This window comes from Syngnathus floridae, chromosome 17 (assembly GCF_059516105.1).
Source record: "Syngnathus floridae isolate MCC-2025c chromosome 17, RoL_Sflo_1.0, whole genome shotgun sequence".
NCBI lineage: Eukaryota > Metazoa > Chordata > Actinopteri > Syngnathiformes > Syngnathidae > Syngnathus > Syngnathus floridae.
The window spans coordinates 10,877,713-10,938,060 of NC_142429.1; the positions used below are offsets into that span (position 1 = coordinate 10,877,713).

General features: G+C 43.9%; 4 protein-coding genes and 1 long non-coding RNA gene across 7 annotated transcripts in view; 2 read left to right on the forward strand and 3 right to left on the reverse strand.

Moving 5' to 3' along the window:
* fbxl16 (F-box and leucine-rich repeat protein 16) overlaps window positions 1-453 on the reverse strand; it is a 9,741-nt gene extending 9,288 nt beyond the window's left edge. Inside the window, exon 1 of the mRNA XM_088358643.1 lies at window positions 30-453. The gene's annotated coding sequence lies outside the window, so the exon portion shown is untranslated. The remainder of the gene's footprint in view (window positions 1-29) is intronic.
* Window positions 454-4,908: 4,455 nt separating this feature from the next.
* smg1 (SMG1 nonsense mediated mRNA decay associated PI3K related kinase) lies at window positions 4,909-24,800 on the forward strand. Its single transcript, XM_088357939.1, has 62 exons — window positions 4,909-5,149; window positions 6,252-6,400; window positions 6,526-6,678; window positions 6,779-6,915; window positions 6,993-7,051; window positions 7,142-7,355; window positions 7,466-7,591; window positions 7,735-7,807; window positions 7,900-7,997; window positions 8,064-8,237; window positions 8,391-8,612; window positions 8,830-8,931; window positions 9,117-9,407; window positions 9,496-9,626; window positions 9,769-9,930; window positions 10,048-10,166; window positions 10,263-10,350; window positions 10,461-10,562; window positions 10,658-10,798; window positions 10,882-11,108; window positions 11,240-11,439; window positions 11,541-11,702; window positions 11,849-12,003; window positions 12,122-12,255; window positions 12,345-12,656; window positions 12,785-12,926; window positions 13,034-13,184; window positions 13,281-13,401; window positions 13,489-13,734; window positions 13,905-14,056; window positions 14,177-14,312; window positions 14,382-14,526; window positions 14,620-14,758; window positions 14,833-15,051; window positions 15,165-15,345; window positions 15,410-15,571; window positions 15,657-16,017; window positions 16,121-16,343; window positions 16,455-16,701; window positions 16,761-16,990; window positions 17,067-17,312; window positions 17,380-17,518; window positions 17,595-17,704; window positions 17,764-17,982; window positions 18,087-18,280; window positions 18,358-18,530; window positions 18,618-18,897; window positions 18,977-19,249; window positions 19,330-19,564; window positions 19,651-19,862; window positions 19,934-20,090; window positions 20,242-20,431; window positions 20,548-20,822; window positions 20,885-21,094; window positions 21,236-21,526; window positions 21,604-21,783; window positions 21,923-22,150; window positions 22,236-22,447; window positions 22,523-22,623; window positions 22,788-22,961; window positions 23,173-23,279; window positions 23,582-24,800. The coding sequence occupies exons 1-62, from the start codon at window positions 5,073-5,075 to the stop codon at window positions 23,657-23,659; spliced, it is 10,947 nt and encodes a 3,648-aa protein (XP_088214065.1). The 5' UTR covers window positions 4,909-5,072; the 3' UTR covers window positions 23,660-24,800.
* Window positions 24,801-28,798: 3,998 nt separating this feature from the next.
* On the reverse strand, window positions 28,799-51,153 carry col1a1a (collagen, type I, alpha 1a). 3 transcript variants are annotated; one of them, XM_088356978.1, is made up of 49 exons: window positions 50,703-51,153; window positions 40,541-40,732; window positions 40,320-40,345; window positions 39,943-39,978; window positions 39,175-39,267; window positions 38,476-38,544; window positions 38,341-38,385; window positions 38,096-38,149; window positions 37,965-38,018; window positions 37,833-37,886; window positions 37,713-37,766; window positions 37,580-37,633; window positions 37,003-37,047; window positions 36,864-36,917; window positions 36,742-36,786; window positions 36,605-36,658; window positions 36,253-36,351; window positions 36,117-36,161; window positions 35,932-36,030; window positions 35,677-35,730; window positions 35,487-35,594; window positions 34,897-34,950; window positions 34,722-34,820; window positions 34,583-34,636; window positions 34,416-34,514; window positions 34,265-34,318; window positions 34,126-34,179; window positions 33,937-34,044; window positions 33,788-33,832; window positions 33,537-33,635; window positions 33,341-33,448; window positions 33,102-33,263; window positions 32,878-32,931; window positions 32,684-32,791; window positions 32,543-32,596; window positions 32,406-32,459; window positions 32,159-32,320; window positions 31,962-32,069; window positions 31,745-31,852; window positions 31,605-31,658; window positions 31,261-31,368; window positions 31,139-31,192; window positions 30,952-31,059; window positions 30,814-30,867; window positions 30,623-30,730; window positions 30,254-30,530; window positions 29,960-30,150; window positions 29,635-29,877; window positions 28,799-29,526 (listed from the first exon to the last, which is right to left on the reverse strand). In XM_088356978.1, exons 2-49 carry the CDS (start codon window positions 40,629-40,631, stop codon window positions 29,380-29,382), a joined length of 4,161 nt encoding a protein of 1,386 aa, XP_088213104.1. In that variant the 5' UTR covers window positions 40,632-40,732; window positions 50,703-51,153; the 3' UTR covers window positions 28,799-29,379. The 3 variants fall into 3 exon arrangements, with proteins under 3 accessions (XP_088213104.1, XP_088213102.1, XP_088213103.1); XM_088356976.1 differs by lacking the exon at window positions 50,703-51,153 and adding an exon at window positions 42,270-42,522; XM_088356977.1 differs by lacking the exon at window positions 50,703-51,153 and adding an exon at window positions 41,105-41,137.
* Window positions 40,542-44,080, forward strand: LOC148384489 (uncharacterized). The gene is made up of 2 exons (XR_015853254.1): window positions 40,542-40,782; window positions 42,165-44,080. It is a non-coding gene; the product is annotated as an uncharacterized LOC148384489 (long non-coding RNA).
* Window positions 51,154-56,571: 5,418 nt separating the features above from the next.
* coa3b (cytochrome C oxidase assembly factor 3b) lies at window positions 56,572-57,177 on the reverse strand. The gene is made up of 2 exons (XM_088356979.1): window positions 56,923-57,177; window positions 56,572-56,766 (listed from the first exon to the last, which is right to left on the reverse strand). Exons 1-2 carry the CDS (start codon window positions 57,140-57,142, stop codon window positions 56,660-56,662), a joined length of 327 nt encoding a protein of 108 aa, XP_088213105.1. The 5' UTR covers window positions 57,143-57,177; the 3' UTR covers window positions 56,572-56,659.
* Window positions 57,178-60,348: the final 3,171 nt, after the last annotated feature.

Sequence of the window (60,348 nt, forward strand, 5' to 3'; positions counted from 1 at the left end):
GCCACTGTGCATCCACTATCCCCGCTTACCTCTCAAATGTCTATTCATTCAGTCGTCTTTTAATCCATTTTCCGCACGGTTCCTCTCGATGACGTTTCTCCTGGTAAATCGGCGAAACAAATGATGATCAGGAGGCCGCCCTGCCCGCTATTTCCTATCGTGAGGCCAGCAATGCACCCACGGATCCCATCGACACGACGGAGGAGCAGCCGGCTGGTCCAAATACGAAGCGCGTTCACACGCAGGTGGAGAAGCGATGAGAATCCTTTTTCCCCTCTACGACGCGATTGAAGGTGAACGACGGGGCGCCTGTGTTGTGTTTTCGATCGTCCTCCGGCACAACACTAGCAGCGCTCGCGTAATTTCTCCCCCAAACACACGCACGCATGCACATGCACGCACACGCGCAGAGCGGCACGGCTCCGTGTCATTTAAAGAGATAGGATGGGGCAGTTGTGGCCAGAGCCTCTCCCTCTCCTGCTTCTTATGTAACCCGAGAAGCAGCTTCTGGTGAGTGCAGACACTTGAAAAGTGCCAATGAAATACAGGTAAGGTCTCACGAGACCTGTGGGGAAACCTGTGGGTGCAGACTTCTGAATTGGCTTAAGCCACTTCAAGATAAGAAGATGGCACCTCGCTGCCATTTTTATTGTATTGAACTAAAAGTCAAAAACAGGAAGTAAATGACATGATGATGACTCATAACCTCTTTCAGGATTGAAAGTTTACATTGAAAATCAATTGTAATATATTTGCCAGCAGAAGTGCCTTTTTAATAGGCCTGCCTGCTGACCAATGGATTCAAAGCAAGGCAATAAAAATCGTTATTATTTTTGCTAGGCGGTGTTGGAGAATACACAGATGCATTGACAAATAAAAAGAAAGGAAAACAGACACAAAAATGCTAGTTCAACCAACCAACAAAAACATCACCTCCTTGATCTTGGAGGTAAGCAAACAAACCCACGCAGAAAATGACAATCCCTAACCTCATAATTATCCTAAATAATTGCAATTGATCATGAAAATATTCAAGTATGATGTCATTTTCGGCAATACAGTTGAGTAAACATGCAAATCCTTATAAAATCCTATAAAGACGACCTTTTCCAATGTCATCAAAAAGAATAATCGTTAAAGCGAAGCTTTACAAGTGTGTTTATACAGGGCCGCATCCAAGCCTTCTTATAAATCTGTGCATGTCCTGTGTCCTTTTATGGGCATCACCTTGTTGAGGAAGTGATGCCACAGTTCACCCTCCTCTGCTTGTTTTGTATCTGCATTTTCTCTTTCTCTCCTTCATCCTCCTTCTTCCCTCCCCTTTGGTTTTCTCTCCGAGTCCAAGACGAGGGCTAAGAGGGAGCTGTGAGTTTCTATTTATAGAGCGCTACCCGCCCCGCTCAGCCTCCCACCCTCTTCGACACAAAGAGATACACCCACACAGACTCGCACAAAGCACCCATGGAATGGACAAAACACACACACACACACACACACTGAAACAGCAAGTGAATTCATGCATTCACAGTGTAAATACAGAAGCACAGTGTGCACTCTTGATGTAACGCAGGCAGAAAATGTCAAGTGCAACGCAAAGCCAAATAAAAAGCCGGCGTACGCTCGACGTCGCTCACATACTATGGCATCAATAATGCAGGGATTTTGGGAGGAGGAAAGGGAACACTCCCTGTAATGGATATGGGGGTGGAGGCTTGTGTGCACTAGATATTACTCATGCTGTGGGCATAAATCTGTTTACAAAGTCACATTGGGAGAGATTGTGTCCCTTTTGGTGACAGGAAGCACAAATCATTCCGTTTAATTAACACTTTTAGTTTGACCACAAGGGTAAGCAAGGATGGGACAAAATGGTGTGAAATGCTAAAAATGCACACAATGCTGCTGTGATTTACAAAATAATCACAAAATACCATTTTTTCAGGCAAGGAATAAATTGCAATTAGAGAAAAATGCATGGAAGAATACTTGACAAGGAATCATTAGTATAGTCTGAGTGTGCAACATGAATCACATGATACGCTAAATACTTGTTTTGGCAACATGAGAGTATTATATGAAATGCCACAGGTAAGATTCCTCAGGTCCCGCCAGCAATAACAACAGCTTCACTTTGCTCATTGATACCCAGCTGGAGGGAGGAAAGATCCATATGTCAAGGAGACTAGATAAACCCAAATACATGTGTGTTGAAACATTTCTACAGCTGCTCTAATTGTGTCAAATAAGTGATTTAGTCATTTGCATGTAACTTTTATTTGCTCTTCACAAACATGCTTGTTTACCTTCCTTTGGGCAATTGTATTTGCAAAGTCGCATATTCAATCAACAGTGATTATTACTCCTTCTTGATTTACGTGTGCAAAAACGGATGCAAATATCTTTGCCGAAGCAACCAGATCTGAAATGTGTCCTGCTGCACATCAAATTACAGTTCATTTTAGGCGTTCTGAGAGGTCATTTATTTATGTGGAGTACCTTCTTGTACATGGTCTCCCTCTAGTGGTGCGTGAAAGAATCACTGAATTAAATGTTCATAATGTGCAAGTTATAGCTTTCTTGCCATGCATTATGTATGCACAGAATGAATGTTATGTTGCATTAGAATGCGCAACGTGACCTTCGTTGAATGCGTGTTGACCCTCCGACTTAACCTTTGATTTGCATGTCAGACACTAAATGCTCTGGGTCCGACCTCTCAGCTCAAGCCATAAAAAGGCTCGTTCTGTTGTCAGCATGGATCTCATGGCAGAAGCGGTGACATCATACTGGAAAGTGATAGACTACATCACGATGCTAAAAGCATTGGGTTGAATAAGGATGTCATGCCACGGAGATGAAGACCGCATTCTGCATCACAATGCTCTGTGGCATGCAAAATTTCTCATTTGAATCATGATTCAAAGTGCACAAAGATGAATGAATGAATGAAAAGCGATACACTGGCACATGTGCACTCATAGGAAGAGCACGCACTGCGGTGAAGATGACTCAGCCACTAGGGTTGCCATGGAAACACACCCTCTTTGCAATCAGTCTCTAAGTAACTGTGCCGTTGCTGAGGACTGGAATTGTATGTGTGCATGTGACACATTCAGTTATGAATACCGTTAGGCCTACTGATACAGACCAAAGAGATAGTCCATTCATATATCTATGGGTGTGTGTATATATATATATACAAATATATTGCCATCTCATATATTAGTATAGTAGTATAGTACATTGGTGTGGGGAGGTCAGTCTTGCAGAATTAATATCAAGGTTTTAAAAAACTGCATGTTGAAGAAAAATAAATTTGGTTAGATACACTGAAAAAAAAATTTAATAAATTGAAGTATTCCATACACCTAATGTTGTGTCATTTTAAAAAAAATACATTTGTAAAGGACATTTTTAGAATATGGCAGAGTATGCACACAAGCATGAGGAGAACATGCAAAATCCACACAGGATGACCGAAGCTTGGATTTGAACTTTTTTTTTTTATTATTGAGTAAAACTTATTGAGAGGCATACCTGAAATGTTTTCACTTTACGACACAAATATGAGACATAGCTCTCGATGTAGTTTCCATGTCGCGGCATCTTTTTCAAACAACTAAATCCTAACTTTTCTCTCCCACATTCCTATGCCTTTATCCCCCTTGCTCCCCACTCCTCTTTCCATTCATGTTTTCATTGTGCTACGCTACCAAGCTAAGCTAACAGACACACCTAAACAGCAAGCCTGTCCTGTCCTCCACACAGTGATCAGTGTGTTTGGATGGATTGACGTCAGGGCTGACGCACGGCCGCTTTGAATGTCCGGCGCCATCAAAGGCCTGGATGCTAGGCCTTGAACAGAGTTATTATTGGCCAGCAGATGGATTGACACACAAAAAGAATAGGATGAATGAACTTCAGAATACATAATGAAGATATTGTTTGTTCTATGAGAATTGCATAGCACAGTGAAGTCTGACTATTCATGGGGGTTAGTGACCTACGCAAATTGCAAAAATTCCCAAACTTGTGCGCCTTGTACATTCCCCCCATTCCCAAATATGTTTATGATTTCTAATATTAACAATTTAAACCATAAAAGTCATTTTCTTTTAATTATAATAAGAGTAAAGACATAGCCCACTGAATTTCATTTGGAAAATCAGTTAGGTTTACTGATATCGAAGTTAAAATCTGCTTTATTGTCAATAACTATATAAACTAGTGGCGTTTATTATGATTCAGGAGGTGATAATTGTTTGTAAAATTTTCAGTAGTTTCCATGCAAAAAAGAAAATATATATGTATGTCATCATCATTATCCTCCTCCTCCTCCTTCTTCTTCTTATGATGATTATTTTTATTACTTTTGTCATTATTATTATTATTATTTCCAAATTGTCAGTGATGCACCAGAGCCTAAACAACTAAGCCATTGTTTCCAATATTTTACCTGCAGTATGAACAATTTTGAAGATACCTGCATATTTGATGCAGTTGGGTTCCCTCTGGCGGTCATTGTGTAAATTACAGTATTGCCTCCAGATGTCGCCGTCACATTAATGGAGCCACGTATTCTGCTCTTTACAATAAAATCCGGTGGGAGAATGTTTGGGCATCAATTTATGGCTTCAAATTGAAACGCACTGGATTCTGCAACAGAAAAACAATCGAAAACACACCAGAAAGTCAACTTCTGAATGGCTTTGGAGTGTTTACTTTGGTTGTCTTTGTCTGATAATTACATTTATCTGATGATCTTAAACATAAAAATGACAAAACTATATATAAAAGAAGAATTTGAGAAGGTGCTGTAAAATTGCCCCTAAATTAAATTTCGACACTGAAGTTGCGGTAACCAGCCGATAGAAGGCGCTACCAAAATATATGTGTGGTTGGGCTGCTTCTTTCAGCACGAAGAAGGCTAACCAAACACAACCTCAAGCTAACTGTATCAACGAGTTACCACCGATTTGCGATACTTGACATAATCAGAAAGTCTAACATAAGCCTGAGGTAATCGTTTAACGTTACCGCTGCAAGCGGGCCATGCAGCTCCCCAGAAGGTAATGAGCCGGAAAGCCTCGAGGTCTCGGCTCAGCGGTGCCCACAAACTGCAACCACACCGGAATGACTGGCAGCCCAGGTTGGTGCTCTGTTTCGGGGAAGACTGATGAAAATAAAACGCTGTGTTTTTTAGGGCCTGTGCTCGGCTTCCTCGTCAAGTAGTCACCGCATGGAAATCGACTCTTTTTTAGTCTCCTAGCCTCAAAATTAAACACCTCAACGTGGCCTAGTGTTGGCCTTGTTAAACATTACGTGGTTACTAGCCCGTCACTTGTGTAGTTTTAGGCGCTGTGCGAGCCCTTACATCCAGGAAAGGTTTGACTTATGACGCTAACGTTAGCATGGGAGCCCCTTCAAACAATCATTTGAAATGGGATCAAAACTTGCGAATTGATGACAGTTGTGCATGCTCATCGGATCGCAAAGCGCGCGCTAACGTGCTCCGAATTCTGACAGAAATGCCTTTGTTTGCTGCTGGCGCTCCAGATTCTGCGACTGCGGTGTGTATTGATTGACATTCTACGCGTTTGTGGATTTTTTAAAAGCATATTCACAATAGATTGTCTCGTCTGATTTTTTTTCCACGAATAATCCTGCCTGGTGGGCCTGAAATCACCCATGGATTCAACGAGGTTTAATTTGGAAGGCCGTAGCATGCTGCAGGTTGACATGGTCGCGAAAATGTGCAGTCTACTTTCGTTTCCTCGCTCCAGTTTTCAGTTTAATATTTAATTTAAATCCACGATAATGTCAATGTCCGGTTTGTGAGCACGAGATCTCCCCACTGCATGTTGAACTATGACCATGTGGGAACAGAAATTCTAAGTGAGGGCACCACTAGATAGCATTCTCACGGTGCTATTTCCGAACATTTATGTTGGAACTTCTGCAAACTTGTCCATCTATAACAGCATTAATTTCCTCTTACACTTGCACCCAATGTATGTACACCCCAAATGCATTGCATTAAAAATATATTCATTATTATTTATAATTTTTAGGATTCTAAACTCTTAGCTGATCATCAATAATATATATTTTTTTATGTATTATGCAAGTCATGGTCCATTGTATTCCACTTGTTGCAATGTTATATTATTAAAAAGGAAGAGCATCCAATTTGATCTGTTTGCTTGTGTGTCACTTTTTTTTTTTGGGTGTGCATTTGTCCTATTCTCCAGAGTTGAGAGTGTGTCATTCATCGAGGACGGCGTGAGGTCCAGAGAGTTCGGTTCAGCAGCGTTTTCCGACACATTGCCCTCCAGCTTGGCTGAGCAGCCAGTGGTGCCCAGCGATGCCTATGCCGCTGCAGATGCACTCCATGAAGAGGGTGGGCCAATCAACTCATTCTTTCACTTTTGTTTCTAAGGAATAGAAACTCTGAGTTAGAGATTTGCCATTGAGCAAAGTCAAACCGCATTTACATTTTAATGGAGCATATTTGATGACTCACAGGTGGATATGAAGCTGGTCAAGGTGTCTGTGATACTACTTTTGGTTGGAAGTCGCTGGGGCAAGAGTTGAGGCCAAATGACTTGACGGCGGATTTAAACTCTTTTCAGCATGGAAACCGTGCTTTAGCTTCAAAGGACATGAGGAAATCGCAGGGTGAGGTGTCCACGATTAGATGATATCTTGATTTAAGCTCATGAAGGCTGCTCTACTTTGGTCAAAAGAGTAGAACACTTTTCTTCCACCCGCCTTGCAGACAGAGGGATGGCTCACTCAGACGAGTCTCGGTTGGCCAACCTCCTGCGCCGAGTCTCAAGGGAGGACGATCGTGATCGAAGGTTGACCACCCTTAAGCAGTTGAAGGAATTCATCGGTCACAGCGAGAATAAAGTGGTCAGTGATGGTCCTAGTTAGCCTAAAACGAGAAGAAATTTGGACATGTTAACCGGGTAAATGTGTGTTTGTTGCAGAACTTGGTCAAACAGTTGGACACCATCCTCAGCACCTTGAATGATATTTTGAATGAAAGGTAAGAGCTTATTATTATTTTTTTTTTTAACAAATAATTGTGAAGCCCGCTCCTAACATACATGCTTCCATGTGATGTTGACGGTTGTAGTAGTAAGCTGCTCTGGGAGTTGCGTCAGGATGCAGCAGCCTGTTTGGGTCTGCTCTGCACTGTGCTCAGCTACGAGGCGGAGCGAATCTTCAAGTGGCTCTTCCTCAAGTTTACTTCAAGCACTCGTGACGAGGTGAAGCTCTTGTACCTGTTAGCGACACAGCGGGCTTTGGAGGCCGCGGGCGAAAGAAAGACCTTCACTCAAGTCATGCAGGTAACCAGATGCACATATCTCAAATTGCGCTTTACCGGAACTTTTAATCATCGTTTCCCAATTAGCATTATAGATTTTCAAAAGCGACTGTCCTATTTTGTGTTTTCTAGCTGGTGATGAGCAATCTTCAGTCCATCTTGGAGAATGTGGACACTCCAGAGCTGCTTTGCCAAAGTGTGAGGTGTATTCTTCAGGTGGCTCGCTGTTACCCACACGTCTTCAGCACCAATTTCAGGGTGAGAGATGTTTTTGTTTTTTTTTGGCATACGCCTGAGATTGATGATCATCATTTTTAACGTGAAAATCATGACCATTCCGCTAACATTGTGACTCTTGTCTCCAACTTTGCATCCTCGGTGGTGGTTGTTATTTTCAATAGGACACAGTGGATATCTTGGTGGGCTGGCACATTGACCACACTCAGAAGCACTCACTCACTCAGCAGGTGTCAGGTCAGTGACAAATCTTTTCATGCAACTTTTTTTACTCCAACACAATAAAAAAAAAAAAATGTTGTTGTTTTTTTCCCCTTTTACACTTAAAGCCTGGCTTCAGAGTCTCGAACAATTCTGGGTGGCAGATTTGACTTTTTCCACCACTCTGCTGGGACAGTTCTTGGAGGACATGGAAGCATATGCCGAGGTGAAGTGTGTGGATTTTTCCAAATGTTTTCATCAAGCAAACAGACTGACTTGGTTTTCTTTTTAGGATCTGAGCCACGTGGCGTCAGGGGAGGTGGTGGATGAAGACATCCCGCCTCCTGCTGTGTCTCTACCAAAGCTGGCAGCTCTTTTGAGGGTGTTCAGTACAGTCGTTCGCAGCATCGGAGAACTTTTCAACCCCATCAGAGGACCACCTATTACTGAAGTCTATGTCACTGATGTGAGAGCAGCACACATGATGTGTTGAATTATTCATTTAGCCTCCCAAGACAACTGGGAGGTTGAAAATATGATTGTGTCACATGGTGGGGAATCCTTGCCATGCATTATGTCAATATACATAACTCGACATTCCGTTGTTGAAATTTTTCAGATCCTCAACCGGGTTCTGGCGTGCGTGACCACAGCCAAGCAGGTCCAGTTCTCTGAGGCAGTTCTAACTGCAGGGAACGAGTGTGTGGGTGTGCTGTTGGCCAGTATGGAGCCCTGCGGACAACTAATGGAGACCGTCTTAGCCTACGGATTGGACCAGTTGGACTGCTGCCGTGCTTGTGGTGCCGACTACAACCTGGCAGTACTCAGCCTTCTCACTCTGGTACGGCCATCTTTCACGAGTGCATTTTCTCGAGTTACTGAGCTGAATAATTCAATACAAATGCATATTTGATTCTTTTGATCCAAAGTATGCAAATGACATCACATTTTTTAACAGCCAGCATTATATCAGTTCAAACAAAAGGAAAAAAAAAAGCTGCACAACAGGATTGTACACACATGAAAATATGAGCACTAACTCTTCACGTATGAATTAGATTGTGGAGCAGATCAACACAAAGCTGCCTGCCTCCTTCGTGGAAAAATTGTTGGCACCGGACTCACAGCTGCTAGAATTGCGCTTCCATCGAGAGAAAGAGGTTTGTGACCAGGGAATCAAGTTTTAAAGTGTATGCAGAAAAAGCAATGATTACGTCTTGCTTTCCTTTGATTAAGCATTATTGTAGTATTTTTTTTTTTTTTTTTAAATTTAGCTATTTTTTCTATATTTTTTAAATTAAGAAAGATCTCTAACTCTTTGGATCGATGTACATGCACTCCACAGGTGGTGTCAGCTGTACATGGCGTGTACCAGGCGCTCCTGAGTCTGAAAAATATCCCAACACTGGAGGCAGCTTACAAATTGGTATTGGGAGAGATGGCATGTTCCCTGTCCAGTATTTTGGCTACCCTGGAGCTCCCCAGTGGGCTCCAGCCACCCGATAGCCCCTGCCTTGGCATCCACCACCCAGCTTTCGCTTCAGTCACCCTCAACCCGGAGAAGGCGCAGTTTATCATCATTTTCAATTTAAGTACTCTCACCACCATTGGGAACACCAAGAACTCACTCATCGGGGTACGAAACACAATAATGCTCGTCTCAAATAATTTCTGGTACCAGTATATGTAAATTTTTTTTTTTTTTTTTTGGGTGACCCATTTAGATGTGGGCTTTGTCTCCTACTGTCTTTGCCCTGCTGAGTCACACGCTGATGCTGGTGCACTCTGAGTTAGCAGTCTACTATCCTGCTGTCCAGTATGCTGTGCTTTACACCCTCTATTCCCATTGCACCAGGTAATCTATCAAATTTTGCCACATCAACCCATTTGACCAACTTGAGAATGACAAAGCATTGAAATGAGTGACATCACGAGCCTGCGTCTACTTCTGGACTTTCTAACTGCTGTCGTTTCTTCTCTGCACCTCCCTCCATCAGACATGATCATTTCATTTCCTCCAGCTTGTCTTCTTCTTCTCCGTCCCTATTTGACGGGGCTGTCATCAGTACTGTCACCACAGCCACCAAGAAACATTTCAGCACTTTGCTCAACCTTCTGGGAGGGCTGCTGATGAAGGAACATCTCTACCCTGAAGCCAGGTTTCGTCTTTTTTTTTTTTTTTTTTCTTATGCCAGCGTTCTTAACACTACCGTAGGAAACGAGCGGGTTTTATATCAACATAAACTTTGTAATAACTTGGCGGTTTGATTTATCAGGAGGCTGCTGCTGACATGGGCTCAAGAGATCTCACTGTTGATGAAGAAGTCGGACACTTACAGCCCACTATTCTCCTTGCCTTCCTTCAACAAGTTTTGTCGTGGCCTGATGTCCAACGGTAAACTCAGCATGTTCACAATTCTTCTTTTATCTTCACAGATTGTTGCCAAGTAATAAAAGCGCTCCTATTTCCCTGTGCTGTTTTACTCAACAGCCCTGAACGAAGATCACAATATTTGCCTTCAGACCTGCAACAGCCTACTCATCCTCTCCTCATCTTTATCTGTGGAGCTTCTGCAAAGGTCAAATGCGCCTCCTTGTCCGACTGCTTAACCGTAGAAAATCCGAGGATCTGTTGCACGATGTCCGAGCCGCTTATCGTGCTGACTCAAGACCATGTTGTGTGTTTTAGGTGTGTGGATGTGTGCCGAGTACAGCTTGTCCACTCCGCGGTGAGGGTGAGGCAGGCCTTTGGCAAATTGCTGCGGACGATACCCCTGGATGTTTCTTTAAGGTAAAACGGACTCCTTTCCAACTCTGTTTCAAGCTGTAATTCTGCTGTAATCAATATCCTGTACTCATTGGCTTGATGTTTATTTTGTTGATTAGCACCCACAGTCATCCAGAGATGACTGGCATCTCTTTGGCCATCCGCCACCACATGAGCCGAGCACCGAGCAGCACCTTGCACCCCCAGGACTTCAGCGACCTCATCAGCTTTATCTTATATGGAGTCCTGCACCGTGGAGGGTATGTCATTTTTTGAAACCAACGCGCCCAAAATATTTGAATGAAAGATATACTAAGGCTTTGTTTGTCGTTCTTGTCCACAGCAAGGATCCGTGGCTGGAACGGCTTTATTATAGCTGCCAGCGCCTGGAGAAACGTGACGGCAGAGGTGGCGGCGATGGCACGCGACCCGGCGTCGTGCCCAGGGCTCTGTTAAAAACCGAAGTGGTGCTGTGGCAGTGGGCGGTGTGGGAAGCCGCACAGTTCACCGTCCTGTCCAAACTCCGGACGCCACTCGGGCGAGCTCAAGACACCTTCCAGACCATTGAAGGTAATACCGAAGCTCTTATTTGTGTTTGATCATAAATTGAGTCAAATGACATCCAGCATTTGAAATGTACACGTCTTTTATTGTGACTCCAATTCAAATTTGTATTTCCCTCTGTATGGTGCATATTTCAGGTATGATCCGCAGCCTGGCTGCCCACAGCTTGAACCCCGAGCAGGATGTTGGGGCATGGGCCGGCGCTGGAAGCGACGGCGAGGGTCACCATTCCAATCAGCTTCGGATCACTTTGCTGCTTCAGTATCTTGAGAACCTGGAGAAGCTCATGTACAACGCATATGAAGGCTGTGCTAATGCTCTCACCGCCCCACCAAAGGTAGACTAAGTCTCTCTCTACACTGCTTGTTTAAAATGTCCAGTTGAAATGTTGAACACAACATTACATTTGTTTGACTCATGTGAAACATCTTACACCAGGGTATCCGGACATTTTTTTACACCAACCGTCAGACATGCCAAGACTGGCTGACAAGGATCCGCCTTTCACTCATGAGAGTCGGTCTCCTGTCTGGTCAACCAGCAGTCACCATACGGCACGGCTTTGACCTTCTAGCGGAGATTAAGAACAGCAGCACCCAGGTTTGGATGAGGATATTGTCAGTCAGTAGGGTCAGGTGATTGATTGTGTGATCGGGATAAGTTTCAGCTTGATGACTCGATTGGCTGTGAGTGTATTGACTTGATCAGAGGCGGAGTCAACCTTGTTTCTGTTTTGTTTGCTTCAGGGTCCAGAATTGGAAATTCCTCTCACATTATTGGCAGAAGCGCTTTGTGAGCTGCGCTGTCCCGATGCTATCCAAGGACTCGCTGCCTGGAGTTTTTCCAACACCGGCAAGAGTCTCAGCTGGTTGTCCTCGGTTGCTTTACAAGCGGAGGGACGGTAAGCACGCTAAAGTTGTTCAGGATTTTATTTTTTATTTGGGAAATGACTATTTTGCCGAATTGAAAAGCAAGATGATGTCTGGGCATTGTGTTTTCTCACGTGCGTCTGTGTTTAGGTTTGAGAAAGCAGCGCTAGACTATCAAGATCAGCTGTCTGCAGTTTCAGGGATGGACTGCAGCATCAAAAGCTCTGACTGTTATCTGCTCAAACTCTCCAGTAATACCAACAGCCCCAAACATACCAGCAATGGTAATTACCAAATATGAATTTTGATCAAGTCAGTTTGAGTCCATTTAATTGTGACTGGGTTTTTTTTACCCTGTGTTTTCTTTGAAAAGGCGACAGCCGAAAAACGGTGCTGCTGAAGTCCAACGATTGCTCCCCCGAGGTGGTCAACCTCATGGCTAACAAAGCATGTCAGTGCTACGTGGCACTTTGCGATTGGCCCTCGGTCAAGGAATGGCAGGCCACCGTTCATTCCCTCAAACAGAACTCCACCAATCTAGTCAACATCAACCTGAGGGCTGATTTCAACTACATTCAGGCCCTAAGCCGCTTTGAGGACGGAGATTTGACTGAATGTGGTGCTCAACTGGAACTTCTTCCTGGAGAAGACTTCAGCTCCATCTCCAGTAGCAAGGACAAGATGGGCAAGTTTGCGCCTAAAAATTTTTTTTTAACTTAGGGAACGACAAAGCAGCATTTGTTAACTAACTGCACATCAGATTTGATTCTTAAGCGTTCTGTTCAAGCTTGTGTGTTTCTGTGTCTGGTGTAGACCTGAAGAGGCTTCTACCCTCAATGAGTCCTGACCCAACAGAACTTCAGAGAGCCATTGAAGTACAGCTCCTCCGCACTGCTGTTAGTGCCCTATCAAAAGCCAGTCAGCCACCAGAGCAAAGAGTGCCATCCAATCAAGAGTGAGCATTTAGCAAAAAGACACTGGGCAAAATGAGCACAACTGTTTTTTGTTGTTTTTTTACTAATTTTTTGACTTGATCCATAAATGATTCTTGTATTTTTCTAGTACATTGGTGCGCTGCTTGAAACAAACTGGAAGGATCTGCCTGGGTCCTCTTCGACTGTCAACCTTGACCCTCTCTGATGCCTTGCCCACCCTTCCCACTTTGCAGCTTCACTGCACTGCCACTCTAGAAAACACACTTTCAGGACAAGAGGTGGGTACATTTCACCTTTGCTAACATTTTTTGCTGGATGTCTTCAGATGAAATGGTGTCGATTCATTTGCGTGTGCGCCGTTGTGCTCTCTGTAGGACTCGGTGGTTCCTTTGAATAGTGAGGCATTGAATTCGTGTAAACAACAGGATGTCCAGCCTTTCCTTCAAGCCCTCAGATACACCATGTTCCAGAGACAACTCCTCAACAAACTCAGAGGTCAGCATTTGTAACGAAAACCACCCATTGTTCATTTGCACATGCAAACGAGGTCAACCTAAAATGTCTTTTTCCCTCCTCTTCCAGGTTCTTCCCCTACCACAGACGCCCACCTCACGGAGCTTTGTTTGACGACGGTCAAGTTTGCTCGCAAAAAAGGCAACGTTGCTTTGGCATCCCGCTTGCTCAGCCAGTGTTGCGACGGAACCCAAGATGATGAGCAGGGGGACGAACTGATCAAGGCCTTCCGGCGCCTCACCGTGGAAGGCACGCTGGGAGAAAAGTGGGGGCCGGAGCTGCAGATCGAAAAGGCCAAAGTAGTGAGGACTTCAGGTGAGGACACAAATCTGTCAACAAAAGCAAATTATAGCGATGAGAACATGGACACGATCATGCACAGTAAAGGCTTGTGGGACAATTCACAAATTGCTCGTCTGTTTAAAAAAAAAAAAGATCATTTAAAAGCTATTTCATCATAAAAATAAAAGTCATCAATTTCACAGGCCAGTCCATCACAGCCATGGAAATGCTGAGCAGGGCCGCTTTGTCATATTGTTACGTGGGCAAGAACGAAGGTGCTGCCTGTCGCTCGCTACTCACACTCTGCAAGTGGTTGTTGGCCGACTGGAAAGACATGATACCCCAGCTTAAGCAGGTACACTTGATTTGAATGCTCCTTAGTTGGTAGTATGATATATTTTTGTGTGAAAATTGCTGCCACTGTGCAAGCTTTACTTATTTGATCACATGACCATGCTTTGCTCTTTTGCTCCAGGTTGTTAAGATGTCAGGGGCGATCAATTCATCAAACGCTATGAGCAACATGTCACCTTTGTGTCAGAACATTTCTGCTCTGCTGGAGCTTCCTCTCGTGGAACAGAGTATTCCTCACATCACTACTGAGACCTCAGGTCATTTTGAGTACTGTATAGTTGTGTACAAGAAGCAGGTCTTTTGAATAACTCCAGATTTTTGCGTAGTGAGCGTTGGCGTCGGGGAGCCCGACTTTGTGCTTGGCCAACTCTACCAGCTCTCCACCAGCTTAGCACCTGAGGTGGCAAAGTCCTGGGCAGCACTGGCCAGCTGGGCGTACCGCTGGGGTCGGAAGGTCGTCGACAATGCCAGGTTAGTGGACCCAAGAAAATATGTGACACTATGAATGATCAGACCATATCCGTAAATTAATATCTCGCTGTCAACGAATGTATTTCCCTCTAGCCAAGGTGAGGGATTGCCTCTTCTCTCTGGAGAAAAGAAGGATATTGAGGAGCTCTTACCGAAGACCACGAGCGAAGAAGACAAGGAAACCATTTTTAGCATTCTTGGTCAAGCCATGTGTCGACCAACTGGCATTCAGGTAAGGTGGAACTTTTTTTTTAATCATCATGACTTGACCCCATTAACTACTATTGTTTGAATTCCGTGCTCTAGGACGAAGATATGGCGCTCCAGCAGGAAGATGACGAGGACGACATGGTGGATGTGATATGGCGACAGCTAACCGCATCGTGCCCTTGGCTGGCAGATGCAGGCCAACCTGTTGCAGATGGTTTAATTCGGGTTTGGAGACGCGTGGTGGACCGAATATTTGGCCTCTACCGGATCTCTTGCCAGGCCTATTTCACCTTCTTGAAGCTCAATGCTGGCCAGGTAAGATTTGGAGACATCTTCTGCACACCAGTTAGAAGGAAAATAAGCAATCATTGACAAGCCACCATAGCCAACTGCCTACAGATGTGATTTCTTTGCTTCTGTTGTTTCAGCTCCCCATTGATGAGGACGACCCCAAACTCCTGCTGTCCTGTCATAACAGCAAACAGAGTAACGACGACATGATCGTCATGGCAACCCTTCGTCTCCTCCGTCTGTTGGTCAAACACGCTGGGGAACTGAGAGAGGGGCTTGAGCTGGGTTTAGCCTCCACCCCAACTGCACCATGGAGGGGTATGTCCAACTCAATCCATTTAATGTTCAGTCTAGAAGTTTTTTTTGTTGATTTCTTTCTCAGGTATCACGCCACAGCTCTTTTCACGTCTCAATCATCCAGAAGCATACATACGACAAAGTATATGTAGCTTGCTGTGCCGAGTGGCCCAGGACTCCCCGCATCTCATCCTTTACCCCGCCATTGTTGGCTCGCTCTCCCTTGGAGGCGAGGCTCAGAATTCAGGCAGGCCTTAATGTTTTTTCAGTATTGCTCATCAAGCGTTGCATGACTACGATCGTCTTTATAAAAACAGCAAATCTGCTTGCAGGGAGCAAACTGCCATCGGCTCTGCCCACATTTTTGGGCAGCATCCAAGGAGAGGAGGAAGAGGAGCAGCCAGAGGGTGGTGACAAAGGGGAAAATCAAGAAGAACTGGCAACATTCTGCTCCAGTCAAGACCAAGCCATGATGCAGGATTGTTACAGCAAGATAGTGGAGAAACTGTCCTTGGCAAACCCAACCATGGTGCTTCAGGTCCAGCAGTTGGTCAGCGAGCTACGCAGGGTGACATTACTCTGGGATGAATTGTGGCTGGGGGTGTTGCAGCAGCAGCACATCCATGTCCTGCGTAGAATCCAACAGCTCGAGGACGAGGTGAAGAGAGTTCAGAATAATAACACACTCCGAAGGTGAGCCGTTTAGCTTCTTTACACCCACACCGCCATTGATACATTGTTCCAAAATGACGGCAAGACTGATTTATGTTCCCCCCCCCCCTCCATTGTGCTTCAGGGATGAGAAGATTGCAATCATGCGCGAGAAGCACTCTGCTTTGATGCGGCCGGTGGTTTTTGCACTGGAACATGTCTGTAGCATCACGTCAGCCCCAGCAGAAACGCCACACGAAACCTGGTTCCAGCAAACGTATGGCGATGCTATCAATTCTGCTCTCGAGCGGCTGAGGAACCCTCACAACCCCGCCAACCCCGCCAGTAGCTGGCTCCCGTTTAAACAGGTATGTTTTGGATATTTTGAATCTGTATCATGTAATTGCGTAATACCCTTTTCCCCAACATAACTAGTCACCCAAGAGAATTCATTGTCGTTCATTTGCAATCTTTGTCAGATCATGCTAAGCCTGCAGCAGCGTGCTCAGAAGCGAGCGAGCTATCTTCTTCAGTTGGACGAGATCAGTCCACATCTGGCATCCATGACTGCAACGGAGATGGCCCTGCCAGGCGAAGTGTCAGCGTCAGACACCGTCACCATTCAGAGCATCGGCAAATCCATAACCATCCTTCCAACCAAGACCAAGCCAAAGAAACTCTTCTTCCGAGGCTCTGACGGTCACAACTACCCATACCTTTTCAAAGGTAAAGACCGACTGATGGCGTCAAATGTTCGTTGGTAACATCTCGTCCCATCTCTCAAGGTCTGGAGGATTTACATTTGGACGAGCGCATCATGCAGTTCTTATCCATCGTAAACACCATGTTCACCAAGATCAACCAACAGGAGCAGCCACGCTTCCATGCGCGCCATTATTCCGTCACACCCCTTGGGACACGATCGGGACTCATCCAGTGGGTTGATGGAGCCACGCCCCTCTTTGGCCTGTACAAGCGCTGGCAGCAGAGGGAGGCTGTGCAGCAAGCTCAGAAGGTAACCGACTATATTTTGCCAAAACAATTCCCACCTTCATAATTGATTGAAATCTTTTTTTTTCCCCCTGACGCAGGCTCAAGACTCATTCCAGCAGCAGCCGGTGCCTCTCGTCCCACGGCCAAGTGAGCTCTATTACAGTCACATTGGTCCTGCCCTGAAAGCAGTCGGGCTCAGTCTGGACGTCACGCGGCGAGATTGGCCCCTCAGTGTCATGAAGGAGGTGCTGAAAGAATTGATGGAGGCGACGCCTTCCAATTTACTGGCCAAGGAGTTGTGGTGTTCATGTACCACACCCAGTGAATGGTGGAGGGTCACTCAGGTAACTTGATTTCATGGCAACGTAACACTTTGCTTGAGATTAATTACTTTCATTTTCCATTTTATAGTCTTACGCTAGATCCACTGCCGTCATGTCAATGGTGGGATACATTATTGGCCTTGGTGACAGACACCTCGACAATGTGCTCATTGACATGACTACTGGAGAAGTTGTACACATTGATTACAATGTGTGTTTTGAAAAAGGTAAGGACTTTTTTTTAGATGAAGTTTTGCATATTGGTCCAATTGGAGACTAATGTAATTGCTTCCCATCCTTTAGGAAAGAGTCTAAGAGTCCCAGAGAAGGTGCCTTTCAGGATGACGCACAATATTGAGAGTGCATTAGGAGTTACTGGGGTGGAGGGAATCTTTAGGCTCTCTTGTGAACAGGTAAGCACATAGCAGCACATTGCCAATCAGCCGCTTCTGATTACCGTTGGCTCTTTTAGGTTATACAAATGATGCGCCGAGGAAGAGAGACCCTCCTGACGCTGTTGGAGGCCTTCGTCTATGATCCCCTGGTGGATTGGACTGCTGGGGGGGAGGTGGGCTTTGCAGGTGCAGTGTATGGAGGAGGGGGCCAACAAGCTGACAGCAAACAGAGTAAGAGGGAGATGGAGAGAGAAATCACACGCTCGCTGTACTCCTCCAGAGTGGCTGAGATTAAGGTGAGGATTGTCAGATTGGTTCCTCGGACATCATCAGATATGCAATTGTTCCACCTCCCCCAAAAACTCAATTCTTGCTTTGATTCTGTGCTTTTTTTGCAAAGGTCAACTGGTTTAAGAATCGTGACGAAATGCTGGCCGTCCTGCCGCAAGTGGAAGAAGCTGTGGAGGAGTATTTGGTTCTCCAGGATCTGCTCTGCCAGGGAGAAAAACTACAGGCTAAGTTGCAAGAGGAGGTGGCCTTCTTGGAAGGAGCAGAGAACCATCCGGAGCATCGAATTGTCACTCTGGCGCAAAGGTATGATGTTGTTGTTTTTTTACATCATTTCGATTGTGAATATTGATGACACAATTGCACCTCCTCTCCTTTTACAGGTATTCTGAACACACCCAGCTCCAATCACGACAGAGGACTGTGCAAGAGGCCATTCAAAGTAAGCTGGCTGACCTGGACCAGTGGATTTCCCAGTACCAGGCGGCATTTTCTAACCTGGAGACAACTCAGCTGGCTGCTCTGCTGCAGGACATCAGTACCCCCATAGATCTAGGTTAGGATCATCATTTATTGTTATTTATTGTTTTTTAAGATTTATTATCAGATATGAATATTTTTTTTTAATGACGATGCTTCCCAGGTCCTCCCAGCTATGTGCCAGCTACAACCTTCTTGAAGAATGCAGGCCAAGCCCATCTGATCAATCAGTGCGAGGGCCTGGAGGCCGAGTTGAGCTCCTTGCTCCAGCAGCGCCGTGGGGCCCTTCGTATTTGCTTGGAGCAGCTGCATAGCTACGCGACAGTCGCTTTGCTCTACCCACGAACCAACGTGCTGCGCCATCGAACACACCAGTGGAAGGCCTGGTTGGAGGAATTGCTGAGAGTCATGACAGTTGAGCACTGCCAGCACATCTACAGACAGTAAGCTCTACTCCACCGCAAAAATCTTGACGTTACAAACCTCGATTGACCGACCTCCGATGTGTCTTTTCCCGCACAGATACGAAGTGCTGTTTACCCCTCAGTCCAACGCGGCTTCCTGCCAGTTCATCTCCAACGTGGAGTTGGCTCTGCAGCGACAAGTGGCCGACACCAACGAGCGCGTCGTGCATCAAGCTGAGCGACTGAAAGCCGAAGGCACGACCGCAGCCGCATGCGAGGAGCAACTGAAGGAAATTGAGCACTGCATCGGGGTCTTCCTGAGGGAAAATGGAGAGTCGGGCTCGCTCAGCCTAGCTGGCATCATCACCTCTGCTCTCTGCTCACTCTGCAGGTTCAAACGGCTAATGCAAATCATTTCAAACATCCAAGTTAATACAAAATGGAGGCATGATTGAAAATGTCATTATTCAGGCGCAATCTGGTGATGGAGAGTGCAGCAGCCAGTGCAGGAGAGCAGCTGGTCGACCTCATGTCCCGGGACGGAGCGTGGTTCTTAGAGGAGCTCTGCAGCATGATCGGAAACGTCAGCGCCTTGGCCACGCTTTTGCAGCGCTGCCCGCTCCTGCCAAATGATCTGGAGCTCCCGTCACCTTCCGCCACCATTCAAACCATTTATCTGGCCAATTCCGTGTATACCTGCTTGCAGGTAATGCTGTTATTGACGTTGCACACACACAAAAAAAAAAAAAGCAGATCAGCGTCTCAATCATGACTTCCCTTTTATGACTGCAGGAACTGAACACCAACTTCCGTCAGATTATCTTTCCCGAGGCTCTGCGTTGTATGGTTAAAGGGGAGCCCACACTGGAGTCCATGTTGGCGGAATTGGAGCAGCTAGTCGAGCAGAGCTCCGATGGTCTCGGCTTGCAAGGTTTGGTTGACAGCCTGTTGGCTACCTCGGGGCTGGACCACGATGGACGCAATCAGTGTCTGGACATCACGAGGTGAACATTGCTTGTTCATTCCACGCAGCGATGGGGACTATCTTGCAAATAATGTTTGTGTTCACACACAGGATGTTGCGTGCCCAGTACTCTGAGCTTATCCAGCCACGCTGCATGGACGCCACTGGGCAGGACTCACCAAAGATGTCTGCTGGTCAAATGCTCCTTGTGGCCTTTGATGGAATGTTCACTCAGTTAGAAACTGCCTTTGGACAGCTCACTGAAAAGGTTAGTGTCAGTATTCAAAGTTGCATAACTGCCTTTTTTTTTTTTCGACTTTTGTGATTATTGTCTATAATGATGATTACAATCTATTGCTTGTTTTCAATTTCTGTATTAAAAGCATTCATTCCCTGTTTTATCTGCTGCTTACCCTCAGCTGAGTTCACTGGAAGTGCCGTCGGCGTGGAGGAAGGTGGATGTTCTGCGGGAAGCACGCGCCGCACAACTCAACTTCTTTGACAGCCTCGCTCAGCGGGAACTGATGGAAGAGGTTTTCTTTCTTAAGAGACTACAAACCATCAGAGATTTCTTCCGAATGTGCTCCTGCTTTGCGCAGACTCTATCTGGTGGGATTTTCTAAATGCGTCAAAGATTTGCACACAAATGAGTAAATCATGAATATCCAGCCACTGACAGATCATCCTTCTTTTTTCTTCCCTTCCCTTTTAATCTGCATATTAAGGACCGCCTCCTGATGAGCTCTTGACCTCCAATGGACCAGTTAGTTTAGGAAAACCATTGTTCCGGCAGCCTAATGCTACTGGTTCGACTGGGGCAATAATCAACGAGGAACAAATGACCCGACCCATCAAAGCCTTTACAGCTGAATTTGTCTGGCAGATGCTCATGGGTCTGCCCAGCCAAGCTCTTGGCTTGGCCCTCTGCAGCACCATGTCTGCTCTTGGACTGGATGTCATTGCCCAGGTCGAGGCTAAAGATTTTGGTGCCGAAAGCAAGGTAGAAAATTTGAGCACGCATAATTCGAGAGTTGTCTACATTTTGACTTTTTATTTCGGAAGGTGTCCTTGGACGAACTTTGTAAGAAGGCGGCCGAGCAGAACCTGGCGTCAGGTCGCGTCTCCCAACCGCTGCTGAACAGAGCCACGTTGCTGGCCGCCTCTTATGACACAGCCTGGAAGAAGTTGGATCTGTTGCGAAGGTTGGATGGCAACCTGGAAGCTGCAAAGGCCAGCCTGCAGAGGATTCAGCTACATGTTGCCATGTTTCAGGTACTCCACAAATTCATGATTCAAGTACCTAAGGACCGTAATATGTGCTTTCAAGTAGCACTTGCTGAAATGTCGAGATGGAAAAATCACCAACTTATCAAATAATCAAATGTTATTTCTTCGTACGTGTTTCCTCTCCAGTGGCAACATGAGGACATCCTGGGTCCCAATAATCAAACACTCAGTGTCAACATTCCCCCTCGTGCCATCATCCTCAGCAACATGAAGAAGAAGCTGTATAAGCTGAGTCAGGAGGAAGGAGCCATCGTTGCAATTCAGGAGAAGCTTTCAGCACTGGAGGCTAGCATTGAGCAGCGCCTTAAATGGGCTGGCGGTGCAAACCCAACACTGGCCCCCGTCCTTCAGGACTTTGAGATGACCATCAGGGAGAGACGTGCCACAGTAGCCAGAGAAAACCAGCGTGCAAGCCAGGTGCCCCAGCTTACTGGGCTTGTTTTTGTATCCTTAACCAGTGCTAGTGCTCATTTTGAATATTTCTTGCTTCGTAGGTCACCTTCTTGTGTTCCACCATCCTGAACTTTGAAGGCCTTCGCACCCGATCGGCTGAGGCGCTCAACATGGACGCCGCTTTGTTTGAGCTGTTGAAGCGCTGCCAGCAGACCTGCTCTTTTGCTGCCCAGTTTAGTAGTACAGTGTCCACACTGGAGCTTGAACTGTTGCAGAGACTGGTAGGTTCATGGAGAAGACTTAACTTTATTGCATTTAATGGGCCCTTTTGTAGAGCTGATCAGCCTGCCCGTTCTTTATTCGGAAATGTCCGCGACACAATATTCATCTTTTTTTTGTTTGTTTTTATCTTCACTACAGAGTCCAGTGCTGGACCTACCTATCGGCAGCCCTGATTGGCTTAGTTGCGCCCAGAGGCATCTGGAAGAGGAGCTTAATACGGAGCAAAGAACGCAGGAGGAGCGGGAACAGCAGCTGGAGTCCTGCGCTGAAACACAGCAACTCCTCATCGACTCCATTAAAACCATTTTGTCGAACCACAACCGCCAACTGGCGGATGTCAAGCACCTCCTCAGGGCCATGGCTAAGGTACCATCTGTTCATTTGAACTTGTGGCTTGTAACTATTCTTTTGTTGTCAAGCACAAATATCTGCCTGGCTCGTCCGTCTACAGGATGAGGAGGCAGCGTTGGCCGACGGCGAAGAGGTGGCATACGAGGGCAGCGTGCGTAATTTTTTGATGGAGTACAAGGCGTGGCAGGACAACATCCAGGTGGTGTTATTCACCGTCATTCAGGCCAGTGGGCAACCACGGAATCAGGAGCAACTCGAATTGCTGGAAGAGATCCCCGCCACTGTGAAGGAGCTCCAGTCCCAGAGTCAGAGGTAGCACCAGCGTTGCGTGCAAGAATCTGCTGCTATCCATGACTAGGTGTTAATCCTCTGCTTGCTTCTTGACAGCGTGTACAACGGCCTGGTTGGCTTTGCCTCCCCACTGGTGACAGATCGAGAAAATGAATGTGCCAGCCCCGTGTCAGCAACACAGACGAGCTTTGCAGCCGGTATGACTTTCAGGAATTCACACCATCGGCAGTTTTTTCCAGTTGATTGTTTGATTCATTTGAATATATTCAGAGAGCGCTCCGCTCCGTCAAGCACTTTGCTGCAGCAACATGGAGGTGTCATTGTATTGTATACTAAAAGCAGAACTTGTTTTGTGCTTAAGCTGTTCGATGCAGTGGGTTGAAGACCCAGACAGAATCCATGTCCCAGAATGCACGGAAGGCCCTGCCACGTAACCTGGGAACCCCCACGGACACCCCGCCCAGCACACTAGTGACCAGTAAAGGCCTCAACCCCAGCCCCAAAAGGGCTGCGCGAGATCCCAAAACAGGAAAAGGTACAACTGCTCTGCACTCACCAGACAAAACATTTATTTCATCATGAATTCAATTAAAAAATAATAATGATTGTCACACTTCACTTTCTTGTATGTCCGTCTTGGCCACCTGAGGGCACCATAAGACACACCATTAGATGGCAGTACTTTTGACTGAGGTGTTATGATGAAGCTCTTCCACCAGTTAACCTTCTTCCTCCTTTGCTTGCAGCTGTTCAGGAGAGGAACTCGTATGCTGTCAGTGTGTGGAAAAGAGTGAAAGCCAAGCTGGAAGGCAGAGACATCGATCCGAACCGAAGGATGAGTGTCACTGAACAGGTTAGGCTTAAAAATGCTTCCTTGCAATCAGACTGTTAATGAGACTATTCATTCTCTTCACTGTAGCTGGAATGTGACTGTTTTATATCTTTGTACCACCAGAGGGAGCCCGTGTACCACATTTTGCTATCATTCATAATATACTGCAGCTCCAAATTACACTGCTTAAATTATTTGTCCTGTCTGAATTGAAAAGGTTTGTGGGAGGTGGTACTGGTGGAAATGATATAGGTTAAAAAAAAAAATGTATACAAGTTTTGACATCAGAAGAACCCTAAATGAAACCAACTGTTTGCCTCCAGGTGGACTTTGTAATCAAGGACGCCACAAACATGGACAACCTAGCCCAGCTGTACGAGGGCTGGACCGCCTGGGTGTGAACACGGCACCAGCGTCATTCACGTCTTTGGTCCAGTGAAGGCTTGAAGATCCACTACAGTCCAGCGGGTCTCGGGTGTCGGAACAGCAGCACCAGGCCACACTGTGAGGAGGAAATGGAAAGCGAAAGCTTAGCCCGCCCTCCCAACCTCCTGGGCACCCATACCGGGCTAGCCACCCCGGAGCACCGCTGCCACCACACTCTGCAAACATGGGCGATCGGGCCAACGCAACGCTTAGTGGGTCTGCCGCCCCCACCTCCTTTTCTGGGGCCTGAAGGCAAAGCCGCGCCGGATGGAGGGGAGGGGAAGGGACGGGAAGGAGGGCAAACGCCTCCTCATTCTCTCACCTGAGAGATACCATCCCTCCCCTCACCTTTGCAGCCCACTATCAAGTTGTACCCCAAACATCACTGCGTCCTGTTGAGCTTGTCAAACTCCGCCTGAGTTCAGAGTGAAGCAGGAAGTGAGCCGTTTACCCCCCCCTCGAAGCACACCGCCGTCACGCTGCGGCCAGGACTTCACTGGGGCGGCCCCTAATCTCATCAATGGCTCGTTTGCGTAGCCGCCCCCCCCCCCCTTGTTCTCTTGAAACTCTTCCTCAATGGGTATGTGATTATTGATGGCCAGTCGGCCAGAATGAAAAGAATGAAGGTTCCTCTGGGATTCTTCCGAAGACTGAAATGAGAGAGGAAAAGAGAATCAAACTGTTCTTTAATTGATCAAACCGTCATCAGACTTGACCAAATAAAAGATTATTCGGATCGATTTGCTCGTCGGAATGGTTTTTGGTGCGCTTATGTGAGACGGGACACTGAAAGGTGAATTCATTTAGAGGAGGCACAATCTCCAAATATTTCTTGTGTGCATCTTAATTAGTCTGTGTTGTGCTTTGTAACAATCTGATCCTTCTTTACAAATAACCAAGTGTAGACTGTGGCTGCCTTTTTTTGACTGTTCTACTTCTCGCTTTCCTCATGAGTAGCAACTCCCGAAGCCCTAATTGTTGTATTTTATTCATCTGACTTTTTCCAGTTTTATGTTTTTAGCGGGAGATAGGATGTTTTTGGTGATGGTGAAAATGGTTTCTTAAAGCTTTTATTCAATTTGTTTGACTCTAAATAAACATTGGATTCAGAAGTGCCGTGGTGTAGATCAGTGTTTCCCAACCTTTTTTCATTCACGGCACACCTTTTCATTGGAGAAAATCTCAAGGCACACCACCAACAAACATCTGTTAAGTGTTACACCAGCTTCTATATTAAAATCAGTTATATTACAACAAAAGACGTAAAGTTCTATTCCTATATATGTATGGAGAGTCGAATAATTGAATAAAAATAAATACTAAATATTCTTTAAATTGCATTTCTTTTGTAAATGAAAGTGACAGTTTTTGAAAAAAGGTTTCAGACAGTGTAAGGAATAAACTATTGAAAGTGATTGTGATCAAAATCCAAAAGAATCAATATGGCTTTGTTTACTGTTTTAGACTAGCTCTATAAAATATTGCGAGATTAAGAATAAAGTCACTTTTAAAGACGCTCTGTTGTTCTGACAACGGCTGAGTGGCTATCACAGTCGAGGTGGATTTTACGTTGGTGAAATATCCAAGCCATTTGGGCTCCTAAAGTGATTCGTTCTTTTTTCAGTTCATATGACTTCAACCAGTAGGTGTCGGTAATGCGCATTGAAGCTGGTGCCACCGCGCCGTAAATCGAAACGAAGAAGAAAATGACGTCACTTCCTGTTCACCAACGAGTTGCTGATTGCATTTCCCGTTCGCCAACGGGACGGTTGTGTGTGTAAACTGCATTCCTTCCTTCCCGTGCATCAACGGATCAGTTAATGAATGTGTTGCGTCTCCTGGCGTGAACTATGTAAGCCAGAATGTCGTTTGACGATTTGCCAAGGACAGAAAGAACCACTCACTGAAACACCGCTTCTTTTATGCGCGTTTTCTCCAAGCTAACGGCTAACGATAGTGCATGAAGGGATGCGCCGTTATGCAACAACGGGGAGATTATGCTTCTCTTTGGGTCATCTTGATTTTATAACACTTGCAGTAGCTTTTAAATAATGTGTATGCATATATACGCCTAAATATTGTTATCCAATTTCACATTGGATTGCTGGTTTGTAATTTACTTTTATGATTGTTATTTTAATAAACATTTATGTCAAAACTTGTCTGGTGTTTTATTCCTTGTTTTAATACTCGCCAATTAAAACATAAAATCAGACATTTGGTTTACTGCTTTATATGACAATATTTATGTTTTCCAACCTTTTATTCAAACACAAACACATTCGGTATAATAACACCATCAACTACAATCCATAATTAAAACATCAATGTTGGCATAACGTGTGTCGGCTGGCATAGCGGCAACGCTGTCCGAGTGACGTCACAGATCAGCCAGCCAATCAGGAAGTGGCCTGTTATTACGTACACTTGAAAATGGCGGTGTACCTAATGGAGTGTCCAAGTGACGTCACAGATCCAACAGCCAATCAGGAGGTGGCCTGTTATTAGGTACACCTGAAAATGGCGGTGTACCTAATGGAGTGTCCAAGTGACGTCACAGATCAGACAGCCAATCAGGAAGTGGCCTGTTATTAGGTACACCTAAAAATGGCGGCGTACCTAATGGAGTGGCCGAGTGATGTCACAGATCAACCAGCCAATCAGAAAGTGGGGGTGAGGGCGGGTGTCGACCTCCAGTCCTCTAGGGGCCGCGTTCCAATATGTTCTCCAAGTGACCCTCGTTAAGCGCACCTGCGGGAAAACTTTTAGCTTCTTTTTTGGTCAAAAGGAGCTAAAAGTTTTCACGCACCTGCACTTAACGAGGGAATCACACGGACGCTCCATTAGGTACACCGCCATTTTCAAGTGTACCTAATAACAGGCCACTTTATTAGGGAAATATCATGGTCAAAGGTCACGTGTCAAGCTCTAGTCCTCAGGGCTGCGTTCCAACATGTTTTCCAAGTGACCCTCGTTAAGCGCACCTGCGGGAAAACTTTTAGCTTCTTTCTTGGTCAAAAGGAGCTAAAAGTTTTCACGCACCTGCAGTTAACGAGGGAATTACACGGACACTCCATTAGGTACACCGCCATTTTCAAGTGCACCTAATAACAGGCCACTTTATTAGGGAAATATCATGGTCAAAGGTCACGTGTCAAGCTCTAGTCCTCAGGGCCGCGTTCCAACATGTTTTCCAACTGACCCTCGTTAAGCGCACCTGCGAGAAAACTTTTAGCTTCTTTTTTGGTCAAAAGGAGCTAAAAGTTTTCACGCACCTGCACTTAACGAGGGAATTACACGGACACTCCATTAGGTACACCGCCATTTTCAAGTGTACCTAATAACAGGCCACTTTATTAGGGAAATATCATGGTCAAAGGTCACAGGTGTCAATCTCTAGCATTTCAACGTGTTTGCTCTCACTCTGAAAGAACTTAGTTTGAGCCCAGGTGTGAGCATATACCTGAATGTGCTTTTAGAATTTTTAATATGCCATCAAATGCAAGTATTTATGTGTAAATTACGTGTTCACATATAAATACTTGTATATGTTTGCATATGCAGCAAAGTTTCCAATTTTAAAAACATATTTGGTCTTATGCTCACACCTGGGCTCGAACCAGGGTCTTCTTGAGCGAGAGCCCATGCCACTAACGAGTGAGCTATTTCGACCAGGATATGTTGACGCCGTTTACAATGAGCTTGGTATTTAATGTGGAACAATACAGCTGAACATCTCTCACGGCACACCGGTGTTTGCTCAGATTAATCGATCAAAATAATTACGAGTTACAGCCCTTGTCGATCTATCTGTGATCAGTGTCAGTTTCCTCCATCTTTCTGAACATTTTTACATGCTGTCATAATGATTTAAATGCAAAGAGGTCGACATTCCTCTCTCAAATACAAACCCGTGTTCTTTCGTGAAGACCCCCCCCCCCTGCCCCCACTCCCCCTGCCCCCACTTCCTCCCCCCCCTGCCTCCCCCTGCTGCGCCCTCAAGGTGGACAATCAGCCTCTGTGATGCCCACTGCTTGCTCTTTGCCTTTACTCTGGCAGTCTCCATTTTGCTCCCGGAGCTATGTCATGCTAAATCTGGATTACTACTTTGGAATAAGCACAGAGAAATCTTCTCTCACTCTGACTTCTTGGAGGATTAAATCTTTTTTTCTTCCTCCACAATGGATTTTATTCCTCAGGATCAAAATTGGGAACTCGCAGTATCATCTGAGAGGTAGGCTTCCTCTTTATTTAGACACGGTGGTGAAACCTGTGGGGCACAAAAGATGCTTTCAGTGTTTTATGTATGACATGCAAACTAGGTCATGTTTTTTTTCCTTCATCCTTTTTGCTTTTGCATCGATTTCTCCTTCTTTCAAAGCATTCTAAAAAGTTTGAGATCAGTCCTGCTGGGTGAGACAGTGAAGGCAGGATTCATTGTACGACCACTTAACATGCTTTATTTCAGCATTCAAATAATTAAAAACATCTCAAATTATTATACATATACAAAATAGGTACAGATCTTGTGGTGTTTCTCCCAATTTCTTTTTCTCTCTCTCTTGATGGCTCTCTTTGTGTGCATTTTCAAATTTGGTATGAGAAAGCCCACCTTCAGAAAACAAGAAACAAATGACAACAGACGTTTTGAGGAGGGGAAGGCTTTTGGAGAATTTGTTTGAGTTACATGAGCAGGGGAGGGGGCAGAAAAACAAAAGCGAAAAAGGTTTCATTTTCCGTCGTTTCATTTAAGCACCAAAAAAGGCCTCTGTCACATCACAGTAGAGACAAAAGTGGATGTCAGAGACCCTAAAACAAGAAAATAGCACCTGTTTTGTTTTTACTAAAGTGCCTCAATGACTCCACTGACCGCCACAACTCCTGCAGGCAGGCAAACACACTTCGTTCAAACATTTTTTTTTTTCTTGAGGTAGCCATAGGATGTTCATTAAAAGAAAAACAAGTTTTAAACCCATGTTTCTCTGCTGGTGGTTTTAATGCGACTTTGGCAGACAAGAGGAACAAACAAGAGAGTGGCCACAACAGCAAAACAGACTTTTGGGCAGGTGGATGGAGATGGAACGAGCGAGCGACAACAAAGACAAACATGGCTGTCAGTTTCACCGTTTATTCATCAACACCTGAATTGTGGTACAAAGCAATCGGGTTCTGTCTGTCGGGACTGTCCTTTCATTCCTCTCACCGCAGGGCGGGTGTATAAAAATACAAAAGTCACCTGTGTGTTTCTGTAAACTCCAGAGAGGCCTGGATTGGCTTGGTTGAAGAATGGGGGGGGAAGTCAATTTTTTTTTTATACACTTTACAGGAGCATATATTATTTTCTTGTTGCCAGTGAAAATCTTCTCTATGGGATCCTTGGTGTTGGTGATGGTAAAAACAAGACAAAAACAAAAGAGTCAGAAACAAAAAAAAAAAGTAGTGGTCCCAAACGCGACAATGTGAGCATTGCCGCATCACTGCCATCTTTGTTGAAGTGCAGGTTTTAGGCATGGTAGACCACCGGAACAATGGTCGTATTGTATCGCAGGATGTGGAGTAAAAAAAAAAACAGGGGGCCAGATCAGAAAAAATGATTTGGTGGCTTTTTCTTTTTTTTTAAGAGGGATTGTTGCTAGAAAAAAATAAAACGCACACACTCACGCACCACAACATGTTCAAGTCCAGATTTCTCTTTTTACAAGAAACAGACAGGTCCAACTTCAAGGCCAAACTCTTGGTCTGGAGCACCAACATCCATAGGAGCGATGTCAATGATGGGCAGGCGAGATGTTTTCGTTGTCTTGTACTCGATGACTGTCTTGCCCCATGTACCGGTGTGTGACTGCAAGGAGACAAAAAAAAAATCGACTCAGCATCGGTATGCACGATAACCAACCATCGGTGGATTTCAGCCGAAGTCACCCGATGAGATGATTCTCCAAGAACTCACCGTGCAACCATCCTCGAGGACACTGTAGGTGAAGCGGCTGTTGCCCTCAGCTCTGATCTCAATCTCGTTGGAGCCCTGGAGGATCAGAGCCTTCTTCAGGTTGCCAGTGGCAGCATCCATGTAGGAGATGCTGTTCTTGCAGTTGTATGTGATGTTCTGGGAAGCCTCAGTTGACATGAGACGCAGGAAGGTCATCTGGATGTTGACATCCTCGGGCAGAGAGCCCTCGCTTCCGTACTCGAACTTTTGGGAGAACGGAGAAAAGAGGGCTTAGTCTACGTGAGCATGGAAAGTAAAGGAGACTTGTTGGATTCGGTGCGTTTACCTGGAAGCCCTCGTTCATGGCCTCTCCGAACCAGACGTGCTTCTTCTCCTTGATGTTCTTGCTGACGTACCAGTTCTTCCTGGCAACCTCAGGCTGAGTTGGGGCGACACAGGTCTCTCCAGTCTCCATGTTGCAGAAGACCTTGATGGCATCCTGATTGCAGCCCTGGTCGGGATCAATCCAGTACTCTCCTGAAGATGGAAGTGTATGTCAGAAATTTGACCGACCTTCTCATCTTTCAGCTTCAATTGGCTCCACCGCAATAATGATTTAGGCTCTGACTGAATGACTCACCGCTCTTCCAGTCTGGGTGGCACATCTTGAGGTCACGGCAGGTTCTAGCAGGGTTCTTGCGGGTGCCGTCTGGGCTGCGGATCTGCTCGATCTGCTGGCTCAGGGTCTTCAGAGTGCTGTCAACCTCCAGGTCGCGGTCACGGACAACGTTAGCGTCATCAGCGCGGTACAAGTAGGGATCGTGACTCTTCTCCTGGGGCTGGGAAATGAAACCGAGTTCAAATCCACCGCCGGGGGCGCCAGGTGCTCCGGGGGGTCCGGGAGGTCCGGGAGGTCCCTGAATAGCGAAACAAGGTGGAATGCTGTGTTAGCACAAGTCTGATGTTGCTCATAATACATCAATGGATCACAACGTTAAGTGAGCCTTACAGAAGGTCCCATCTCTCCAGTGCGTCCACGAGGTCCAGGAGGTCCAGAGGGACCAGGAAGGCCAGTCATACCATCTTTACCAGGAGAACCAGCAGATCCAGCGGGTCCCTGAAGAAAAAGAGAAAACCTTTAGAAGAACTGAAAGAAGAAGGTAGAACCCAAAGGAAATATTCTTGGGTGCGTAAACTCACTCTGGGTCCAGCGGGTCCAGCAACACCAGCAGGTCCGGCCTCTCCAGCATGACCCTATGGGTGTAGGAAGAGAACAGTGGTTCAGACCCAAATGTGTTTCTTTTCCACCTACATTACTCTGAGTATTGAATAACGTACGGGAGGTCCAGTAGCTCCCTGCATGCCAGTGAATCCTCTGTGTCCCTTCATGCCTCTCTCGCCAGCCTCACCAGTTTCTCCCTTGTCTCCACGAAGTCCAACGGCTCCCTATAAGGAGATCGTATCATTCACCTGATCTCTGTTCCCGTTTTAGAGCTCTGTTGCTCGTCCTCATTGCGATACTTACAACGGGGCCACGAGGTCCAGCAGGACCAGCAGGACCAGCAGGGCCAGCAGCTCCCTGGAATCACACACGCACATTCATACCGTATCCAAATTTGACATTTCCAAAAGAAACTTTGCACTCACAGTATCTCCACGGTCGCCATTCTTTCCAGCAGGTCCGACGGGTCCAGGGGCACCAGGGGGTCCGGGGGCGCCAGGAGCTCCAGCGGGGCCAGACTCTCCACGGTCTCCCTAAATTGTTCCATGGGATCATCTCAGTTATTGCCTCTTTCAAAGACTATCCTTTATGACTTTCCAATCAAACGAATAAATGAAGTGATTGGGTTTGAGCCGTGCTCATTTCAAAACGACCGCGGAATGATTCAAATGGTTTTCTTGCAACTTTGCTTGTCACAGTCGGGGCTATGAAATCTCCCTGAACCTCGAATAAGCTTCCTATTGTTTGTAGCAATGTCAATTGCGCTCACCTTGGGGCCAGCAGCTCCATCACGGCCAGCAGCTCCCTCATTACCAGGGGAACCCTTAAACAGAAAAACAATTGTGTTCAACGGCGTACACATGGGAAGTTGCCACTTCAGTGTACAAAAGGCATTTTTTCTTCTCATACCTCACGTCCGCTCTGGCCAGTGGGTCCAGCCAGTCCAGGGGGTCCTGAGGGTCCAGGAGGTCCACGCTCGCCAGCGGGGCCAGCATGTCCCTGCTTTCCGGGCTCACCCTGTCGATGATACGAACGTTGAACATGTATTGTCTTTCTCAATGGATGCTCTGGACGAATGATCCCTTGCTAACTTTAAGACAAAGTATAAGTAGCATGTATAGCTTACAGAAGGTCCAGGTGGGCCAGGAGGACCGGTTCCTCCCCTCAATCCAGACAGACCGACAATACCACGCTGTCCTCTGAGTCCCGGAGGTCCAGGAATACCAGCAGGACCCTGCAGAAGATTGCAAATGAAAAGCGTGAGACAGGCAGGTGTAGTGTGGAGGATGGACAGTATTTGAAAAGAAAGTGAAAATGACTCACAGGAGCACCATCAGCACCATTGCTACCCTTCTCACCAGAAGGTCCAGGGGCTCCAGCAGCTCCAACCTCACCAGTGCGACCAGCAGGTCCGGTGTCACCACGGTTTCCTTTGGGTCCTTCCTTTCCACTGGGTCCAGCAGGCCCAGGAGGTCCAGCAACGCCCTTTCCAAAAACAAGAGTACCATACAATTATCCTTAAAGTTCTGAACATCCTGCATGCGGTCACATACTGTCAAGATTGACTTACAGAGGGGCCAGGAGGTCCAATTCTGCCAGCAGCACCAGGGAAGCCAGTAGCACCCTTGATAAGAAGACACAGGATTCTTTAGAAGACGTGAATTGGGGAGTGCGGGATAAAAAGAAGGCCTAAGAACAGTAACTCACAGGAGCTCCAGCAGGTCCACGAGCTCCCTTGGGACCAGAGTTTCCAACGGGACCCTGAACGAACACAGTACAAAGTTGCTCAGCATGGCAAAGCTAACAATGGCCACACATTGAGGTGATCATGGCATTGGATTTACAAACCTGGGGTCCGGGGGAACCAGTAGGTCCAGCAGGACCAGGAGGACCAGCATCACCCTTAGCACCATTGTTACCAGCCTCTCCCTTAGCACCAGCAACACCATCAGCACCCTAAACGGCGGTGATGAGAAGGTTAGATCGAGGATTCAAACAACAGGAAGTGTTTGGGAATGGAGCCAGAGAATTGAAGAACTCACAGGAGGTCCAGCAAATCCGGCAGGTCCAGGGGCTCCAGCCTCACCGCGCTCACCCTATGGAAAAGGAGAGGATTGCAGAACATGAGAAGAAGAAGAATGTGACATAGGCACTAGAAGAAAACCTTTTTTTTTTTCTTCCGTTCTTGGATAGACTTAGAGTATTATTAGCATTAGCATTAGTCCAGGCTCTTTCGTTAGAGGGAGGCAGAGAGAAGGTAACTCACAGGGGCTCCACGGGCTCCAGCAGGTCCAACAGGTCCAGCGGGGCCAGCCTCTCCCTTGTCTCCAGTAGCTCCAGCAGGGCCGGGACGTCCAATAGCACCGCCCATTCCACGAGGACCATCCTTGCCAGGTGCACCATCAGCGCCCTTAGCTCCTTGCTCTCCCTGGAGACAGGAGAAATGATTGTGAATGAGATTCTGATACAGGTGGAGCTTTCTCTAATAGTGCTGTGACAACTCACTCTATCTCCTCTCAGTCCTGGAAGACCACCGGCACCACGCTCACCAGGCATTCCTTGCAGTCCAGGTGGGCCCTGAGCTCCGGGAGCACCGGGTGCTCCAGCATCTCCCTGAAGTCAAATAGAAACAAAAAGATGAGATGGAAGAATAACTCACAAGTAGAGTCAGAAATATCTTTCCGTTTCTGACAAGATTTACCTTAGCACCCTCGTTTCCGGCAGATCCGGGAGATCCACGGGCACCAGTGGGTCCGACGGCACCAGGGGCACCACGCTCTCCGGGGAAACCTCTATCGCCCTGAATTAGAAGTGGCACCAAATTAGGGTGGGTTCAAAAAAAGCTAAATGAATTCCAATCAGTTATTATCGGCTTCGTTTTATAATTTTAGTTTTTATGAATGTAGTTTTCGTTTCACAGATGAAACATCTCAATAGCAGGTTGTGACTTACTCTAGCACCAGCAGGTCCTGAGGGTCCAGCCTCTCCGGGCACACCCTGAATTATAGAAGGAGAAGAAAAAAAAAAAGAAGAGTTGTTAGTTGGTTTAGAAAAATGCTACTTTTCTTTTGTAAACATGTTGAATTCAATTATTTCTGCACCTGCTCTCCGGATTTGCCAGTCTCACCAGTGGCACCTTGGGGTCCGGGAAGTCCCTGGAATCCAGGAGGACCAGTAGGTCCTGCCTCTCCTCTCTCACCAGCAGGTCCCTGAGAAGAGCCAAGGAAGGAACATAGGAAACAATAAAGATTGAGCAGGTGGACTCAGGAGTCATGTCTTCTTCTACTTACGTTAGGTCCAGCAGGTCCCTGAGCACCAAGCTCACCGTCCTTTCCTGGGGCACCCTAAATAACCACAGAGATTTGCTTTGAGCATTTCGCTAGCTTCTACTTATGACAAGGACCCAAGAGAGTATCAGTGAGAACTTACAACTGGGCCGGTAGGTCCCATCACTCCTCTCTCGCCAGGCTTTCCAGCCTCACCCTAAAGACAAACGATGGAGGAGGGGATCTCATTTATAAGACGATGATCCAGATAGCTTCATCAATCTGAGCTTTTCAGCTTGAGACTCGCTACTTACAGCGGCTCCCTTGGCTCCGGGGAATCCCATGACTCCGGGCTGGCCTCTAGCTCCAACAGCGCCAGGGGGTCCGGGGCGGCCATCTTGTCCAGGGGCACCCTAGTGTAGCGGTTTTATTTAGCTTATTATGCAAAAAAGAAAGTGAGGGTATTAAGACGTGCACTCACAGTAGCTCCCATCTTGCCATCGGGTCCAGGGCTGCCAGGGCTGCCAGTCATACCCTAAAAGTCAAACACAAATGTTCAGAAAAGAATTTGGCCAGTCAAGAAATCCTGGAGTGTCTATAACAAGAAACAAAAGTCTTACCTTAGCTCCGGGCAAACCAGGCTCGCCAGTGCGACCGGCCTCACCAGTAGCTCCTTTAGGTCCAGCAATACCGGGAGCACCACGCTCACCAATAGCACCCTAAGATTGTCAACAAATATTTCAACGTCAATAAATGACTTCAGCATGAAAACAAACTACAGTGTGGTGTACTCACTCTGGGTCCAGCAGAACCATCAGCACCGGGGAAACCACGGCCGCCAGGTCCACCCTGTAGAGCCAATCAAACAAAGTTTGCTTAGATCTGTGAAAAAAAAGGCTTACTTTATTCTAGTTAATTGTGTGTTACCGAGGATGCACCATTCAGTACACTATAATGGAAATGATTCATAATAATAAGCAGTTCGGAAAACAAATGGATGCTTAACATTGCCGTTCTGTTATCTGAATCAAATAAAGTCTGCTAGACCAAATCAGGTTTAAAGGAATATCTGACCACTTTAAATAGAAAGTCAAAACAAAAAGTCATTTTTTGATTGTGTTGTTAGATATTGGTGTTTTTTTGTTTTTTTTTTTGTGAGTAGGTGAAATAACCGCCTTTTTATTGTTAACCTGTAGGGGGCACTAGAACATTTGTGTACGTAGTACATTTACAATGATGGCGCTATTGCAGTGCGGTTTCTCTTTTTTTTTTTTTTGCTGTGTACGATGCGATGCAAAATAATGCTGATCTCCTCTTTTACCCTGATTTTAAGGATGGGGACATCATGCATTGAGCTAAATTTGCAATTTTTCAATGGTGCTTACACGCTCGCCAGGAGCTCCACGGGCTCCAACGGGACCGGGCTCTCCTCTGGCTCCTCTCTTGCCCTCCTCACCGGAAGGTCCAGCAGGTCCTTGAACTCCTGGGGCACCCTGTTTGATAAAAAGGTACATACAAAAACGTGAGCGACTGCATCCTTGATGCGCTTCTATGAGATGTTGGTAGTGAACTTACAGCGTCTCCCTTGGCACCAGGCTCTCCCTTGGATCCAGGGGCACCAGCCTCACCCTAAGACAAACAAATAGGCAAACATAAGTAAACAAGACTAAACTTAATTGATTGTGATTTCTCCCCCCCCAAAAATAATTAGGCCAAATGTATAGTGGGCGATGTAAGCAAAAGTAACAAATCTTGAAAATCCTATTTTGTACTCTAACCTAAACCCAGATAAATACAATAGCTCATTTGATATGCAAGAGCCTTACTCACAGTGTTACCCTTGGGTCCGGGGGCACCAGCAGCACCAGCAGCTCCTGGAGGTCCACGGGGTCCGGGGAAACCGGGAGCTCCAACAACTCCGGCAGCACCCTGCAGGGGGCAGTAGATGCTTTAATATCAACTCAGACTGTGCTTTTGACACGTGTGTAGTGCCTTAGGCAGGACTGTCTACTTACAGGAAGTCCCTTAGCTCCAGGAGCTCCATCAGCTCCGGGGTTGCCCTGAATGAGGAAAAAATAGAATAATGTTTATGCCCAATTCATGACAAAAAGCTTTTTTGGTCCAAGAGGGATTGATTTTTGTTTTACTTACAGAAGGTCCGGCAACACCAGCGGGTCCAGGGTTACCGGGCTCACCACGGGCTCCAGCGACGCCATCAGGTCCACGGGGTCCTTGAGCTCCAGCCTCTCCCTGAAATGTTGGTTGTATGATTTAATAACAAGCTAAAACCAAGCCACACCATTTTTTTTTTTTTTTTTTAAACATACTAAATATTGTGAGACTTCATTTAAGATCTAAGAAAATTCAACATATTTGGAAATATCGAGAGTGTGTAGAATTTTGAAACAGCTACAGCTGATCATTTCCAAACATTTTCACAATTTAAATCGTTTCATCGGATGCATTATGAGGACCAGGATCCTTTCAGCAGTAAAGTTTATACCTTGGCTCCAGGGCCACCGGGGAATCCAGGAGGTCCAGCGGGGCCAGTGGCACCCTAAAAAGAAATCCAACATATTCAGACAAATGCGCAGGGCAGATAATTCAGTTTGGGGATTGTGCTCAGAAATGCACACTTACGGGAGGTCCGGCAGCACCAGCGGCACCATCGTTACCACGAGCACCCTGCGACATAATGATAAGCAAGTTGACCTCGTGCTGCCATCGATTGATGGCGCAAAATAAAAGGCGCAAGGACTCACAGCAGCTCCAGCAGGACCAGCACGACCTCTCTCGCCAGGCAGACCACGAGGTCCCTAAAATTGGAGAAAATTTCAATTCAATCCGTCTGATCTGAAGGACAATTCCAAATATGGGGGGCGGGGGGCTTGTTTTACTCACCATAGCTCCGGGAGTTCCATTCTCACCAGCGGCTCCAGTCTCTCCCTAGACATAAACGCAGGCTGGTTAGATCATGTTTGAAATTTAAATGACACACTTGTGGAATTCAAAATAACTGCATGATATAATTACGAAGACATGATGGATCTTATCGAAATAACTATTTGTAACATGCTATCGCTTTCAAGTTCAAATTCAAATTTCAGATCAATAATAATAACAATAATAATAATGAAAATAAAAACGTTGAGATCATTATGAAATGTAAACATACTTAATATATATTTTTTTAAGTTTGTCACGTATGCATTTTAAATGGGGAATGGTGAGATTTCATTAAACCAGGTAGTGTTGACGATCAATTTTGTTTCCCTTAATAAAAAAAAATCATTATAGATGGAGAGATTTCAAAATTGAAAGGCTTCGTGTGCAGGCGATTTCGCACACTTTGTTAAGTCAGATATTAGTTGCACTACTTACAATTTCAAGCATGTTTGAGTCATGTTTTCAAAATGCAAAACTAAAAGTCGAGCATCAGCAAGCGTTTCAATCAACCAGCAATCAAATGATGATTTACCTTAGGTCCAGCAGGGCCAGTGTCTCCCTTGGCACCATCCAGACCGCTGAATCCCTAAGAGGGGCGCAAATCAGATGCTCAGCTTGATTCAAGAGAAATGATTTGCAATGGTTTTGCTCATTTTCCAACTCACTCTGTGTCCCTTGACACCGGGCAGACCGGGGGTTCCTGGGAAACCGCGAGCTCCCTGAGGAAGAAAAGGATGGCAGGAGTTTGTTCATGCTCCTCTTTTGCGTTGCCATTGGTGACTTACCTGAGCTCCAGGGGGTCCACGCTCACCATTACGACCTGGTTTGCCAGATTCACCCTGATGTCAAAAAAAGAGGAAAGCTGAAGTGATGTGTGATGAGGCGAGGAGAATTGGGATGAGATTAGGTCAACTTACGTCCTCTCCGTTCTTGCCAGCGGGGCCAGGGGCTCCGCGGGGTCCCATAGGTCCCTGCAGAAGACAACAATTAAGCATAAAAAGCCACAAGCATGTCAAATGATATTTGTTGCTGTATTTGTAGTACTCACAGCAGGTCCGACTTCTCCAGACTCACCAGGGGGACCGGTGAATCCCTGAGGGCCCTGAACAGAGAATATAACCACGTTAGACATTTGGTCACTTTTGTTATTCTTACATCAATAGGCATAGTGTGTTCACGGGAGTAACTAGCAATTGTTCCGGGTGGTGTGTTTATTCTTAGTGACGCGTGCTAGTTCCTTAAAGGTGAGGTGCATGTTGTCGTATCAACAATATACAGAAGTTGTGTACTTACGCTAGGACCAGGGGAACCAGGTGATCCACGGGGTCCAATTGGGCCCTGTGAAAGGGAATCAGAGTGGTTAGAGCCTGTTATGAACATAATTAAAAGATTAAAATGATCTTTTGGGTATTTGCAAGAGAGACTTGCCTTGGGTCCAGGGATGGGAGAGACGGGAGACTTATCTCCATAGCCGTGAGACATCTGAGGAGAGAAGTTCTGCAGGAAAATAAAAGCATGCACAAATGTTAGAAACTCTAAAAATGAATTTAAACGGAAAAAATGACAACATAATGTTATTTCCCACTGGCTGTCCGTCCACAGGGATGTAAATAATCCATTTGTGGTTTTGCTAGTTTTCAAAAATAAAACATTTAGATTAGATCAGGCGTGTGTCCACCCAGATCCAATTGTTGCCTTTGTTTTCTAATTATCTAATAATATATAATATAATAATATAATAATAATAATCATTTTGCACACATTTGAAAAAAATGTGTACAAATGTCTACAACTTCGAAAGTCATTACAAGTTATTGATATGACCATTTCTCTTACTGTTAGTAAAGTTTTACAGGATGACTTTTAACACCAATCAATAACCTGGTGATCATTTTCAAGTGTGCTGATAACTGATTTGGATATTGACCTTACCTATTGAGGCTTGAATCAAAGTTAATTAATAATTTACCTGACTAATATTTCTGAATGATCATCATAAAGAGCCACCATTTCCCACGACCACAATAGCAATAGGATTAAGTGCCACATGACTTTCTTGCATGAATTATGTCAATATGAAAATATCAACAACCACAAGAAAAATGATAGGAAAAAGTCTGGACTTACTCCACCGAGGCCGGGGGGTCCAGGGGGGCCGGGAGGTCCGGGCATACCAGGCTGGCCGGGGATACCATCGTTACCAGCGGGACCAACGGGACCCTGCAAGGAGCAAGACAAAATGGAGTGTTAAAACTCATAAACAACATTGTGAAATATTCAACATTGATTGTTTGTAAATGATATAAGTCATAATATAGATAACTGGCTAAGATGTTTTTTTTTTAATTCTGTTGACAGTGATGAACAATAATGCTCCTCAAAGATTGGGAATGTCAAAGACAGCCACCTGGTGAGCAACTGTGGTCATGTGACCTTAGAAAACAGGAACACGGTAAGAACTACTAAGAAACAACATATTCATAACCAAACTCAACAGGCTAAATAACGCTAAATAATAATATTATTCTTAAAACAAATGAGTAAAACCATTGTGCCAAACTAAGTAAATAAATAAATAAATAAATAAATAGTTTTAGGGGATTTTCTCCAAAGTCTCTATTAAAACAAAGCATCATTTGTCTTTCAAACACAACTTAACCTCCATGTTTACATTCACTCACATGCAACCGACTCGAGCAGAAAATTGCCATCATAATTTACGCAGAAGCTTTACATCATCTTTTGTGAACGTAACACCGCTTGACGTCAAAGCAGCACAAACACGGCTAACGCTTGAATGAAACTCAATTTCATGATCTCAGTCTTCAGAACCAAGACACGTCTTCATTTCTCACATGCATCCGATTTGACAGGCGGACAAAATGATGTACTTACTCTTTCTCCCTTGGGTCCACGGTCTCCCTTGGGTCCCTAAAATTGGAAAGGGGGGGAAGCAAAAGTGTCAGCATTTCAGCAGGGGGCACAACTAATTGAACGAATCATTTAACACAACATTCAATGATGTGATAAACTATTTTTGATGTAATTACGGTTTAGGGAAAAGGAATAAACAGTATCCTATATTTAGAACCATATGTACAGTATGCTATCGTCATTCGTAAATATAAAAAAAAAAAACTAAAATCAAGTTTTATATGGTATTACAAGATAAAAATCAATGAAATTATTTATAGTAATGTTTCATGCAAATGTAAAAATAGTTTGAATAACAATAAGATATGTATAAAGTAAGAATGTAACAAAGTATTTACCTCGACCTGAGATTGACCCTGGTAGCCTGCAGACAGATGAAAAGATGGATGTGTGTTAGTTGGGCATGTTAAAGATTAACATCAAATATTTTGTAACAGTCGGTATTATTCCATATTTTATAGTCATTTTATTGTAAATGCAACGATCAAAAGTTGATTGATTTATTTCATATGATGATGCTCTGTGTTACAGTTGTGAAATGTGATTATCTTTTAGATACCTTCGTCGGGGCAGATGGGGCAGCACTCGTCATGGGGAATGACGGGGTTGGGGCAGTCACTTGTGTCCTCGCAGATAACCTCATCGCACATCACGGTGCCGCTGTCGCACACGCAGATCTGGCATGGCTCTGGTTTCCATACGTCACGGTCCTGAAACACCTGCCCGTCAAGGGTGCAGCTTCCGCCCGTGCCTGCGGGGGAGGACGACAGAGGGCCAGGTCAGACGGTGACACAAACACAGGTGAGCGAATAATTTAAAAAAAAGTGATGGTGGGTGGGTGTTAGGAATTCCGGAAACAAATCATCTTTCAACTAGTACACATGGTAATTTTGTAACAAATCAGAATCATTAAAAATATGGAATAGGGTCATTACAGCCCTCATCAATAGCAAATGCAGGTCACACAAAGGTGGAAAAAGGAAGCGTGGAAAAACATGCCAGCACATGATTTAACCGAATGATGATAATTGCACTATGTGTGAAGTTTCTCCACCACATCATCAATTTTGTCAATTTTTTTTCTTGTAAAGCAAAAATCAGGATACACTATCTCCCAGAATACCAAAGAGCTGAGCTCAGAGCGACTGAGGGCTTGGCAGCAGCTGCTGGAAATATTTTACACGTGTTTGCAATTAGAACACCCCGTTTAAAAAAAAAAAAGCACAAAAGGGAAGGGAGGGGGCTGTAACTGGAGCGTCCAGATGTGTGTGTGCACAAAGTACACGGACCAACCACCAGGTGGCACTATAAGCCTAACACATCTCATCTGCTTGAACCTTCAAATTTATGACCCTTGCTAGACAATCCACATCTGGAAAAATAAATTCATGCTCCTTTGTTCTTGTAGAGAAATTGCAGATAAAATTGGCAATACAGATGCACCAAAACCACATTTTTTTGTTAGGTGAAAACTTTCTGCAGCAAATTGCACATGACACACAATAAGGATACATGCTTCCTCCTCTTCTCCCTCTCAGTTTTTCCACTCTCCCTCACCTGGCATGCCACAACCAGTGTTAGTCCAAAGCCTCTTCTATTGCCACTCATGTCTACCTGAAATAATGTACTCCTGCGGATGCATTTAAAGCATGCTGAAGAGCTGCGCCTCTGAAGAATTGCTATGAGATATTTCAATCGAACATTTATAACCAAATCTAAACACAAAGGGTGAATTTTCTAAACCATGCTCGGCTAGGAGTTTGTTAGGAACCATGGCCTGGTGGAAAACCTGCAGGGACTTGCTTTGCATGCATTAGGGTGGGGGTTGGAGGGGGGGGGGGGTTGACTAATGCAACTAGAGGAGAGAGAGAGAGAGAGGGGCCTCCTTGGGATGCCCATTGCATTACGCAAATTCTTTCCATCTATCTATCTATCTATCTATCTATCTATCTATCTATCTATCTATCTATCTATCTATCTATCTATCTATCTATCTATCTATCTATCTATCTATCTATCTATCTATCTATCTATCTATCTATCTATCTATCTATCTATCTATCTATCTATCTATCTATCTATCTATCTATCTATCTATCTATCTATCTGTCTATCCATCCATCCGTCTCTGTCTGGTGGCAACATTGCGTTCATCAAATCTGCTTTCCTTCCTCCCTGTCTAGATCGAATCCGCCACGCCACGTCCACACGAAGAGCAAATATCCACTTTGCAAAATCAGAAGAAAAGGCTGGTTGAGAAGCTCCACAAAAGAGATGATGAGACTTACTGTCGTCCTCGCCCTGGGCCCTCACCAATAGCGCCGCTGCGCTGAGCAGCAGCGCCAGCCGCAAATCCACAAAGCTGAACATATCTAGATGCCTCTAGACATGTAGACTCTTTGAGGCAAGAGAGGAAAAAGTTGGGGGTGTCTTCTCTTCCTGCTACACTCCACTCATACACGGGTGTTTGGGGCAGGGTCCGCTTGTTTCCACAGTCCTCCTGACCCCAGCAGAAAACTCCCTACTGCCTACACCAACTTTCCACCAGGGTTTTTATATGGGAGTCTGAACTGGGAGGCGCTGGGACTGCAGCGACTGGGACGCACCCTCACTACCCTTTTGCTGGAGCTCACGTTTAGGGAAGACAAGAATGGACCCCTCCCTCAAAGGAAGGAAAAAAAAAAAACAGATGAGAAGAAAGAAAGGGAAGAAGAAAAAAAAGGTCCCTCCTTCTATAACTCCACGGCAGAAGGGTTGGAGTTTGGATGAGGAAAAGGGGGGTGAAGAGAAGGAAACCCGATCCTGAAGAGCATCGGTTCGTTGGAGGAAGATCTCCTCCTCCAGCGGCGGCTGCAGCCACAGGTTTATTCCAGACTTTATTTCTGGGTTGGAGCTACTTCCTGATTCACACTGACTTCACTTTTGTCACATTATCCCTTCTGATTCACGCAAAATCCTTCGGAATACATCTGGACGGTTTCACGGCATCATTGGCCTGCTTGCCGGTAACCAACGTTCCATTTTTGTAGGCTCATTTTTTACCATGCTTTTGCGGGACTCGTACAAGCTCCATTGACCTTGGGAGCCGACATAATCAAACCTTAGAAGTCACAAAATCAATCACCATAATGGCACTATTGCTGATCCTAATTCAAACTTAATATCAATATTAAGCATAAGTAAACATCTCCCCCCTACCAGTACTCAATTTGATCATGATGGTGAGGTCTGGCTGGGTTTTTAGTCACAACCAGGTTGAAATTAGCCACCATGAAAAAAAGTTGGCAGAATTGAGTGGAGTCGTATTCAATTTCTTATGTGGCAATGAAATTTAGGAAACAGTTCATTTCGACACTAACTAAGTTATGTGGACATTGGTAATATGTCAAAATGTGACATAGCTGATTCGATTGACACCTGAAAGTGTGCAACTGAGTGAGACCAAAATGAACCTTCTCAGCAGAAGATGAGTGTTTCCTCTCGGAATGTTATTGTGCAGTTGGTACGTCTAAACTGCCTGTTAGGAAAAAGACGCACAACTGAGGCCTTGGACAACATTGTGATTATTATTGGCTTCTCGGACGCCCCCGTTATTTTTCCTTCAGAAGCTGATGTTCAGGTGGATCTGTAATTAAGCAGAAGCCCGCCATTACGGCGGCACAGATGAGCCTCACGGCCATCTGATCCACGAGCAGCAGACACGTTGCACAGTCTCAAGGTGGCCAACACATCCAAGTCACTCCTCCTTCTCTCGCTCGCTCGCTCTCCCTGCCCCTCTCTCTCTCTCTTTTGCTCTCACACTCTGCAGATACCTCCATATTATCCATGTGTCTGCCTGTTCCTTTTTTTTTTCTTTTTTTTCTGGGAGGAGGATGGAATGCAATCTGCCTTTTTAGAGGAAAGAAGGCAGGCATAAGAAGAAGAAAGAGAGCAAAGTGCCACCTCATCGTTCCCTGATTCGACCTTCGCTTCGGCTGCGGGAGCATCAAAAAGCAACGCCATCGTTTTCACACATCTCTAATGAAAGTATCATTTGCAAAAAAATATTAAAACTATCAACACTAAAGCCAAATATATACAACATGCAATAAAATATGTTCTCAAGTTATAAAATCAAATCTGGTTGTCTTCAAATTTGGCCAAATAACCCCAATTGACCATCCAGAATGTCAATTCTGATTGGTCGGTTGGACCCAAATTGGTGCAATGGAAGAAAGTGAGAAGAACATGAGAAACGTGTGGCAACAACTGTCAGCAAGTTGTGAAGTTGACTTTTCTCCACAGAAAGTGTTTGACACTTAGACGTCATCGCACGTGTTCTTAGCTGCGGTTCCTCAAAAAAATTTCGGATTGCTTTCATGCAAACCTTTCAACTAGGTAGAACGATTTCAGAAAAAATAACAACACAATTTTCTATGTACGACAATCCACCGACTCACACATTCACCAATTATTTGTAAATACATTAACACAACAATGTTAACCTGGCACTTCAGAGGTCCAGCCCAAACATCTGGAATAAGGTAGAAATGATAAGCATTTGTTTCGGATTGTAAATGGCTACCTGAACAACTTTGAATTACCGTAGGAGGTTTATGGCAATGATTGCTACCCACTCATTATGATGTAACTTCAAAAATACTTGACTATCTCTCGGAATTCCTGCACGTTTTGAAAAATGACAGGTTCGAGGAAAGAGACTGATCATAGTATTTGGAGCCTGACTTGTAATAATATCAGTGCAAAGAAAAAAAAATGTTCAAGGGGTCATGTTGGCATCAATTTTTACAAGTCAGGTGTGCTCCTTGATTTTTTTTTTTTTTTTTCTTTGCACCCTTTTTTGAGACTCTGACTGGTGCGTGAGTTCGAACACGCTGTGGTCAGCGGACACAGACTGCTTGGGTGGGGCCGTAGTCAGCGTAACCACCGACCTTGCTGGCGATGGCTTCACTTGCAATGCAGGCTTTGAAAATCAAATGCAAGTATTTGTCGAGAAAAATGAAAGTTAGTGACACTTGACATGTCCGCTGAGCCAACTGGGAGTGTCCTACACTACTCCTAGTCGCCTTTGTCACCCCTGCGGGTGTGTTAGCTTTTAATTGCAGCACAAGGTTAAACAAATAAAATATTAAACTACTAAAAAAAAAAATTGCTTGTGTGAACAAATTGAATTAAAATAACATTAAACTAAAGGGAATTCCACATTTTAAGCGGTTTGGACGATAAAATAAAATCAATGAAAATAGAAACATTGGCAATACAATAATGAAGTATAAGACAAAATAAAATTATTACAATAATGAAATAAAAAAAATAAAATCCTTACATGCCAATCACTCCAGATAAATTTCTAATCCGTTGCAGTTGGAATTGAATATAAAAGACACACTGCCTTATCTTGCCATTCCATATTCACAACTTCTCCCAATCTAATGAACGTACTGTAAAAGGAAGACTTTGATGTTGCTCTACTGTTGACCATGCACTTCCTCTCAGGTTGTAAAACCTAAATGCACAGCTGATTGTCATCATACACAGCAAGACTTTTTGTGCGTGTGTGTACGTATGAGAAAGAGGGAGCCCTACCTGCTGTTTCCTCATTACCGCTTTTAAGGGTGTCACTAATAAACATGGACGTGCGTGAGTGGAATGGGCTCTTTATGAACGGAAGCGATTGGCTGTTTGAAGTTTATGCTACTGGAAAAGATGAGAGGAAAAAAAAAAGGTGCGGGGGCAAACTTGTGTGTGTAGTTCTACATCCTGTTGGAAAAAATTGATTCGACGCTTTTTGACTCTTGGCATTATTTCAGATTTTTACTTCTTGTACAGCACTTTGTATTCAGCCATGCTCTATAATTTAAGTCGAGAGGTGAGTTCTTGCAACCTGTTGTTGACACTCCGTAAGGTCAGCGGTCACGTCCCTCTAAGCCTCACATTTGGAGTAATTCTATTCTAATATCAGCCCAAATTGAAATATATGACAAGAACCGCTGCTGGGGAAGAGAAGGCCAAGATCAGCGGCATCGTAACATTAAGAAGGAATTTCCTGAGATGGAAGCAGATAGACAGAAGCGGCGCTGAGAAGAAGGTCTTCCTACACCATAGAAGTCTTTCGTTCTCTGTGCCCAAAGGAGATAATTGAAGGCCTCTCTTTGGTTTTGGAAGTAGAGGGAAGGAGGGAGGGATGGTTGAAGAATCAGACGCAAAGCTCCTTAGAGGGAGAATGGAAGCCACGTCCACATGCATGACTCATTCCCCTTCTCTCATTCTCCTCCTCCTCCTCCTCCTTCTCTGTAATTCTTTCTCTGGATACATTATGGCCAGTAATGATAGTATTTATTTCCAGCAGCAGTTTGTTGCACTCATTGAAACTGTGGCAAATTTGTGCTGGGTAAAAAAAAAAGTGCATAAGAACGAGCGGACATACAGTTTGAGTCCAGTATGGATCCAAATGCAGAACAGGACAAATTGCATCAAATCAAAGTTGAGAAGTGATTGTAGACTTTTCAAACAGCTAGCTACTGACAGCTACAGGCAGACTGACAGAAGGACAGGCAGATACTGCGAAACTCGCCAAAGGCCAACGTCAGCAGACACCATTATCTGCATGAGATCACCCTTTTGCCAGCCAATCACGTGCTTGCGTTCAAAGTGCATGTATGAAGACCCCAAACAGGGGATTGAATGTGATGTAAGGAGAGAAAGTGTCAAATAAAGGCTTCTGGTGGCAATATAAAGAAAAGAAAAAAGGGGGCGGAGACAAGTTGATGGTGAAGAACTGGAAGAAAAAAATGGAGCGAGAAGTTACCCCGTACAGTCATCGTGCAGAAGAGAGAGAGGAATGTTTAACACACTTTTATGTCTCTCTGTTGCACTTACTCTCCCATCGAAAGAAGAGTATCAGAGCCCATCCCCCCCCAGTTCCAAACCAAGACACACACACACGGAGCAGACAGGCTGGGGATGGAAACTATGAACACTGCAGTTGCCAGACGGCAAAGAGAAATGATCAACACAAGTTGAGAAGAGAAAAAAAAAAAATCCAGAGGTCTCAACTTTCAGATGACTGAAACGTCTTATGCTAAATAGACATTGCCATTATGATAACGTTACTTGAATGACACCAGAACGATAATGTTCATAATATATATATGTCCAGAAGTATTTACAGTATTTACAATTATTACATCATTGGTTTTGCTAGTTCTACAGTATGGCAGGGCAAACATATTTTCAACATTTCCAAATAAACCTTTCAAGTTTGGATTGTTTTTCTCCAAAACATATTTTGCTATTATTGTGTGTGTGTGTGTGTTCAAAGCAATTAGATGTGTGTGTTAATCTCATAACCCCTGGCGGCTGTTCATTTCCCGTGTTGTAAATCCACAGCCCGGAGTCTCCCGTCACACCTGTGTGTGTTTCAGTTTGTGTGCTTTCGGCTAAACGCGGCGCTTAGGCGCCATTTGTATGCATTAAAAGTCAACCCTGCTGTGTGCTGACTGTACCAAGCTGGAGCGCATATACAACAGCAACGTGGTGGGTGAAATTTGGCACCGTGTTTTTGCTTCTCTCATTTAGAAATTTAAATCCAAGTCAAGAAAGGCCTAATTCTCAGCCATGACTAAAATATTATCTTGACCGATAATCCAATGTTGACTTGACGTAATCAGAGTTTATTGTTCCTCAGAACCTAAAGCTAACAATTTGCAGAGCTTTTTTTTTCAAATTTGTTTATATCTTTTACTAATCTTTCTTCTTCTATGCATTTCCAAGCAGTCTGGATACCCTATGGCACAATGCTGCCCCCCACAGGTCAGGTTTGGTATCTGCCCAGAATGCTCTGCTAACGTTATAAACATATGGATAGTTTTCAAGGACAGAAATTAGGCAAAACATAATATCCACTCGCTCAGTATAAGGAAACCCAAGATAGAAAAAGTATACACACCCCTGTTTAAATGCTAGCATTTATATAGTAAACTGTCTTGTCTCCTTTTTGTAGAAAGTTTGGAGTTACTGATGTTTACTTATGATTAAAGGTGCAAATTATGTCACTGAAAAAGTTCTAATTCCGTTTTATAAACTCTTTTGACCTCTGTTTGAAGGAGGGAGAGCGAAACGGCATACTGCCCATCCTCGACGTGGCAGGGTGATGTTGCAAAAGCCAGGAGCCCTCCGAGAGAGCGAGAGAGAGAGAGAAAGAGAGAGAGAGCGAGAGAGAGAGAGAGAGAAGGGAGTGATAGAAGCCATTTTTCCCACACGAGTGCCTTAAGACTTGAGCTGAAGACCATTCAAGCCTTAATTAATATTAGCGGAAATAAGCAAAAATAACAAATAAGCACAGACAGACTCAATATAAAGTAGAATTATATTTTTCCCCAACAACATAGACCTTGCTAAAAGTGTCTGAAAGTACATCTGACATCACTTGTCGTTGGTTATCTTATCGGGAGAGCAGGAAATCCTCACTAGGGAGAGGGTGTGGCTTATATCTGGGGAGGAGCTGCTTGTAATTAGATACCTGTCAATCAAGAACATCTTTCTCCAAAGGTTAACCCTTGGATTAGTCGTTACTTGAAATGGCATTTAACACGTTACTTAATGGCATCAATGACGAAAGCAGCATTGATTTTGTAAATATTAACATGTCACAGGATTTACATTGGAGGCTAGCATTGCTTGAGTTATGATATACTTTTGAACGTCATCACTGTCATGTGATATAAATCCAATTTTCTTCAACTACGTGTCCTCACTGGGGTCACGAATGATCCGCAGCCTATCCCAGCTGACTTTGGACACTTTGGCGTCCATCGCAGGGCTGAGGGCGTAATGTAGCCAAACAAACATTTCACCTTTTATTCATACTCAATTTAGAGTCATCAATTAAATTATATAGTGTCAATAGCACTTTTTATTTTTTTAAAGAAAGTTTTTTTTTTTGTGTGCTCTGAGAGGCAAAAAGTGAGTAGCATGAGAGATGAGGGGAAAAAAGAGTGAGAAAGAGTCTGGGTCAAAAGTGGAAAAAGAACATTCCCTTGCTTTCTCCGTGGCAGTTTAATCTAACCAGTATGTGTGCGTCTCACACATGAGGGGGAGGAGAGGGAGAAAGAGAGAGAGACCTAAGGAGAGAGTGAGAGAGAGAGAGAGGTTCTGCATTCTTTTCCATTGAGGTCAATGCTTAAGCAAGTTTTTCACCATGCATTGAAAAAGAAGGCCTTTCAATTATTGTAATATTTTTTTTTAGCCATAATCAATACTCATGTTAGCCGACTCTGCTGGTCTGTCCTCAAAATCTGTTCGGGTATCAATATTCTGTGCAGTGTCCAAAAGTGATGACTTGACCAGATGTTTTTTTTTTTTTTCCGTCTTTGAAGCAGACGCTTGTCTTTCACCTCACATTTATTTTTTCTTTGCTTGACGAAAGCGATTGCCATTTTGATGTTAACCATTGGATGGAGTACAAGGCGACAAAATGGACGCTATGCTTTTTTGTCTTCTTCCATTCTTCTTTTTTCCTCCTCCCATCTGCATCTCATTCTGTCTTTTCTCTCCTCCTCCAATGTCCTCATCTGTTCAGGATTCTTCCCTTTCCTTTCCAGCCCCAGCCCAGCCCAGCCCACGTCATGGGGACATGGTACTGGATTTTCAACTACTTCCTTTCCTTTTTTCCATCACTTCCTTTCTCCGTTCCTCGTGTTTAGGCCACTGGTCTCACTCTCTTTCTACTCATTGAAAAATATCTGCTGTCATGTCATTATTCATTTCTGGCTATTGTCTGAGTTCCGTTTTACAATCCGTTTGCATAAGGGAAAATGACTAAAAATAGTTCGGCAATAATTGTTCCTTTCCTTTGCCACTGTTGCAGAAAATGACGATATGGAAAGTCGCTTCTTATTTTTTTTTTAAATCAACTTTTTTATTATGTGTTCAATGTGGAGGGAACACAAGCAGTTAAGTTCTCTGCAGACAATTTCTCTCCATTCTGCTTTCTCTCCCATGCTCACCACTCCCTAACAAGAGTTATATGGTCCACCGCAAGTGTGTGTGTGTGTGTGTGTGTTTGTGTGTGCATGTGTGTGTGACCTCCCAGCTGTTTTTCTTAAGCCTTGCTTGAGTCGATTGTGCTGTCTCCGTTTGTTACTTGCTAATTTTGTTATGAAAGGTGTTCTGAAAAAATCGATACTGTCAATGTGCCCTTATTTTTCTTTTTTTTCTTTCTATCTTTCACAGTTACTTTCTGGTGGGAGTTTCTTTTTCCTCTATGTCTCCCATTACCAAAGTCTGCCTTTTGACTTTGTGGCTTGTCTCTCCTCCTCTATGCTAAGTCACTTCACCACGTGACTTCAAGTCTCCTCCTTCTTTTCCAATTCGTTTACCTTTTTTTTTTTTTTAATTCTTCCACCTCAACTGTATTATCAATCATACTTCAACAATAATATATGTTAATTTATTGCAAATAATGATCATCAGTACTTTTAATTCCCACCAGTGTAAATTAATTCATAAATGGAAATAACAAGAATACATTTCATAGCACAAAACACTTCAAATTGCACGTTTGCCCTCTTCCCTTTAAGTCTCAGTAAAAACAGTTATTTCTTTGACATTGCTGTGGTTTTTTTTTTTTGGCCCACCTGTATTCATGAAGCAGGTGTTTCCAACTTGAAATATGTGCCATGATGGAAAAACAGAGATGGGAAATGATGTTTTATGCTTACCGACGCTCCAGTTGTTATTTTCATAGCAGGTGATTCCACATCAACTGGAGAGGAAGCAAAATGTGACAGATTATTTGATTCTTTCTGCACCACAACATGTATAAATGTAAATGAAAAGAAACATGAAACAGCTGCAGAAATGATATTTAAAGAGGGGATGCATTCCACTGTCAGTCGAGGTAATGGTAAAGCATGTAAGAGCACGTTCATCTTTAAAAATGGTAAATGCGTGACATTTTTTTGCTCTGACGAATATTCTCACAATTTTCCAGAATCAATAGTGACAAAAAGTAGCGGTACGTAAATAAATGACGGCTTAATGTCTGAGCCTGACCTCTTTTTCCTTTTATTCCAATAGCAGCTTATTAGGGTTATTTTGCGATTTAAAAAAAGAAAGAAAAAAGGCAATATATTTATTTAAAGCATAGGACTCCCACAAATAGCTACATTCAGCGGAATGGTTAGTTAAATTTGTTATTATTTGTTGATATGATAGTTGATCAAAAATGTAATCCCTGGTACAAAAAAAAATAACTTGAAGAAGGTTGAGCTACAGGAAGGGAGGAAAAGGCCTGAGACGTGTGGTGTGTAATCACGCCTCTCCGTTTTTCTCCATCCAATGTGGCATTCAGACCATTCAGGCCACTGAGTCTGCTATAAATACACAGTAAATTAGAGAGTACGTTTTTTGGAAGTCGTCCTTAGAAAGGCTGAACTTTTTCCCCTTTTCAATGCTCATGTTTCTTTTTCTCTCCGTTATAGAATCGACAAAGGACAATTAAATAAAAAATAGGTTTTATCCAAACAAATGATTTAAGACTAATGAGATTCTTTTTTATGTATTTCTTGGTTAATAATATTCTTTCAGAACATGTCGTGTCCATCAGCACAACCAATCCGTGAACTGCTTTTAACATACTTGGAGTTTGCTAGCAGGTGTTGAGAAGCTCCAAGAACCTTTTCATTTAGTTGCACACCGAAAGAGACGCTGAAGCAACTATTACCGTGACCACTGGTTGCCTTCTAATACAGCTTTCTAAATCACTATAACTTTACTCAAAAGCAGGTGTTATCTTCATTCCAGGTAAGCTTAAATATGTTTCACCTCTGTTGCGCAATCGTTCAACACCACTGGCAAGCTGAAATTTTCATCAATATGACCAGGTATATTGATCACATTCATCTACTTTTTCAAATCTGCCTCTTGAAGCAGAAACAAATTCTGGGAAAGCCTCGCTATTTTTCTTTGACATGAATAAAGCTACAGTAATTGGGCAGCCATTAAAATGCGTGCAAAATGATTTTATGGCTTCAGTGTGCATACGCAGCTACACTGTGGCTGGTGGCCCTGGAGGCAAGTTCTTTTACACAGCTAAAGATCAAGGGGGAGAAGTAGAGAACCTGGTGGGATACCCAGTGGCTTTACTGCTTCCTTCGACCAGAAGCGCATACTAGCATTTTACTGTGTGTTTGTGTTAAGTCAGCGAGAAAGAATGACGGATTATCGAAACGAAATTCCTCAATTCACAATTCTTTGTTGATATTTTCGAATGGAGTAAAGCAGGGGTGTCAAACTTATTTTTCTGGCGGGCCGCATTGGAGTCATAGCTTCTTTCGGAGGGCCGTTGACTGTCTACCCAAATAAATGAGCACCTCATATTATATCCACAGCTACAAAACAAACTGACAAATAACTCGTTTTCAAATCAGATGAGTAAAGACTGGTCAAATATTAAACAAAACTATATTATTAAAAGTGAAGACAATTTGCAATTCTAGTAATGACACGAATTTGATGCACAATTTGTCTTCGCGGGCCACATTAAATGATGTGGTGGGATGTATCTGGCCCCCGGGCCTTGAGTTTCACACCTGTGGAATAAAGGATACAAATGAAAAATCAAAGTTTTGGGGATCAAAATTTGCCTCAGAAGTGGAAGTCAATTCATTTAAAACGCACACGTTTTGCTTTTCAGTTCGCTTTTATATTTCTGTGTCATAATACTGGAGAAGGTAAGCAGTCATAGCGCAGTGGAAAAATGTGAAAATAAAATCAACTTATAAAATAGATCAATTATTCTAAATTTAAGATCATTTAGGACAAAAGGACATCTTGAGGAAGAAAATCTCTCTTCATGATGAATTCTGCTTACGTTTGTTTACCTGCTCCTCCAGTGCCTGCTTGCAACGCTAGCACCTATCCCCTCCTAAATCTCTTTATGGAGTAGTTTTAAGATGCCAGCATTTGACATCAGGGGGCCACAAGTCACCTCTTCCGCCCCTTTCTTCTCTTTTCATACCCCTCTTTTCTCTTGCTCTCAGCAATTTTCAAACAGTCCTTCTTTCCATATTAGAGGCTTAAAAAGCCCATTAACGTAAGCACCCCACTCATGCTGGTGAACATCTCTAAAACTTCTGGTTCCTGTTAGCACTTAGCCACGTTAGCAGGGGGGCTTATGGATAAAGAGGCAGAACTGCTTACATTGAGCCCTGCATTGTTTTGAAGTTTTATGGTGGTCTTTTAAATGGGACTTCTGGAGCCTTCCTTACAAAAAATGGTTAGGTTATAGCTTTTCCATTCTACCGTGTTCACGGCGCGGCAATTTAATTTTGTTGGATGTCGTGGTCGAAATGAGCCAATTTGATTTTAAAATAAGAGCGAGTTCGAGCAGTATTCAGTTTCTTATACTTATCCAAAAATTGCATCTTTAAAACAATTTTTTCCTCTTCTGGAATACATGTAAATAAGCGCAATTTGATATATTAACAAGTAAATAATATGATTATATTTTGGTTTTGAAAATTTTATTTCGCTTCGAGAACATACGCATATCGGTGAAACGTGCAATGACTTTAGTCATGGTGTTAATTTAGGGCAGCTGTGGCAAAACTTTTACATCGGGCGGAGGTCTCATAAATTTGTTGAGCCGATGGCCTACCTAAAATTGTGGCCAATTAACAGACGGATGTAATGGAATGGAGACAGGCAAGAGGAAGCACCATGACAGCCAAATGCTCATTAGAACAGATTCTACAAAGGGGTGCAGAAGTTGTGTTTGTGTTCTTCTGATTTTTGAAGAAGTCTTTGTGCCTTCTGTCACTTAAATATGAATATTGCTATACAAAGCATTGCATTTCCTCATGGCTGCAAGATGTGGGCTTCAGAAAAATGGCTCCTGCTAAAGATCCAGAAACATATCCAATGGAAATCTCACTCTCTGCAACAGTCCTCAGCGAAAAAAAAAAAAAAAAACCTGTCAAGGCCGCATATGATTTAAGGCTGGTTCTTGCAGTCATTTTTGGGTGGAGCTCAATGAAGTGGGTGGGCTCATCAAGATTCCAATGTGATGATTGGATGAAACCAATATAGGCTGCACGCTATTGGTTGCTGTGGTGTTGGGTCACAGTCGGAGCTGTTGGAATTGTAGCTATGATGAGATCTGCAGAGGATGAAACCCCCAAGTCACATAGACTCAAATGTGTTCAATGGAAGGCCTGCACTGTAATATGTTTTCAGTGCTGTTTCTTGGTGCCTCTACATCTTCATTGTTTCTTGATCCTCACCACGACAAATTTTGTGGCAATCAGATAGGGACAAGGAGCACTCACGTTTGAGTTTTTTTTCCTCTGAAATCAAAGTTGTGGCACAGTTTTAGAATTTCTATGGTCGTTTGATGTCACATACTTAAGATTTACAATATATCAGTTCTGCCCTCAAAAGCAGTTGAGCATTTTGCAGTGCCGTAAACAGGAAATAGAGAAGGACAGCGTTTTAAATGGCCCTAGCTGCAGTGTTAGATCCCAAAAGAAGATACAATTTGGCCCATTTTGGACAATTAAATCAGCCGCACTCTGTTCTCTGAAACAGTCGACTGACTTTAATTGTTGTCAGACTTTGAGCACAATGTTGTTAAATTGTTTCCCCTGTTCATCTCAAATTTGAAGAGTCAATGCAACATCAGAAAACTTTATGAAAAACTTTCTCGAAGCGTTTTGGACTATGCTTCTATTTTGGGAGGCCATGCATGCATAACCATGTTTCACTTTGCAAGGAAACAATCGCCCTAGCGCCCTCTGGTGGTCACGCTAAATAACTTCCTTCCCACAACCAGAACTCCCTTTCGCACACGTAGGCCCCTCCACGTCACTTAGTAAACCAGAATTAGTTCTTGTCACAGTGATGGGTCACTTGACTGCTAAAATAATAAGACAAGATAATACATTGAATTTAAAATCACTTTAAGGACATGAGCTGATATGTGGCGTCTTGGAAAGAGGGACGGAAGGGCAATTGATGGCATGGCTGAGGACTAAACACGGGGGTGTGGTTTATAATAGGGCGGTGTTAAGAAATGATGGACAGCAAGCAACAACATCAGCACACCAGATGTGTACGTGTGTGTGTGTATATGTCTATGTGTGTGCACACGTGTGTGTTTGCGCATGCAGTGTTTCTATGTGTGTATTTTTGCATTTTGAGGGCGGTGTTGAAGGACCTGGAAGACCTCTGAGTGGATGTCTTTAGATGACGTTGCGAATCACTGAGGTGTGCTTTTGGCATTAAATATTCCTCTGCTGTGTTCATTTTTTCTGTGATTTTCCTTTCCCCATTTGCTCTTGTCAGGCGTGTGTGAGCGAGGATACACGCTCAACACAAACGGTCCTCCCCCATCTAACCACTCTGAATGGAAAAAACAGATAGACAGTGAAATGCTTTTTTTTTTTTTTATCATCCGCAGCTATAGCACCAACATAGAGGACACTGGAGACTAGAAATGTGGACCTGTCTTTATGCTAGCTCTCAGTCTACAGATACTAGTGTTTTCACGTTTCACTTGGCAAATGAAATCCTTTTGAAACCAAACTTAATTACTGACAAGTTTGTCGACATTTTTTTATGATCTTCTCACGACTCTCGAGTCTTCCTCCCCCTCTCTGTGTGCTGGAGGTGTGGCACTCCAGGCGACACTGGGAAGGAAGCGCACAACCTGTTTTCTGGTTTTCTCACTGTTCACGTTTTTCACTGCTCACACACAAGGCCACCCTGTAACTCCGCCCCTGGCCTGATACCTAGTACACGATTTTTTTTCAAATGCAGATTGTTCAAGTAATGTCTCCAGAACAAAATAATATTTGATCGTGAGGCATCGCAGCTCATTAAATTGTTTCGATCGTGAATCGAGCTAGTGAAGTATACCGGTTGTCTTCTTTGCACAGTTGTTTGGACTTCACGGAGCCACATAGGCACATCTGTGAGTGGGTGGATCTTCAAGTTGGAACGCTCGACGAAAAGCGCCCTCTAGTGGATTTACAGGGGAAAAACAAGTTCGATTTTACACGTGTACGGATTTCTTCAGTCTTGCCAGACTTGGAGAAAGTTGGCCGTCTTGCGGTGTGGTCGAGACGCTTAAGGAAACGTTGTGCATGATGGGAGCTTTTTTGACCAATCAGGGCACTCGTCTTAAAATATGACACACAATTTTAAATGGATATGTTTGCTGTTGACCTCGGTTGTCTTAATTCCAGGGTGGGACTGTGAAGCATGTTTCAAACGCGCACACGCACACACATGCGCGCAGAAAAAGATTATATGATCTCCTTTACTTTTTCAAATTTGGCATCATGGGCATGTCCTTATAAGACCACCACTCACGTTTTACCCACCTCGTTTTTCATTGTTACTGTATCTTTGTTGTATATTATTTTATATAAACTTCCTTTGGTGCGAAAATCGATGAATCAACCAATTTAGGCAAAATTATCCGATGGCACTTGGCCACTTTTATTTCAAGGCTTTTGTCGCCCCCAAGCGGTCATTTGAGAAATTGCAAGCTGTAGTGATATCACAAAATCTCAAGCTACGCAAAACTATTTGATAGACGCATTGATTTAATTCCATGACAGCATTTCAGATGGCTGACAAAAACAAAAGTTTCAACAACTCGCAAACACGGGATTCAAGAGTTGGCACCGGTCCGTGGACCTCTGATGATATGGATCCTGGCTTCCTCATCTATTTCATCCAGGATTCTCTCCTGTTTGACGGACAGGATGGTGTAACTAACTGGAGGACTACAGGTTAAAGGAAAGATGTGGAGATTTGCAGATGCCAAGTTTTAGTTACACACAAATGGAATTTCTGTTTTTCTGAGGTTTACTGTTCCATTCCATTTGGTGTTACATCACGACAGACTGAAGGACAGTTCGTCCCAAAGGATACACATACCGACCACAAACGCGCCAATACACAAGCCGGTCACAAGGTTCCTGCTGCGGATTCGCGTTGCATTTTTCTTCCAGTAATCTATCTCTTGTCGGCGGCGAAGGAGCTGCTCCTCCGTAGCCGTTAATATCCGTTTCGTCGACTTGGCTGCAGCTTCCTCCGCCATGACTTGTTTGGGTGATCGCGCATGATGATGACGTTTTACGGGTGTGCCCATTATGATTGGCTGGACGTGAAAGCTAACAAACGTTGTGATTGGCTGTTCAGATAAGCAAGGCCGATTGTTAAAACGTATTCTAGCGCCCTCTTTTGAACGGAACAAGAAACTGCTAGAAAGTCATGCACACGTACATGCTGTTTGGGAAAATTGTCAATAAATACCAACTTTTATATTTTGACTATTACTATTTGCAGGGGGACTTCTATAGTCCTATAGAGAATATGATGGTAGAAGAAATACAATACAGTAATCCTCCATCCGTATAATTTTTGTAAAACCAATCCACATCTGCCTTGACATCTGCTCATTCCACATTCCCACATGTGGCTGCACACACACACAAGTAATCTTCAGGAAGTCATTAGTGCATGTGGGTTCAAAGAATTTTTTCCCCTCTCTTTTGGTAACAAAGACAAACATTCCTCTATTCCGCTTGTGAAACTTTGTTTAACTGTCTTGATACAGTACAACTGACTGTGGCAGCACGAGAGCAGCATTCTAATAAACATTTTTTTTAATTATCAGATGTTGCTGATTTTGATATAGGAAACTGCTTTAAATATGTTATTTTTGTGTCAAACTGTCTTCACGACGAATTTTGTTCTTTTTCCAAACTATCTATTACCATACCTCTTGTCTCTTTTTTTTTTTCTCTTTCTGGTAAGTATGTTTAAGTGATCTGAAGAGGGCAGTAGACACTTTTGTGCAAGTTACATGTAGTTAGATTTGGGCTTTGAGAATCTTTAAAGGGCCAATTTCAGACAGAGGCGCTAAAAGTACCAACCACCTTTGCACCTAAGTGGCTGTACTCTTCTTACATTGAAATAACTAAATTCAAAATTGATCGTAGTATCAAGCAGTATGTAAGTTAATTGTCCCAGTTTGTTGCACAATTGCTTCAAGATTCAAAAAAGAGTCGGTTTTCTGTCATAAGTACAGTTGGGGTCCATTTATGTTACTTGACGTTCAGTCTTCCCCCATTCTTGTTAATGTTCCTGTGTTTTCTTTTTAATTTTAAATTAAATCATAAACCTTTTTAATTTTAAATTTAAAATCATAAACAGCTGAGATACCCACACCAATTTCACTTGTTAAGCTGTGAGACTTCATTGGAATTGTCAGCGGTCAAAAGGTACGTATGGTGTCTGAACTCATTCCAAACAAAACACGACATTATTGCTGATTGATTGCTGTTGCAGAGCAAGTTTGTTTTGCTTAAAGGTCTCGTGCAAACATAAATAGAAGTCACAGGAAGAAAGAACGAAATTGACGACATATTGTGAATTCCTACGCAGTTTGACAGGTTCGCTTTTAGATTGGATGCTTGTGATGGCTTTCCTTTTTTGCAGGGTCCATTTTTAGGGAAATGAATGAATTAAAGTTATGATATGAAATTGTTAGGATTTGTCATCAAGTTAAAGGCGAGAACATCATTTCTTGTTTCGACATTTTAGTTTGAAGGCAGTTAAGTTCATAGAGTGACAGTTACTCGAAGTATGCAATGATTTGATTGTCCAGTTAGTGACTGTTTTATGAAAGCAAGAGTTCTAGAAAAAAAAAATCTAATTTGGAATGAAACAAAAACTCCAGTGACATTTTAAGAGGAAACAAAGGAGCAGCGAAACGACGAAGAAAAAATCATGCTACTTTTTTCTGCGCTCACTTTCTGAGCAGCAATTACAGGAAGTGTTGCCAGATGCTTTTGACACGGTCAGAGCCAAACGTAAACATATCCGCCGCACAAGGTCTGCTTGTCTTTCATTGTTGTTTTTTCTTAAAGGAGCGGTATTTTTAACAAGATTTGTGACAAATATGATGAAAAAGAACGCAAAATGATTTTAGGGTACACCAGCATGACTGAATGCAATGCACCGCTCTACATCTAATAGCAGCTTAAGTCCACGTATCGCCATACAAAATGGTATATCGTATCGAAGTATCTACGAGGTTAATTACAGCTTTTGTACATACAATAGGTACGTCAGTCATGACTAAACTAATGAGTGTGACAATAGAAACGATGTGAACTGTGTGGGAAAAATACTTCACGTGTTCAGTGATGCTCCTTTCAATTGACTAACAATGACAATGAGAGACGTGATGAGCAGGTTGAGCAAAGTTTTCATTAATGGAATTCAAAGTGGAGTATACGTGGGCAACAAAGTGGGCATGGGTAAAATACGGTTTTAATTATTATTTTTTTTAAAACACATGTAAAATTTTTTTAACTAATACATACCCGAGTTTGTCCATCTACACCCTTGCAGGGAGGCTGTATACATAAGATAAATAAATAAACAATTAAAATAATATCTAGCATTAATCAGTTTACTATGGCTGAAATAAAGTCTACTGAGGTTTGATTGGAAGATTGGATTGGCATCATACTTTAATGAACACATCATATAATTTAGTAATACATTTTGGAGTTGGCAAGGAACTGTCAGATGCTCAGGGCATTGTGATGCTCTCTTTGAAAGCCTGGATGATTGTGTGACCTACACCGAAAGGGAAAACTTTGTAATTTGTGTTTAAAATGTAGCTTTTGTGACGCCAGTGCTGGAACTTTACTGACACGCTATGTATGGAGAAACAAGCTCAAGTGAGAAGTCTAATCCAATCTAATTTGTTTGATATTCAAACATATTAGCCAGAGTTAGGTTTGTCAGTAATATTACATTTGGGCTGTACTTGAGTGTTAATTTGCTAGCCATTTCCACCAAGCATGCCAGAATATGTTTGGAATCTGAGCGGTTGATTTGGCAATTACACCTGAAAAACAAAATGCACTAATTGAGAGGAGTGGCTGGGGTAAGACTAAGGCATGCTTGACTTCCTTGGAAAATTGCTTCCGTGTTACAGATGAATTCATATCCTGTACGATTAGATCAGCATCTTTGAAAACGGTCCCAAACGTCTTCTTTCTCAATCCAACGTTTTAGATTGCAAAAGATAATCATCACAGTTGGGCTTCGTTTTAGCTTCACTTTCAATTTGTTAAACATAACAACTGTATAATTGCACAATAAATGTTCTCAATACCAGAGCAACCGCCTTTAAATGTAAAATTTCCAACCACACTGACCTTTACCTGCATTCCATCTGTAAACTGTCGGTCTCGCCAAAGTATCCGGGTGCTTCAAACAGGACTGGTTTAAAAATTGAAAGCAACGGCAAAAAACACCGGAGTCGTCAATCCGCAT

What these genes read in the sequence shown, in the direction of transcription:
- coa3b (XM_088356979.1), bottom strand. Translation starts at nt 57,142, where the DNA reads ATGGGCACACCCGTAAAACGTCATCATCATGCGCGATCACCCAAACAA. An exon ending in CGCGTTTGTGGTCGGTATGT is followed by an intron (nt 56,767 to 56,922) that starts GTATCCTTTGGG and finishes GTAGTCCTCCAG; the next exon opens with TTAGTTACACCATCCTGTCC.
- col1a1a (XM_088356976.1), bottom strand. Translation starts at nt 42,351, where the DNA reads ATGTTCAGCTTTGTGGATTTGCGGCTGGCGCTGCTGCTCAGCGCAGCG. An exon ending in CTGGAGCCCGTGGAGCCCCT is followed by an intron (nt 32,932 to 33,101) that starts GTGAGTTACCTT and finishes CCTTTTCCATAG; the next exon opens with GGTGAGCGCGGTGAGGCTGG. An exon ending in AGGGAGCTACTGGACCTCCC is followed by an intron (nt 30,868 to 30,951) that starts GTACGTTATTCA and finishes CTACACCCATAG; the next exon opens with GGTCATGCTGGAGAGGCCGG.
- smg1 (XM_088357939.1), top strand. Translation starts at nt 5,073, where the DNA reads ATGAGCCGGAAAGCCTCGAGGTCTCGGCTCAGCGGTGCCCACAAACTG. An exon ending in CTGTGCAGCAAGCTCAGAAG is followed by an intron (nt 16,991 to 17,066) that starts GTAACCGACTAT and finishes CCCCTGACGCAG; the next exon opens with GCTCAAGACTCATTCCAGCA. An exon ending in TCCTCAGGGCCATGGCTAAG is followed by an intron (nt 22,151 to 22,235) that starts GTACCATCTGTT and finishes GTCCGTCTACAG; the next exon opens with GATGAGGAGGCAGCGTTGGC.